The 71,232-nt window shown below is 49.0% G+C and overlaps 1 protein-coding gene across 1 annotated transcript; it reads right to left on the reverse strand.

Moving 5' to 3' along the window:
- Window positions 1–8,403: 8,403 nt before the first annotated feature.
- On the reverse strand, window positions 8,404–32,680 carry RHCG (Rh family C glycoprotein). Its single transcript, XM_004431941.3, has 11 exons — window positions 32,494–32,680; window positions 23,469–23,655; window positions 20,079–20,229; window positions 16,508–16,655; window positions 15,573–15,739; window positions 13,930–14,067; window positions 13,599–13,735; window positions 13,158–13,273; window positions 12,876–12,949; window positions 10,337–10,429; window positions 8,404–8,952 (listed from the first exon to the last, which is right to left on the reverse strand). The coding sequence occupies exons 1-10, from the start codon at window positions 32,678–32,680 to the stop codon at window positions 10,361–10,363; spliced, it is 1,374 nt and encodes a 457-aa protein (XP_004431998.2). The 3' UTR covers window positions 8,404–8,952; window positions 10,337–10,360.
- Window positions 32,681–71,232: the final 38,552 nt, after the last annotated feature.

A 71,232-nucleotide genomic window follows, 5' to 3' on the forward strand; every position in this document is an offset into this window, starting at 1 on the left:
TCTGCCACTCTGGGCCCTTCCCCAATGGCGCTTGTGCATTGAGCCCAAGTAAACAACTCTCACTTTATGTCCTTCCCCCACCTTTGTATTTTTCTCCTTTTTCTTGCCCCCACTCAAATAGGTAATCTGCTCGGCACACTCTCATCATGTTGGAATGGGGCAGCACAGACAACAGCCATAGCATCTCCATCTTCCTTGCTCCTGCTTCACAATGCCTAAGCCCCTATAAGAATTTAGATTTGTGGGCAAAGACAGTGTATCTTAGAGAAGCAGGTGAGAGAGGAGGGGCTTCTCCTCTCTCTAACCCCCTTGGAACTGAGAAAAATTCTCCTGGGCTGGGGAGAGCAGAAAACGGTGATAGAACCATCGGGTGTTGTTTCTTGTATGCCTGAACTTGTGGACTGAGGTTCATAAATGCTCACAACTTTGGGGTGTTTTCCCAACCCACAACCCCCTTCTCTGAGCCCTGCCTGTACCTCCCACCAGGGATTGGTGTATTGGTCAGGATATCAGTTTGTTGCTACATCAAAGGACCCAAAAGAATGGAGCTTAGGGGCTGGCCCAGTGGCATAGTGGTTAACTTTGCACGCTCTGTTTTGGCGGCCCAGGGTTTGCAGGTTCAGATCCCAGGCATGGACCTATGTACCGCTCATCAAGCCATGCTGTGGCAGCGTCCCATATATAAAATTGAGGAAGATGGGCACAGATGTTAGCTCAGGGCCAATCTTCCTCACCAAAAAAAAAAAAAGAAAAAGGAAGGAGGCTTAAACAATTAAAAGTTTATTTCTCTTATACAAAAATCTATGGGGCTGGCCTGGCGGCCTAGCGGTTAAGTTCATGTGCTCTGCTTCAGCAGTCTGGGGTTCTCTGGTTCAGATCCTTGGTGCAGACCTATGCACTGCTCATCAAGCCATGCCGAGGCGGTGTCCCACGTAGAGCAACTAGAAGGATCTACAACTATGACATACAACTATCTACTGGGGCTTTGGGGAGAAAAAAGGAAAAAAGGAGGAAGATTGGCAACAGATGTTAGCTCAGGGCCAATCTTCCTCAAAAAAAAATGGATGGAGAACCATCTTTGAAAAAAAAATTCTAGGTAGATGGCCTAGCGCTGTAATAATGGCATAATTATCCGGGACCCAGACTCCTTCTGTCTTGTTGCTCTGCCGTTGTCAATATGCAACTTCCATTTTTGTCTGCATGTCAGCTGGTAGGAAGAGGAAAGGAGCTTCCTTCCTCAGTGTGACTTGGAAGTTGTGCGTACCACTTCCACTTATTGGCCAGAACTTGGTCATGTGACCACAGCTAGCTGCAAGGGAGTCTGCAATATGTAGTTTTATAAAGGGACACCATGTACTCACTAAAAATTCTATTCGGCAAGAAGGGTAGACTAGACATGGTGGGACAGTTAGCAGTCTCTGCCAGTTGACCTTGGCAGCAATGCTTTTCCTATGTGGCCCAGCCCTGTAGCCTTAGCTCTATCTTTGTTTAAGAGAGTTTGGGTGGGTTTCTGCTCCACTTAGTCCTAAAAGCTTTCAGTATGGTGGCTTCACTTTTGTGAGCACCTTCAGGGAACAGTTAAGGGGTGGGCAGGGGCAAGAAAGCCATGCCCAAGTGTATGAGCAAGCAAGGCAAGGAGGGTCAGCACAGGAGGTCTTGCCTGCTGTTATGCACCCAAAGCAAGTTCTGAGGATGACCCTTGCCCACCTTTACTGCCCATCACCTTGGTTGGCTGTGCTGTGCCCAGACCCCTCACTCTGGTTATTCCCTCCTCCAACTCGAAGCACAACTTTCTGGCATGTAAGGTGATTTCTAGGTTGAAGAAAGGACTCTTCTAGGTTGAATCTGGGGCTTCTACTCTTCTAGCCCGTGCTCAAATCAAGGAGAAATGCAGCAAGTGGTAGGTTCGAGCCCTGTTAAGTCTTATATCGGAATTCCCAAGCCACTCAGTGTGTCCATTCTCTTCAGCCACACGGCTGCTCATTCAGAACCTGGGTATTGCTGACTGGGGTCAGTCCTGGCAAAGCCTCATGAGAGTTCACAGCTGGCGTCTCTGCTTGCTGTCCTCCAGCTCATTCTCTCGGTATAGCCAAAATTCACCCATCCATCCACCCACCCACCCACCCATCCGTCCATCCACCCAACCACCCCTCCACCCATCCATTCAACAAGTACTGACCGAGCCCCCGCAACATGCCAGGCTCAGCTCTGGGCAGACAGGATCCCTGTCCTTGAGGGACTCACATCTACTGGGGGACTGGCAGTTAACTAATCACACAACCAAATCCATCCACACAGCCTCGATAAATGCTATGAAGAAAAACTGCAGGGTACAGTGAAGGCATAAAACAGGCGTCCTGTCCTCGTCTAGAGCTCAGGAAAAGCTCCTCTGAGAAACGTTTCCTGAAATTTAAGGGTGAGTAAGAATGCAGTGCACAGGGAGTCAGTGCAATGGAGCAGGGTGTGTAGAACACTCCAGGCAAAGCGCCCCGGCTATGCAAAGGCCCTGAGGTAGAACAGAGTATGGCTGATTCCTAGAACTGAATGAAGCCCCTGAGGCTGAGATCCCCAACACCAAGAGAGATTGAAGAACGCTGTTCCTGATCCTGTCACCCTGGTGATAAAAACTCTTCAATGCCTTGTTCCCATTACCCTTAGTGTAATATCCAGATGTGCCCGTGGATAGGCCTCTGCCTTCCCCTCTGCTCTCATGCCTGCCCACTCCTGAGCTAGATGTTCTGTCAGCTCCCAGAGGCTGGTCCCTCTGCCTCTAATTCTTTGCTTGACTAATTCCTACTTGTCCTTCAGGACTCAGCTTAGGCATCACGGCCTCTGGAAAGCAGGCTGGATATTCTCTGTTTGTCCCTCCAAATCCGTGGGCTCTATATAGGTTTTGCCAGAAAGGAGGGGAGTGAGATTGGGTCACTGTTCCATGATCCCCTCTCCCCCTTCCCCCACAGGGTCACTTGGAGCTGGCTGTGACCCTTGACAGACGTCATTGATCTGCTCCAGGCAGCCCTTTCCACATAACCCTCCCTCCAGGATCCTTGAACCCTCCCTCCCTTTGTCTCTTGTGGTGGCCTTGGAGTGGTGACAACCCAGCTGCTTCTAGCAGTGTGTAGTTAAAAGCTGGGCCTCTGGGGACATAGTTAGATCTCTGGCTCTGCTACGTACTTAGCTGTGTGGCCTTGGGCAAGTTACTCAGCCTCTCTGTGCTTCAGTTTCTTCACGTGGTAAAATGGGATAATAACCATACCCACTTCACAGGGTTGTTGTGAAGATCAAATGAATTCATATATGTAAGTACCTGGAACTGCGCCCGGCACAGAGGAGGTGCTTTGCATTTGCTGTTATTAGTTTTTAGTCGTCTCCTGGCCTGACCAGTTACTGTATCCTTGGTGTTAGGTCTGCCTCCTCAACAGGGCTGTGGAACCTGCGGTTAGAGGGCCTGGGGCCTCCCTGCTCCCCGGTCTCCCACCTGGCCCAGTGGGGTCAAATGGCAACTGCCCATCGAATGGGATTTGCTCTAGGAAGAATTTCTGGCCATTATCCCATGCAGTGATAAACACAGACGCTGGTCTTTTCTCCCAGTTAGTTGGGGGGTGAGAGGTGCTGAGCCATGGCTGCAGACCCTCCCCCACATCTCTCTCCCTGCTTCAACCCCCAATGCCACCCTGCACCCCAGCTTCCTCCCAGCCTTCAGCAGGGCAGACCCGAATAGCCCTGAATGGAACAGTGAGGAGGCACGGGGGCGGCGGGGGGAGGCATTGGCCCTGTGAGCATCTGTGGGGAGAGGCTCCTCACACTCAGAGGGACACTGGAGCCAGGTGGCTCCATTGGGGAGTGGCCAAGGTGGAGAGGACCCCATAATCTGAGAGACAGAGGTGTTGGGGTGCCACACCCAAGGGAGATGGGAGGGGTCCTCAGGCGCTGAAGGGGGGCCTAGGGAGGTGAGGCAGCCCCGAGGGCAGGGGAATGCGGCCAGTGCAGGCCCTGCGCAGGGCAGTTATCTACATCTGGACTGACGGCCGCCCCGGCTCCTGAGCAGCGCGTCCGATGCCTGACCCTCTGTGTGCCCACAGCTCTGTGCTGAGTGACCGCAGCACTCACCAGGGTGCCAGCGCTAAGGGTCACAGGACCGTGCCCTCCCTGGTCACTCTTAGTCCTCCGCATCCTCCATGCCTCACACGGAACCAGGGAGACTATCCGCTCCCATTCGCTACCTGAAGGAAGGAATGAAGGCCCATGGCGGGGCAGAGGGGTTGAGGGATCAGACAGAGCTGGCTTCAAATTTCTGTTCCTCACGTACTGGCTGTGTGGCCTTGGGCAAGTCACGTAGCTTCTCTGAACCTCAGTTTCTTCGTCTGTGAAATGGGGAGCCCGGTGCCTGCCTCCCTGGCTGGCTGTTGGGTTCAATGAACCGATGTATACGAGGCAGTGGCCCGGTGGCTGGCGCCTGCACAGAGACCCAGGAAAGCGGTGAGAACTTCCTCGAGTCTCTGCACATCCCTGGGTCTGTGCATGCGGTGACTACACCTTCAGGACCCTGTCTCTCTGGTACCTCCCAGGTCCCACGCTGCTCCCAACCGCTCAAGCCTCAGCCTGGCCCACGAGAGACCAGGCGTGGGGACAGAGCCGCCCACCTTCACCCTGAGGGAACCTGGAGGCCCCCTCTTCTGTCCTCTCTGGGACCCTTCCGCCTTCCCCACCCTTCACCCTGACAGGCTGAAAAGGACATCCCAGAGCAGAACGCAAGCTGGAAGTTTCTGGAATTCATGGAAAAAACCCCCACACTGGTGGGGGAGGATTCCCAAAGCCTGGGTGCCCCGCACCCGGGGGGCTGCCTGCTCCCTTGAGAGGGGTCCCAGTACCTCCTGTTTTCCCAGCCAGGAGGCCTGCTGGTTCCCACATTACCACATGAATGGGGCACAAGTCCCCCTGTCCACTTGAGCAAACAATTTGGCTAGCAAATTGACATAATTACAGAGACAGAGAGGGAAGACAGCCGCCCCCACCCCCAGGCCCCCCAGCAGGCGGCTCCCACAGAGCTCCTCCTGGCTTTGTGGGCCGGCTCACCACTGATTAGAAACCTTGTGGCCTTTTCAAGAGCCCTAAGTGATTGGTCCCCTTAATCTGATTACAATTTGCAGAGCCCCTCCAGCCGCCTCTGAAGGGCCGTTCTCAAGCACCCTGCTCGATGGTGCTGGTGCGTGCACACACACACACACACACACACACACACACACTCTTAGCATCCACTTGGGCCTGCTGGCGGGGCTCTGCCTCTCCTCGCCAGGCCTCGCTTCCTCAGTCAGGCACCTCTGAGCCATCTCAGTTGCTGCCCTCAGGCCCCATTCCCCTCAAGGTAGGCCCTAAACTTCAGACACACACGAGGGACTGATGCTGCCCCTAACACACTGCACCACCAATCTTTAGAGTGTCGCACACAGACACACTGCCCAGGCCAGGGGCACACGTGTACACTCACACCACCCATCCCTCCTCAGAGTGGCCACCCTGAGCATCCGGGACCAGGCTGCCCGACCCCACCGAGGGCAGCCCTCTCTCCACGGCAGCTGTATTTATTTCCGGGGCTCCTCGGGCTGCAGCTTCCAGGGGATTAGGCCCAGCAGGCAGCCTGGACACAGCTCAGGCACAGGCTGGTCAGGCCGCCCCCCGGGCACTCGGCTTGCAGGGCTGCCATCAATGGCCTCGGCCCTCCACTCCACTTTGTAGCTCCTAATCCCCAGGCTCAGCCACAATGGCTCCTTTTCCCATACTCGCTCCTGGCTCTCACAGGCCCCAGCCTGGCCTCCCACCCCAAAGGGAGACCTCCTGGGCAGCAGTTCAGGATGAGGATGCGGTAGGGGGCAAAGCTGGGGCCAAGGCAGAAGGGGACAGAAGAGGAGGCTCTGGCCTTGTTACTAACCACCTCACCCTAGGAGGTGCTAGTTGGGCATGTGTGTGGGGGTGGGAGACACGCGATGAGCCCTCCAGAGGGACCCCCAGCCTGCTGCACCCCTATCCTTCAGGCCCCTCAGCCTGGAGGCCAGGGGAAGGGTGTTCTCCACTTAGGAACCCCACTCTTTTCTCAGACCATCCTGAAGACCTTCATCTCCTGGATGGGCCAGGAGCCAGAGAGCAGGGACCATGGAACCCAGGTTCAGACATTGGAATCAGAGCCCTGGGCTTCCGTCTCACCCTAGCACGGCCTTTATTTATTTATTTATTTATTTATTTTTTTTGTGAGGAAGACCAGCCCTGAGCTAACATCCACGCTAATCCTCCTCTTTTTGCTGAGGAAGACTGGCCCTGAGCTAACCTCTGTTGCCAACCCTCCTCCTTTTTTCTCCCCAAAGCCCCAGTAGATAGTTGTATGTCATAGTTGCACATCCTTCTAGTTGCTGTATGCTATATGTGGGACGCGGCCTCAGCCTGGCCTGAGAAGCAGTACGTCGGTGCGCGCCAGGGGTCCGAACCCCGGCCGCGAGCAGCGGAGCGCGCGCACTTAACCGTCAAGCTACAGGGCCGGCCCTAGCACCGCCTTTAATATCACTGTGACCTTGGTGGATTACTTAGCCTCTGTGGGCCTCAGTCTCCCCATCTGTGAGACGGGCATGATACAGTCGCTCTCTCTCAGGGGTGCTGGGAGGATAACACGGGGCACGTGGGGCACTCAGCATGGTGCCCACACAGAGTTGGCACTCAGTACATGGCTGCCATCATCATCTGTGAGTCAGGAACAGGAGGTGACTTGGGATTCAGCCATTAAAAACACAGCTGGAGAAGTCTCTGGGCGTGTCCCTGCAGCCCTGCTGGAACCTCCAGGCTCTATAGGGCTCCCTGAGGATCTCTACGCTGGGTTTTCCAGGACAAGCCTACCAGTTTTCAACGTTTTTAAGACCTCATCCCTGATCATGTGACCTAGAACTAGTTTGGGCGACAGGGATCCAGACCCAGGTCTCTCCCTCCCAGGGCCTGGGCCTGGGCTCCCAGTGCAGCCTCGACATTGCCCTGAGGCGACTGCCGGACCCCCGCCCTCGGTGCCCTCCCGGCACAGGCCCCAGGACCCAGGTCATGTAATCCGGCGAAGGGGCCCCTCCCCAGAGCCCTCAAAGCCTGCTCCTCGGTGGGGCCTACATCGTTAGCCGGACTGCGGGCGGGGTCTGCGGCGTGCAGGCTTCTGAGGACCTTCGGCACCCTGCCCCTCTCCCCGCGCCGACAAGCCCCTCCCAGGCCCTGCGTGGGCGTGCCGGCTGGGCGGGGCCGGCTCCGCCGGGAGGAAGGCTGGGGCACTGATCAGCTGAAATCAAAGCCGCCGCTCCCCTCCCCGCCACGCCGCACCCCTGCCGAGCGCCGCGCCTCCTCCTTTGTCACAATGTTTTTCAATCCGGTGAAGCAAACTGTCCAATTAGAGCCGGGGCCTCCGGCTTCCATCTTTGCCGACGTTTAATTAACATGCTCCTCTTGGCAGCTGCTGACAAGTTCCAGAAACAGGTTGTAAAGGGTTTATTGTCTTTACCCAGCATGGAAAATGAGGGGTGTTACATCGCGGGAACGTGAATAGGTTGCATTTCAGTTCCCTCCTGCCCTCCTCCTCCTTCCCCTCCTCTGGCAAGGGGAATGAAGGCCTGAGTGTGTACGTATGTGTGAATGGTGAGGGGGGCAGGGAGGGCGGATTTGGAGGCAGGAGAGACTTTCTCCTCTCTCCCCTCACCCCTTCCTCCCTGGAGTCCTTGCTCCACAAAGGATCTGGATTCTGCTGCTGCTTCTCCAGCTGGCACACTTTTTCCTCACCTCTCTTTTAGACATACCAGCCCTTGTCATGTTGATTCCCATCCCTTGGCCTCTGCCCATGCTGTCCCTTTGCCATCCTTCTGGTAAACTCCTATTCAGCCTGCGAAATCTTGCCCAGGTGACCCGCCCTGGGAAGCCACCTGGGCACTGAATGCCTGTCAGAGTTCAGGGTGATATGGGGTGTCAGGTCAGTTCCCCAACTAAACTGTGAGCCCCCTGAGGGCAGGAACTGTGTGTTACTCTGCCCAGGGTGCTGGTGGGCCTTAATAAGTGATAGGAGATCTAAACTGCTGAAACCTCCCCCACTGTGGAGGGAGAGCAGGATTGGCTTGGCAGGGAGGGAAGAGGGAAGGGTTGGGGGAGGGGGGTTGGCCCCAAAAAGCCCTCCCTCCCTACTCCCCCACCCTGCCTCAGTGCCCTTGACAAGGAGCAGGGTCATGTGGGGGCACGGCAGGCACTGTCACAATGGTGAGTTTCTGGGATGGTTGATGTGAAGTAAGGAGGGGCTTTGGGGAACGAGCCCACCCAGCTCAAAAGCTGAGCCCTGCCAGGGGGACCCCAGCTGGGGCAGGCTCCAGCACCCCAAATTCTTCCCCCTCAGCCTGGGATGATTTTCCTTGCAGTGTGGGTGGCCGCTTGGAGTGGGAGGTCAGGACTGGGGCAGGAGGCCAGGTCTCCTGGTCCTTTTCTCCCTCACACTGGCCCATGTTGGAGTATTCACACCCAGTCTACAAAGAGCACCGAGAACATTTATTCACGGAGGGCGCCATCTGCATGGCACAGAGAGGTCTGGGGGGCCGGGGAGCATGGAAGGTGCAGGCTGAGGGGCAGGCAAGGAGGGGAAGAGCCCAGCAGTTGGTGGCTGGCAGCTAAGTTGTCTCCTTGGAGGGCTTGGGTCCACCTCAGCCCCCAGCCCCACTCCTGCTTGCTTTTCCCAGGATGTGGCACCAAGACCCGGCGCAGGCCTCCTGCAGCCAGAACCTGGCTTGGACACCCACTCTGTCTATGGCTCCTCCTTCTCCGTTCTCAGGCAGGCCCCTGGGATGAAGGGGAAGGAAGGGGTGGAGATGCCCTGGGGCCAGGCCAGCAAATGGGGTGCTGCTTGCCTTGTGCTTGTGTTCCCAGCTCGGTCAGCACCAGCCCCTTCTGTGGAGCCTGCAGGGAGAGAGTCAAGAGCAGTGGGTCTGCTGTAGCCCCTTGGGCGCCTTCTCCTTTTCTGGGTGAGATGGGCCTTAGAAGCAACTGGTCACAGCCTCTCTTTTCTCTTTCCTTAAACCCCAGCATCCTCTCCTGCCACATCACTTAGCCTTTTGCCCCAGACACAGCTCTCTCCAAGCTCTGACCTCCAAGGAGGTCAATTAACAATAATAAGAGCAATGATAATGATCTGGAAAGACCCCAGTGCCTCCACTTGCTAGCTGTGTGGCCTTGAAGAATCTGAACCTCTCTGAGTCTTAATTTCTTCATCCGTTAAAAAGAGAGAAGTAATTGCACCTGTCTTACAGGGATTTCTGGAGGCTTAGATGCAAAGGGCATGAGAAAGGGCTTGGTGCATTCCACAGGGAGGGCAAGGAAGTGTTAGTTGATGGAAGGAAGGAGGAAGGAAGGAGAGAAGGAAGGAAGGAGGGAGAGAAGGGACGGAGGAGGGAGAGAAGGGACGGAGGAGGGAAAGAAGGGAGGGAGGGGGAGAGAAGGGAGGGAGGGGGAGAGAAGGGAGGGAGGAGGGAGAGAAGGAAGGAGGGAGAGAAGGGACGGAGGAGGGAGAGAAGGGAGGGAGGGAGGAGAGAAGGGAGGGAGGGGAGAGAAGGGAGGGAGGGGGAGAGAAGGGAGGGAGGGGGAGAGAAGGGAGGGAGGGGGGAGAGAAGGGAGGGAGGGGGAGAGAAGGGAGGGAGGAGAGAAGGGAGGGAGGAGAGAAGGGAGGAAGGAGAGAAGGGAGGAAGGAGAGAAGGGAGGAAGAAGGGAGAGAAGGAAGGAGGGAGAGAAGGAAGGAGGGAGAGAAGGAAGGAAGGAGGGAGAGAAGGAAAGAAGGAAGAATGGAAGGAGAGAAGGGAAGGAGGGAGGAGAGAAGGAAGAGAGGATAGGAGAGAAGGAAGGGAGAGAGGGAGGGAAGGAGGAAGGAAGGGAGGATCTCGCCTGAGTTGATGAATTGCGTAGTGCCAGACCTGTCATCTCCACTTTTATATATGAGGAAACTGAGGCTCAGTCTCTGGGGTGAAGAGATCCTCAAAGGCCCTCAGCCAGTAAGCAAGGCACCAAAGCCAAGTGCACACCCAGGTCACCTTCCATATGTTCTCCCAGTCCACAGCGCCTGCCGCATATTCTTCTGTCTGTCAGTACGCACGTAGTCTGACTCTGCGTGCCTCTCCCACCAGCCCCAGTGTGCCCACTCCACTCCAGGCAGGAGGTGTGGAGGCTCACATTCTCATTTCTTGATGCTTTCTTTTTGCCCCTTTGCTGGTGGCATCTGATTCTCCGAGCTGGGCCCCCACTGGGAGAACCTGCCCCTCATCCCCCACTGACAAGCCAAGCCCACGCTTACCTGCTTCTCACCTGCCCTGGGAGCTTAAGGTTCTAAGGGATTGAGGGTGGGGTCCTCAGGACGGGAAGCAGTGTTCTTCTGGTCCTCGGGCACCTGCACAGAGAGAAGGCAGCTTTGAGGGTCCTGCCCCAGTCCGGGCCGGTGTCTCCGGTGGAACTAGAACAACCTGGGCAAGTCAGGAGCAGCCAATGGTGTGTGGTGGGCGCCACCTCGTGATCACTGTGCAGATGGCATGCCGCGGAGCAGGGCAGTCCACATGTATCATTCCCTCCTTCAGGTTAGCCAGTGTCCAGGGTGCTGGGCACCGCCAGGATGAGACAGAGTCCTTGCCCCACGCTGGGAAGGCATTCAAGTGCAAGGCACGGTGACAATAAGAGTTGTAAATGCACACAAGAGGCTGATGACCCAGCCGAGGGGACTCTGGTTGTGCTGAACCAACTTTTTTTTTTTTTTTTTTTTTCCCCCCCAAAGCCCCAGTAGATAGTTGTATGTCATAGCTGCACATCCTTCTAGTTGCTGTATGTGGGACTCGGCCTCAGGATGGACGGAGAAGTGGTGCCTCGATGCCCGCCCGGGATCAGAACCCGGGCCTCCAGCATCACAGCGCGCGCACTTAACCACCAAGCCACAGGGCCGGCCCTGTGCTGAACCAACTTTTGAAAGATGAGCAGTAGTGTGCCAGGTGAGAGGCAGCATGACAAGCTCCCTGAACTGCAGGCAGGTCCAAAATTGAGGTAGGGGGAGGTGCAGGGGAGGCCGGAAGTGGATCAGCAGGTGGAGTGGGGGTGGGGTGGACGAGCCCTGCCTTGGCCTCAAGGCTTAGATTCGATCCCAGAGATCATCTGTGGTCCTCATCTGTGGTCCTGGGGAACATCTCACCCCCATCCTCTGGGAAGCCAACTCATCTCCCAGATAAACCACCCAGAGGCTGGGGGCCACGGGGACGGCCTGATGGTGGCTCACTTTCATAGGTGTAGAATTACATTACTTGAAGTCGAGTACTGCTGAAGGGTATACAGCAGAGAGAAGGTGTGAGCTTAGAATAAATTATAAAGATCAAAACAGAACCCGGAGTGAACTCCTACATATGGGAATTGATAACATTTTTCAGTTTATTTCATTAGCATTGAATCCATGTGGTTCCTAACTGTGGTGTCTAAAATAGTTTAAGTTCTGACTTGAAATATAAATGAAAATAATTATGCTGCTAAGCAAGAAAGTTTATTAGGAATATAATAACACAGAACACTTCTTATGTTAGAGAGAGAAAGAGCAGGACCCCAGATTAGGTGTATAACGTCACCTCAGCTGTGTAAGAAAAATCTATGCAGATTTAAAAAGCAAAGACTAAAAGGAAATATACCAAAAATATTAACAGTGCTTGAATTAGGGTGATGGAATTTCTTTCCATTTTTCTCTATTTCCAAATTTTCTTTAATGAGCTTCTATTCATTTTATAATTAAAAAATTTAAAGAGAGTGAATTTAAAAGGCTTATTAGTTATGTACATGAAATTGGTTTATAGTGGATATTAGTTAAAATTACCCTGGAAACTTCTGGTATGGTTTTAAAAACAGAGCCGAATGAAAGGCAATAATGGGCAGACCCTTGTCTCAGGGGCCACAGATACAGGCTAGGGCCTCGCCCTTGTCATGAGGGGGGATGAGGGACCCTCTGCATCCTCCATCATCTAACACAGATAAACACCTCCAATAATGATTCGTGGGGAGGAAGGCCTGCCTGAAGTCACAGAAAGCTTCTAGAACAATGTTTCTCAAGTTGGATTTTTGTACTGATACTTCTCTAGATGCTGAAAGTAGTGGAATATCACAGAACTCAGTTTCTATACCAGAATCACCTGGGAGCTTGTTCCCATGCAGAGCCCTGGGCCCTACTGAATTAGAATTTCTGAACTGGCGCCTGGGAAGCTGCATTTTTACAAGGTCTCCAGGCGGCTCTCATGGCGACTGAAGCAGAGCACTACACTGTGATTCTTAACCCAGGCTGTATATTAGCTTCACCTGGGAAGCTTTAAATAAAACTCTAACGTCCAGGCCCTATACCACAGACCAATTACCTCCAGGTCTCTGGGGGCGGCGCCTGGACTTGGAACGCTTTTGAAGCCCCCCCCAGGTAATTCCAATTTTATGTAAGGGCCGAAAACCACTGGTCAGGGCAGTGGTTCACGGACGTGAGGATCACATGGCGGGGGCTTGTTAAAACACAGAGTGCAGGGCCCTACCCCCTGAGTTTTGGATTCCAGGGGTCTGGGTGGAACTCGAAAATTTGTATGTCTAACAAGTTGCCAGGTGATGCTGATGCTGTTGGGAGCACAGGGGACCATACTTGGGGAATCACTGCTCTAGAATAAAGCCTTCAACCCCCACGAGGCACAGCCCCCTAGATAAAGGAGCAGGATGATGCAGGCTCAGTCCTTAGCGCTCAGCTTCTGGCTCCCAGGCCCCAGCTCATGTGGGCAGGGTCTGGGTAGAGGGGCTGCAGCTGCCCTTGTGTTGGGGGACAAGTCCGGAGAACTCACCTCCCAGTAGACTGCATCCTCAAAGCAGTTCTCGTCAGAGGGTTGTCCCCAGAACGGTAATTTCAAAATCATTCCTAAAGAAAGTTGGAGGTCACGAGAGGTCAGGAACTACTTCCTCTCTGCCTACCCAGCCCTTTCCCTCAGCTGGGACAATCCCCCCAGTCTCACAGTCACAAGTGCAGAGACGGAGGACTCCTGATAGCTCCAGGCTGACCTCGGTGTGTCCCCACCACAGAACCCCACAGTGGCCCCCCTTTCTCTGGCCCAGCCACTTCCACTCACCCACGATGCTGCCGCCCACCAGGGCCATGGCCAGAGAAATGAAGATGCCGGCAGCCTGGAACTTGCCCTGCGTGCTTGAGGTCCAGCTACCCTTGAAACCAAAGGCGTGGACAAGCCTGGGGTGGAGACAGGGGGCAGGTCAGGACCCCAGAGAGAGGCCAATTAACCATTTGCTGCAACCCCACAAACGTGAGTGGGCACCGAGGCTCAATAAATCCTGGGCCTCAGACTTCCCATCTGCAAAATGGGGCCCCACACAGATCAAATAGTCTCTACGACTCTTGTAGAAGGACAGAGGGTGGGGAGAGATGTCCATGAAACAGTGGTCCAGATAGGGGAAGGAAGGGGAGGAGACATAACCCTGGACCCCAGAGGGACAGCAGGAAGGAGGAATGGAGAATGGAGGAGGGAGCTCAGCCTGCACCCCCCCCCGATACTTACCCTTCCTTGCCGTACACGGCACTGTTGGCACAGGCTGCCGTCACAGCACCCACGATGCCGCCTATGATGCCGGGAATGCCATGCAGGTTGTGAATGCCACATGTGTCCTGGATCCGCAGCCGGGACTCCAGGAATGGCTGGAGAGGGGAGATGGGTGCTGTTCAGCCCAGGGACTGTGGCAGGAGCATGGAGAGGCCAGGATTCTGGAGGCCCCAAATACACAGAGACCTGGGATTTTCCAGCCCTAGCCCCCTCCCTAGGGACCCCCGCTGTCAGGAACACAGAGACCCCAGCACTCTCCAGCCCTCAGCCCCTCGCCTGGGGCCCTCACCGTCAGGTACACAAAACCCAGGGTGGAGATGATGCCACAGATGAAGCCGACAATGAGGGAGCCGTAAGGCATGAGCATCATCTCGGCGGCAGTACCCACGGCCACCCCTCCGGCGAGCGTGGCGTTCTGGATGTGCACCTGGGTAGAGCAGGCAGAGAAAGCAGGAACTCAGTCCTCTCCCAGAGCAACGGCTTGGAGGAGCTGACACGGAGCCTGCACTGACCTGATGGGCATGGCTGCCGCTTGGCTCCAGGCGTCAGGGATGGCTCAGAGTGCACCTCAGCGAGCCAGGAGACTGCAGAGGGCCCCAGCCCAGCCCAGGCTTGGGACAGCCGCCCCTGTGTTCTCTGCACATGTGCACCCACGCCCGTAGTCTGGGCATTTTCCGTGTGCACAAATCAGTGTACTTGTGTCCATGCCGGTGAGCCCTGTCGGCACGTCTGCATGTTCCCTTTATATCTGGGTGCCACACATACCTGTGTGCCCAGGTTCGTGTGTCTGATGTTCTCTACATGCGTGTATGCCGCCGTCAGGCACCTGCGGGGCCTGTACATCCGTGGGCACCCATGTCAGTGTTGGTGGGCTTGCGGCAGCGCCAGTGGGCTCCCTGTGAGGGTCTACCCGCGCCAGGCACTGCGCTGTCAGCTTGTGGGGATTATTTCATTCCATCTCCACAAGGAGCCCAGGAGGTGAGGACAGTTACCTTTCGGTGTTTGCAGATGAGAGGAGGTTGAGGTGCAGGGAGGTTAAATGACTGTTGAAGAGCACACAGCTAGCAAGAGGCAGAAAGGGGTCTTGATCCGGGTCAGTGTGAAGCCACAGCCCTGACCCTGACCCTATTCCCCGCCCCTCCCTGCATGTGGGTGTTGGACGCAGCAAGTGTGCCCACGTCAGTGTGTCTGATTCCCGCCCCTCCCCCCCACCCCCGTGCCTGGGTCCCCACCTCTCTGCGCGGTGACTGTCTAGCACCTCCAGGGGCTCCCGGCAGTGTCTCGGCACACATGCCCATGTCAAGAAGCTCATGTCAGACTATGAGATAGAGAGGTGGTCTTCTTTTTATAGAAAAATCTACCAACACCCCATGGGTTCTGCCCCTCCCGACTAATGACAGAAACGCCTGTCCCGATGTGTGATGTGAGGGACACTGCAACACTGTACCCCCACAAACCTCCCAAGGGGAGTAGACAGGCATTAAAGGGATTCCCCTCTGAGTGTGTGGGCTGGGGCAGGGGAGGCAGCTTTAAGAAGGCGGAGGGCCAGTTCCTGGAGAATCAGAAGCCTGGCAGAGGGGAGGTACCCCTGGCAACCCTGGTGGGCAGGTCTGACGCGGTGGTCAGCCCAGACAGCTGTCAGCACTCCAGGCTCTGGGGGGAGAGCAAGGAGGAGGAGCCAGCTCATCCAGAGCAGCTGGCATAACAGAACCTCCAGGTACGTGGTTCTGGGCTCTGCCAAAAACCAGCTATACAATCTGGACAAATCATTTCTCCCTGAGCCTCAGTTTCTTCATCTGCAAGATGGGTGCAATAATCCTTATGCTGCCTGCCTCCCAGAGCTGTTGGCAGTACATGGTGATCACCCCCCTGGGCACAGATGGTCATGCTGCACCTCCCCCCAAGACTCCCCACTGTCCCCCCACTGCTCACCATGTCCAGCTTGCCCTTCTTGTGCAGGGCGCTGGACAGTGCCACCGAGGTGAGCACACAGGCGGCCAAGGAGCAGTAGGTGTTGATGGCAGCTCGGTGCTGGGCGTCTCCATGGTTGGACACAGCTGAGTTGAAGCTGGGCCAGTACATCCACAGGAAGAGGGTACCTGGCCAGACCAGACAGGGCCGGTGGGCCCGGTACAAGAGGCATTAGTTAGATGGGCCCTGCAGAGCTCAGAGGCCTCCTGTCCTTCAGCTCCAGAGATGGCCAATAACTCACGCCCCACTGTTTCCACCCCGTAGCTTTCTTCATCCGGGGGCTCTTCCTAGAAGGTCCTGCCTGCCTTACTGACCACCTAACTCCCACTCAGCCTTCCTCTCCGCTCTGGGAAGTCCACCCTGACTCCAGAACCAGGCTCCAGGCCCCCACCCTGCGCCCACAGCACCATGGGGACAGTCTTTTTCTCCACTGTAGGGGGATTATCCAGTGGCATTGGCATCTCTTCCACTGCACTGTGCGGAGCTCCTTGAAGGCAGGGCTAGATTTTAAGAGACCCAAGTGGATGAGTGACATGTGTTCTCTGGTATGAATGGACACAGGAAGTAGCCTTGCCCTAGCCCACGGACGGAGTGACTAGTTCCTGGTTAGCACTGTGTCTGCCGTGGGGCATCCTACAGAAAACACAGGATGAGTGACCAACTTCTTCCAGCCCCATGGGCGAAAGGGACAAGAATCCTAAAAGTATCTATAGGCAACCTCCCTCTGCCCTCCCCACAATGGGAACTGGCAGCCACCCACCAGACCATGTGGGGATCAGGTGTGATCATGGAGGCCTGAACTCCTCATGGCCACCCTTGCCCATCGTGGTGGTCCTCACCCATCGTGGCAGCCCTCAGTCATCATGGTGGCCCTCAGTCATTAGGGCAGCTCTCACCAATCATGGCAAAGAGGTCCGAGTGATACACAGAACTCTGCCTCTCCTTGCTCTGATGTAGGTTGGGTCGGTAGAGGATCCAGGTCACTGTGAGCCCAAAGTAGGCGCCGAACGTGTGGATGGTCATGGAGCCTCCTGCATCCTTCACCTGGGGTACAGGGGGCCTGTCAGGCTCTGACACCTTCTCTCCCTGTCTCCTCCTGGCACTCCCCCCTCCCCTACACACAGACAGAGGTCCAGCTGTCTCTGACTCCATAAGCTGCAGGATGGAGCCCGGGGCCCCCACAGACCAATCGATTGAGGAGGGGAGAAAGTGGGGATCCCTGAACCCAGGCTGTCGGCCTCTCAACAAAATGTCAGGACATCCTCACCCAACAAGTGGGACTGAGCGCAGATGGCGAAGCCCGGGCTTGGAGAGAAACTTGCTCAGCTGGAATGGTGAAGCACAGCTAGGACCCAGGACAACCCCTATCTAGTTTGTCACCCAGCTGCCACCTGATCTTAATTCCTGGGAACTCTCCCCTTCCCTCTGGGTGCCCCCCTACATTTCCTTCTACACAACCACTCCCGGCCTGCCACCACCCCGGCCAGACTGCCATTACCCATCTCCCCTGCATCCTGTCACACTCCTTGCCCTCCACCCTCCCAGCTAACCTCCTACTGTCCACCCCCTCCCCACCCTCCTCTCCCCTGTCTCCCAAAGTCAGAGCAGGCAGAGTTGGTCCCCTCCTCATCTGTCCCTTCCTGGGCCTCCTGCTCTACCCCACTCCATGCTTCTGGACTTCTTTAGGTGTCAAGTTCCTCATTTACAAAGTGGGGAGATGGTCGTGACTCAGCAGGGCTGTCTCGAGGATTAAACTAGACAACTTGTGTCAACACCTGGCAAGTGCCTGGCACTCAACAGGAGCTTGACGGATGGAGCCTTCCTCCCCTGCCAGCACCTCCCCTCTCTTCAGCCTCCTCTTCCTCCCCATTCAGAACCAATCTCAGAGGAAATTCCAATCAGAATCATAGACCCGCTCCTTCACTTTAGATGGGGAAACCCAACCAGAGAGGTTAAGTGCGTTGTCCAAGGTCATAGAGCTAGTCGTCCAGTTGTTGACAGAGCTGGGTTTCCTGACTCCCAGCCTAGTGGGTGCCTCTACTAGCTGTGTGACCTTGGGTGAGCCCCTTAACGTCTCTGAGTCTCAGCTTTCTCATCTGTCAAATGGCGGTAATAATTGTGCCTATCTCAGAGATGAGGATTAAATTAGATAACCCATGTAAGCATTCAGAACAGGGCCCAGCCAAAGGCAAGTGCTCCTCATGTGTCAGCATTGATGGTCATGTTTAAACTTGGCTCTAAGAGAGGCCGAAAGACTGTCAAGCATTACAAGAATTTCTGTAGCAGATCGGGGAGGATATTCGAGGGTCAAAGGAGCCTTCCCTGCCTCTTAACTGACACCCCAGATGCTACCTTCTCAGCCTATTCCAGCTCACATCCATTGGCCCCAGTGCCTGCCCCTCACCTAGCCTAGCTTCTTTCTCTCCCACATCTCCCACCCAGCCAGTCTGCAAGGCCTGTTTATTCACCTTCTTTGTATCTCTTGAATCATCCACTTTCTTCTCTTTGCACTAACGCAGTCCCAGACCCATCATCGCTCGCCGGGGCGACTAGGACAGCCTCTTCACTGGGCTCCCAGCCTCCAACTGTTCCCCCACAGCCAAAGCGGCATTCCCATCACATGTGTCTGACCATGCCACTGCCCTGCCTAAACCTTTCCTCAGCTCCCCACTGACCTCCTGATAAGGTGGAGACTCTGACACAGTCTCCAGGAGTCTCGAGGATCCATGCCCCTCCCGCACCCCTCGTTACCCCTCCACACTCCCCTCTCAGCACCAGCCCCTCCAGCCAGACCAAGCCACTGGAGACCTCCCCCTGTGGGTCTCGCCCCAGGCCTCTGCCCTTGCTGTTCCCTCTGCCCTTGCTGTTCCCTCTGCCCTTGCTGTTCCCTCTGCCCTTGCTCACTCCTTCACCTGGTTATCTCCAACCTGACTTCCAGCTTTGACACCTCTTCTTCCAGGAAGCCCCCCTGACCTGCCATGCTGGTTCAGGCGCCCTCCTCTAGGCCACCTCGCCCTTGAGCTCACCCCTTATCATACCGCACGGTCACTGTCTATTGACTTCCTGGCTCCCTCACTAGATTGCGAGCTCCTTGCAGTCTAAAGGAGAGTCCTGCTCACCTCTGCAACCAAGCACCTGGAGTGCTGCGTGACATGGAGTTAGACTCCAAAATTCATTACTTGACAAATATTATGAAGCACTGATTATGCATTGGGCTAGGTGCTGGAGATAGAGATAGTCTAGACAGATAAAGTTTCCCGCCCTTATCAGATAAAGATAAATGCTGTGAAGAAAATAAACCAAGGCAATGTGAGAGACAGTGACTGGCAGGGAGTAAGGAGAGAGAAACACTGGGTAGGGGAATCTGGGAGGGCCTCTCTGAAGAGGCAGTATGCCAGCTGAGACCTCAATAGTGAAAAGGACTGAAGGATGAGCACTCCAGCAAAGCGAACAGCAAGTGCAAAGGCCCTGAGGTCAGGGCTGAGCTTGGTGTGTTTGAGGAGCAGACAGCAGGGTATGGCCAAAGCACAGAAAGATGGGGAGAGAGTAGATGAAAAGCTTGGAGAGAAAGGCTGGGGCCAGAACATGTAGGGCCTTGTAACAAGTGTGGGTTTTATTCTAAATGAAATTAAAAAAAACAAACAAACACCACTGGAGGGTTTTAATCAGGGGAATGGTGTTATATGCGTTATTAACAGATCACCATGGCTGCTGGTGGAGATTGGCCTGAGGTGGTGACTGGGGCAAGGATGAAGCTGGGGAGATGAACCAGGAGGAGACATGGGGGCTTGGACTAGTCTGGTGGCTGAAAAAAATGACAAAATGAATGATTGGATTTAGGGTGGCCTGAAAAAAACCCTGGGGGGAGGTTCCAGGCAGAATCCAAATGTAGAGGAGTTGGGGGCTAAGAAATGGGTGGGGTCCCTGAATGACCCCTACTCCTGCAAAGGCACCAAAGAGGTTTCTGAGCTACAGTCTAAGGTGCCCCTTACCTGGGCCACTGAATTTGCCAACCCCAGGGGGCATCATTCCTGCCATGGTCCATGTGAATGGCACCACTGTGCAGTGCACAACCTGTGCAGCTAAACATGGCCACCTTGGGATCCTTCCTTACATATGTACCCCCTCAATACACTGAGTCCTTTTCTTGACAGAGCAATCTGGGAATGTGGTGTGTGTGCAAGAGTATGTGCAGGAAAGAGAAAGGGGGGAGAAAAGCAACATATGAGGAACCCCTGCTCTGTCCTCAGTTGCTGGACTGATTTGCTAGGTGGACTATCACCCATGCACAATAAATGTCATTACTCTCACTTTAGAGATGAGGAAACTGAAGTTCAGAAGGTCAAGTGACTTGCCAAGGCTGAATTGAATCCAGCTGGCATGTCTCCCCAGTCCTCTCTTTCTCTGTCCCCTGCTGTCACCCCACGTGTCCCCTCCATCTCCATCCCCATCCTGTGCCCTGCTCACCTCCAGCAGGCTGAGGAGAATGAACTCATTCACCGAGAAGAGGGCCACTTGGAAGAGAGTCATGATGAGCAGCTGGATGGGGCTGACTTTGCCCAGAACTGCCCCAAAGGCCACACAGACGGAGCCCACACAGAAGTCAGCATTGATGAGGCTGTGGGGGAGACGGGTCAGGGGAGGGGCTGAGGCAACGGCAAGAAATGGCAATCCAAGCCCTGGGTTTGAATCTGGACTTCGGTCATCTGTGGGTTTGAGCTTGTGGCTTAACCTCTCTGAGCCTCACTTTCACCCTCTGTGGTAGTGGGCACATAACATCTTAGAGCTGCTCTAAGAATTACAAGAAAGAACATATGAAGTGTCCAGCACAGCAGTGGCACCTACTGGATGCCACACCCTGCCTTTGCAGCCCCCATCCCAAACCCCCCTCCTTATGGGCAGCTTATGCTCAAGGCACCCAAGTAGTCTGGCTGCTGTTGTTGAACATGCTGCATATTTAGGGCCTTACCCTGGCCCTCTATCTTCTACCTAGCCTTCCAGAACCGGCTCGCACTGCCTCCTCTTTCAGGAAGCCTTCCGGGATTCCTCCAGCCAGATGTGGTCTCTGCCTCCAGACCCTTATCTCTCCCTCTACACACACTCTCCTGGGCCTTGTTCAGGTTTGAGCTATCGTGACCTCTTCTTATCTTACCTGGGAGATAGAATCTGTGTCCTGGAGGAGACAGAGGCCTTCCTGCAGGAGGTAGGGAACTGCAGGCTTGGTGGAGGGAGGGGGCAGGAAGGCCAATAGAGAGAATGGAGGCAGGGGAACACATAGGCCCTCCTTAAGTCTGGACTCTGAAAGCCCAGCCAGCCAGCAGAGGGCTGATGGAGAGGCAGCCAGCCAGGTGGACGTGGGGTGGACGAAGCAGACCCTGGTTGCATCCATGTGTCCACTTTGCCTAACCCAGGCTTCCTTGTGCCCTGCCAGCAACAAAGCTGCCCTGGTTCCAGGGCAGACCCTCAGTGTGGCTCTCTGAGTCAGGAGAGTTGTTCACTGGGGTCAGTGTAGGGCCAGTAGGGGCTACTTCCTCAAGGCAGTCACATCTAGAGGATCCAGAGGAGCCCCCCTCTCCAATGCTCAGGTGTGTATGTGTGTGTGTGTGTGTGTGTGTGAATCAGGAGGTGAGAAGTAAGAAGCGAGCTGATTGTAGGGCCAGTGTGTGGAATGGGGGCAGGGCACTGATTGACAGGATCCCTCCCAAGACAGGACATGCACTGGAACGTCTGCTTCACCAGGAGCCTCGTTCACTGCTGTGTCCCCAGAGCCTAGCCAGGACCTGGCTGCACGAATGATGTTGGTTATGAAGTGCCAGGCACTGAAATACCTGCTCAGCACTGCAATGCCCTCCTGTACCACACCTGAACCCTATGGGACAGGTACTGTTATTAGCCACATCCTATAGAGGGGAAGTGGAGGCTCAGAGAGGCCGAGTTCTTTGCCCAAGGTCCCACAGCTACAGCCAGCAAACCCATCTGACAGAGGTGATCATTAGGAAGGAGTGCGAGAGAGCAGAAGCGCCCACACCTTGGGCCATCAGCACCTGGGAGAAGGAGATCTGGACGCCACATCTTGGGAGGGCCTGCAGAGGGCACCACCCTAGAGTGGCAGGTGGCATCTGGAGGACTCTTCATCAGGGACAGGATGGAAGCCAGGAGGAGGGCCCACAAAGTCAGGTCTGGGGATGACATGCTCATCTCAGCCCTGAGCACCAGAAATCGACTTCAGCTCAGTTGCTCAAAATCAAGTCCCCAAAAGCCAATTTGCCAAAACTCAATTTGTCAAGTGACCAACTTGCTAAATGTCTGGTTCACCAAAAACTTGTTAACTCACAAAGTTTACAATAATTCCTTCTGAGGATTTTTAAAAGTTGTATACTTTTGTTTTTCATTTAGCCTTAGAGCTATCTTGCTGCAGTGGCCAATTAAATACATTACAGGTGTTTTCATGCTTGGGGTCTATGGCTACGGGAATGAGAATTTCATGTGTATTTTGAACTGCAGGGTGATATGCATGTCAAGGATTTTACATACAAAAAGACTGATTTATTGGTTCCAACTCATTTTCTATCTAGTCAACTCTCTCTCCTGTTTCTCATAATTCATTAACTGGCTTGAGTGCATGAATATTTTGCAAATATTTGGCATATGTTTTAAATTTCAGACACCTGGCCTATGACACCTGGTTGGTGCCCTATGTGTAACAGCAGGGATTTACACTTTAAACATGGTTTTATACCAATTTGCCTCTAAACTCTTTCTGTGGACTTGGTTTTCAAGCGGGCTAATGAACATTCATTTTCACACACCAGTGACAACTTTCTCAAATTAAAAAAATTTTTTTTCTTTAGCCAAACTTGTCATATGTCTACTGAAATTGAAGACAGTCTAAACTGGACTTACAGAAGAACCTCCAATAAACCAAAACTTGACTAAACTGGGAAAAATTCTCCCAAAGGCTGTTGATTCTGTCCCATGCAACATGAACCGGTACAGGTTTCATAAGTTGGCATGGCCTAGAGAGTGTGATAAAGGAGTCATTCAGTGAGGTGACTGCTTGGCAGGTTGGTTTTTGGCAAGTTGGCTTTGGGTGAATTGATTTTAAAACCTGGTGGTTGTGTTGGGGGAGGGGCACGCTGAGGCTCGAGACCTCGTCAGACAGAGGGATGGGCTGGGTTACCTGATGGGAGGGGGTGCTGGTATTCATTGGACCAAAAGGTTGTCACAGAGGAGAGTGATAAGAAGGATGGAGGTAAGAAGAGAGAGGGGTAGGGGGCCCCCTTGGAGGCTGCAGCAGGGAGGGGCTCCAGCCCTAAGGCTCCACACCCACACCTGCCTCACCCCTTCCTCCTATGCCTGCTCCTTGGGTGGGGCCAGGCAGGGAGAAGCACCTCCCTTTGACTGGATTCCCCATTCAGTGTCCCCTCCACAAGGAACTTTCTGAGGCTGGCTCGGGCGCCCCGCTCTCCTCCCCTCGCCCACCCCGGGCCCCGGGGGCTGCGGTCTCTCAGGGCAATCTGATGTGTCAGGGTGGAGGGCCCAGGCCCAGCCCCTGGAGAGAAGCCTGCCCTCGCGTCCCTACAGCCTCTTCTGAGGGGGAGGGAGACCCTCCTACAGCACCTGGACACCATCAGAACTTCCACCCTGGAGACTCGCTGATCAGGAAGCAGTGCCTGTGTGTGTGTGTGTGTGTGTGGTGTTTGTTGCAGACCCCGAATACCCTGCTTGGAGGCTGAGTCGCAGGCTACAGTCCCAAGCGCCCGGGTCCCGCCCAGCGCACCCAGCCCCGGGTCCCCGCCCGGTCACCCGCCGGGCCCCGCCCCTCGGCGCCCCGCCCCCGGCCTGCGCCGCGCTCACTTCTCCACGCCTATGAAAATGTAGCCTTGGTCGTAGTGGTGGAACCAGCCCTGCATGAGCAGCGCCCACTGGATGCCGAACGCCGCCAGCAGAAAGTTGAAGCCCACGGCGCTGAAGCCATAGCGCTGCAGGAAGGTCATCAGGAAGCCGAAGCCCACGAAGATCATCACGTGCACATCTTGGAAGCCTGTGGGGAGAGCGCAGCCGGTGGTCTCGGCGGCTTAGCGACGGACCACCGTAGCCCTGGGTCTGGGCCAGGGCGGCCGGGGGCAGCGCCTGTGTCTTCCCCACCACTGGCAGGCCCGCGCAGCCCCCCAAGCCCCGACCCCCTCCTCCGCATCTGGATCCTGGGGCTAGGCGCAGTAATGAATAGCTCCGCTGCGGGTAGAACAGCCTCTACCCCCAGCTTGTCATAAGAGCCTCTGGAGGGGGCTGGGCTGGGGAAACCGAGATGAGCCCCCACTTTAGACCATTTAGACCACTGAGTTAAATGCCAAGAAATGCCTGATCGTTCCCTTTGGGAGACGACCGCTCTCGCTCTCCACCCTCACCTGGGGTAGGGGTGGGCAGCTGGGCCCTTGAAATTGGAGCTGGGCTGTGGATTACACTCGGGGTCTAGGGTCGAGAGCCCAGACCATCTGGGGCCTTGTCCCCGCAACTCCATTCTTTTATGATGGAGAAGTTAGTCTCATCTAGCCCAGGAGTCCCTTGACTGGCCAGGCACATCAGATGATCACCTCCAGGAACATCTCCACATCCCACCCCCACTCTCAGCAAGTACACTTTCCAGCATCACTGAGAGGTGAATTTGTACCCCAGTTCCTCCATCTGCTGGGTAGATGACTCTGGAAAGTCATTTAACATACTTGGATCTTAGCACCTTCTTCCATAACACTTACTTACAAGTGTTGCAGAGATGAAATGCAGATGAGTATGTAAAGCACCTAGCACAGTGTCCATCCCATAATAGGTGCTCAAAATGGGCGTGTCATTATTTATTGTTACTTTATTATTATTTATTGTTACTCAGGCATAGTCTAATTCTGAGTTCTGACCCAGCTCTTCTCACTGTGTGGCCTTGACAGGCCACTTCCCCTCTCAGAGCCTCAGTTTTTCGATAAAACTAAAGGAATGGATTAGAATGATCTTAACTGTCCTCCCAGTGCTAACATCGCATGGTTCTAAATTCCCAGAAAATAACAGAAGGCAAAGAGCTTTGAGAAGCAAAGAGAGTCACAAAAGTATAAGACACTAAAAGGAACTGCAGGTGTCACAGGACACAAGGGCCAGTTGGAAGGGCTCCCACTGGCTAAGTCAGGGACAAGTTGAGCACCAAAATAATTATGTCCTATAATGAATTAAAACCATTAGAGAAGAGCAACTCAGAATAGGTAACTAAATAAATGAGATAGTAGGAGGGCTCTTGCTTACAACACAATGCTGAGGGTCCGACTTAATTGTCAAATGAGTGCTAAAGTTGGAAAATCATCATTTTCACAGTAAAGATTCCATCAGTGGGTGCTAAATCCAGCAGAAAATTTTGATGAAGAGCAGGACATTTGCCTTGTCTTAAAGAGTCCCCACACACTGCTTATCAGTTGCAAGGGAGGAAAAAAAACTCCAATAATTACACATTGGAGAAATTGGGCAACATCTTGGCTGGGTGATCAAAATCAACACCACCAATGAGGGACAGATGGACATCTCGCATCTCTAGATGCGAAACCCTGAAAAAGACTTATCACACATATGGTATTCTGGCCGAGAATGCATCCTTCTAATTTAATCACAAGGAAACATGAGACAGACACAAAAGGAGGAAGATGCTACCAGAAAGGGGTAAGGCTGGATTCCTGAAAAATACCAATGTCATAAAAGACAAAGAAAGGCTGCAGAAATGTTCCAGGTTAAAAGAGGCTAAAGAGACATGTCAGCTAAGTTCAATACCTACTTCTAGACTGGACCCTGGATTTGCCTGAGGGGCGAGGTGGTGTGAGGAGGGCTATAAAGGTTGTTATTGGGTCAATTGACAAAATTAAATAGAAACAGTCTATTAAAGTATTGTACAATGTAAATTTGTGAAATTGATCACTGTGGTTATGGAACAGAATACCTTTAGTCTTATGAAATATACCAAAGTAATTAAGGGTGCAGAACCATGATATCTATAACCAACACTCAAATGGTTCAGGAAAAAAAAAAGTGTGTATGTTTGTGGCTATGTGCAGAGAGAGAGAGGGAGCGAGCAAATAGCTGAATCAGAGTTAAAGAGAATATAATGCTCTTTGTACTATTTTTGTTGTAGCAACTTTTTGTGAATTTGAAATTATTTCCAAATAAAAAGTAAAAAAAAAAAAGGGAGGGGCCGGCCTGGTGGCGCAAGCGATTAAGTGCATGTGCTCCGCTGTGGCGGTCCGGGGTTCGCTGGTTCGGATCCCGGTGCGCACCAACGCACTGCTTGGCAAGCCATGCTGTGGCGGCATCCCATATAAAGTGGAGGAAGATGGGCACGTATGTTAGCCCAGGGCCAGTCTTCCTCAGCGAAAAAAAAGAGGAGGATTGGCAGATGTTAGCACAGGACTGATCTTCCTCACAAAAAAAAAAAAAAGGGACCGGCAGGGCCTGCCAGTCCTGGCCTGGCTCCGCCCACCTGCCTCCTGGTCTTACTTTCCTCGTTCCCACTCTCCCTCCTGTGCTCCAGGGGCACCAGCCTCCCTGGTGTCCTTCAGTCCCACTCCAGGGTCTTTGCCTGTGACCTTCCCTGTGGATGCTGTCCCCACAGAATGGCCAGCAACCTCTCTTCCTGCAGATCTCAGCAGAAAGTCACCTCATCTCAGAGGCCTTCCTGACCAATGTGAAGCAGATCCTCTCCCTCACAGCACCCTCTTCTTTTCTTTTCTAGTTCTTGTTACAATTTGCGGTCAGGCTTGTCTGTCCCGCTCATTGGCCCACAAAGCTCCAAGAAGGCAAGGCCATGCCTGTTTTGTTCACTCTGGTATTCCCCGGCACCTGCAAGAGTGCCCAGGGAGACTCTCAATGAATACCCATGAATGAAGGAATGATTACCGTTATCTCAGCAGCACCCAGGTATGCCAGCTGAGCAGCAGGCGAGGAGCCCCAGGTGGGATTGCACAGTCAGGTGAGGCTGCAGCCCCTCTCCAGTGCAACACAGGGTAGATAGGCCCTGGTGCCCACTGCAGCCTGGCTGGGGGGACAGCGATGCTCATGCTACAGCAGCCCTGGCCTTGCCTGCTCCTGTCTGCCCTCATCTGTCTCCCCTGCAGGCTTCCCTGAAGTCCAGGCCACAGCCACAGACCCCTTGGCTAGCAGCCACCTGGAGGAGGCTTGGGAGGCTGGCACCCTGCAGGGTCGGGGTGGGGGGCATATGAGCTGATGCAGGAGAGCTGTGGGTCTCGACCCAGCATGGTGCTCTGAGCTTTGAGCTTCTGTCTGGTGGAGACCTGTGTGACAGACAAGCAAACAGCAGCTCGGCCTAGGTGTCACAATGTGTGCAGCTCATTTCATGTATTACTGTGTTTCATGGTTTATCATGTTTCCCGCTGCTGTAGGGGAAATTGAGCTAATGTATGTGAAGCACCGTATATGGTATTATGGTTATTATTGGGAAGAAGTGATGGGTGACAGACTGGAGGAGAAGTGCAAAAGAGAGGGAGGCGACATATTCAGACTACAATCCCAGAAGCAGGGAGGGGAGTTGGCAGGACAGCAGGGCTGTTGATAAACACAGAGAAGTAGGAAGAGGTTGCCAGGTGGGAGGGACGTGCTGGGCCTAGTGCTGGCTGAGGGGGTTTGAGATGACCATATGACCATGGGGCAGGGGGTGGTAAGGGCCAGGCAGGGCAGTGTGGGAGGAATGGGGCCTGGCTGTGCGGGCTGCAGCTGGGGTCTGAGATTGGGCAGGCCTGCAAATAGAGCTGTGAGTCAGAATGTGGGCATGATGAGCGGGAAACAGCAGCGGAGGACTAGTGTGCTGTGGAGCGAGCAGACAGGGAAGGCGCTGTCTTCCCACCAGGGAGGTGGGAGGAACCTCTGGGAAAAGGCAGCACCACAGAAGGTGGGGGCCTCTCAAGGAGAAGGGTGTCAGCTGGTGGAGGAACCATGCAGGCAGGGGCGGAGCTGAAGAGGACAGCGGGGCCCTCCTGAGTGGTATTTGCAGTTTCAGGGCTGCCTTCATTCTCCCTGTGGCCTGAGAACAGGAGCAGGGAGCCCTCCCCCTCCCACGGCCTCCTCCCTGCCTTCCCTCCTCTCGCAAGTTCTGTCCTTCTCCCTGCCTCTGTGGGTGTCTTATCTCTCTCTTGGACTCTCTCTGGGGTGTCTCTTTCCTCTTCCCCTCCTTTAGGCACACAGATGCCAACCTCCCTCCCTGTGGGCACCTCCCCGTTCATTCTCTTGCTCCTTGTCTCTTTATCTCCCAAACTGGTCCTAATTTAGGATCCAAACATACCAGTTTATTAATTTATGTTTCATAGTTTGGTGCTACCTAAAATGCTTTTAATAGTAATGGTTTGAAGGTCCAGACTGTAAGACCTTCAGCAAGGACATAACCTCTCTGATCTGCAGTTTCTTTTTCTATAAAATGGGGGATTATAACAGTGCTCACCTCAGAGATATGTGGTGCACATTTAATGAGGTGATCCAGCCAATGCCCTGGGCTTAGGCCTGGCTCTTTGTAATTGCTCAGTCATATTGGCTACTATTTCTCTTTTTCTTTTTCAAGGCTGACCAGGTGCTTTGCATTGGGTTGGCGACTTGCAAAGGGCCAGTGGAAGCTGGTGAGACACTTCCCGCCTCCCCGGTTCTCTCCCAGGCCTGGGGTGACTCAAGCAGCTCATCCCAGAACCTGCTCCCTCAACCTGGAGGTCCCTGGGGTGGAGCTGCCATGCTGGCTTCCAGCCATGAAAGCTTCCACAAGGGGGCACCAGTTCACAGCTGTTCTCACTCCCCTCTCCCCACCGCCACTCCCTACCCTCTCCTAGCTCCCTCTTCCCTCCCAGGATGGGTCCCCACTGAAGCTGAGTTTCCGAAATCTCGGAAATCTAAGGACAAGGTTTCCCACGCCAATGGGCCACAGCAGCTTCCTCCCCTCTGCTGCATTAGCACAGAGAGAGGGGTGCCCTGCAGTGGCCTGGGTACGGCCCCCTTCTCATCCTCGACAGGCCAGTCCAATGTAAACTGTTTTCTTTGAGGCCTACTGGCCAGTCCCCCAATTCCCCAAGGCTCTGTGCCCCGCCTCCCCCACACCTCAGAGCCGACCACAGACCCACACCATCACTGCAAAACTTGGGGAGAAGGCCAGGCAATGCCACAGAGGCCCAGGGAAGCAGTGAGCTGTGGGGTGGGAGGGCTTGGCCTTGTCCCTGCCTGTGCCACTGACTGGCTGAGAGTGTTAAGCAAATCTAACCTCCCTTCCTGCACTGTTAGATGGAAACAAACGGGTCCCCTGCCTGACACCATACATGTATGCAAAAGGCACTGTATGAGTGGGGCAAGCACAAAGTGTTTTAAATGCTATAATAGTTCCAACTAATATTCAGGGAGACGCTCCTCGGCCACATCTCTAAAAGGATGCTGAGCCTCCACTTAAACACCTTCAGCGACAGAGCACTCACTCCCTTCTGAGGAAGCTTGATACCAACATTTATTGTCCTCTCCCTTCATGCCATGAGATGTGCCCCACCAGCCACCTGCCATCTTCAGTCTTCCTGGAGATCCTGTGCATTCAATGACATTCCCACTTGACACATGAGCATACTGAGGCTCAGAGCAGTGAGGGAGATAGCTCACTCCATTTAGGGATGGACCCAGATCTGTTTAATTCCAAAGTCAACCACCGGGTTACGCTGCTCTCTGCTTATTGGGAAAGCTCCTCCTTTACTAAACGGAGCTGAAGCTGAGGTTCAGGTCCCCAGGAGCGCAGGGCGAGCCTGGCTACCTTGGCTTCATGAAACAGTCCTTCAGGTGTTTGAAACTATGGCATCCTCTGCCCTGGGTCATCTCCTGGAAATGTGGCCCTCTCCTGCCCTCCCTTGTCTGCCCAAGAATCTTTAGGGGCCCCAGCTCTGCCAGCTCCTCCTGGGGCCACCTCCTCTAGGCAGTGCCCATGGCTACTCAGGCCCCGGAGCACCAGCCCATGAGGAAACTTCGAGTTCAGCAGCCAATGCCTGCAGCACAGGCCCTTGCAGGCACTGCCTGGGTGGTCCCCAGCCAGCTCTGTGCCTGCTGCCTGCCAAGGGGCCCATGCTCCTGAGCCCTGGCCTGAGCCAACTGAAGCCGGACTCCTCTGGAAACCAGAGATGCTCAGCAGGCTCCACTAATCTCCTGGGCAGGACTGAGGCCCGCACAGGTGTTGACAGCCTGGAGCCAAGAACCCAGAGGGTATCACAAGGGCCTGCCCTCACCCCACCCCCAAGAACGGCCTTGCTGCCCACGTGCGTGCTGTCTTACTCCCAACCACACCCACCATGACCAAGTGGGCCTCAAGAGGGTGGGGCGGGGCAAGGGGAGAGGGGAGCCTAGAGGGAGGAGAGTGGTCCAGGAGTGAGGGCTCAGACCCCCAGGGCCCCCAGCCTGGCTCTCTGGTTTCCCAGCTGAGTGACCTTTGCAAGACACTCCCCCTCTCTGGCCTTAGTTCCCTCGTCTGTAGAATGGGTCATAACAGTGCCTTCCTCACTGGGTGCTGGAGGTGGTTAAAGGAGAGAACACATATTCGGCCTGAGTGGCTGCCACTACTTCCTGTTCTTGCCAAAGAATCTCAAGGCTAAGGTTCTCTCCCTACCCTCCTCTCCTCTCTGTCACCTCCTGCTCAGATGACCAAGAGCCCAGCACTCGCAGGAGAAATGGCAGGAGAAACTCAAGGCCCTCCTTGATGGCTGGGGCTGTCATCCCCCCCGACTACCCCTCCTCCTATCCCTTTCACAAACCCTACCCTCGGGCCCCACTGAGCCACCCGGCCCACCTCCCTGCAAGCTCCTTCGGTGGGCTCCTCACTGCACTGCTTCTCCCCTCCTCACCATCCCACTACTTTCCAGGAAGCGTCACAGATCCCTTCTGCCCAGAGCACTTGACTGCCCTGAGGCCCGGGGTGTCGGGGTGTACCTCTCTGCTCTCCATGAGTCTGGGAGCCCCTTGGGGCCAGAGACCCAGGATATTCAACTTGTTTGTCCAAAGGGGCCATAAGCCCTGGTTTGCTGGGACAGTCATGGCTTATGCCCGTGTCCTGGCAAATTACTGCTAGCCCCACTCTCCCACCCCTCACTCTCAAAAGTGTCATTTGGTTGATAAATTATATGTCACCCTATAGATAAGTGGTTGTTGAGTGAATAAATGAAGGTGGAGCATGGAAGGTGGGTGGGTGAGTGTGGAGGGAGGGGGGTTGGAGTTGGGGAGATGTGAGGACTGCACCCCTCACTGGTGGGGTTCTGTAGCTCCTATTTATAGGGTCTTGAGGCCTCCCACTGCCTGGACACATCAAGGACCTCATGCTTTACTGAGGGGCTGGCTCCATGGCTGAGAGATAAGCAAGAACCAGAGGGAAGGAGTGGAACAGACAAAGGAGGGTCTCCAGTTTGCCTGCCTCACCACGTGCCTGGTCAGTCTCCCACCAAGGAACACGAAGAGGTGCAATGTGAAGGGTGGATTTGGAGTCTAAATTCCAAGGCCACAGCTGTCAAGATCTCTTAAAACATGGCCCTGAGTAGAGCCCAGTAGAGGCTGTGGTCTCACCAGCACAGGACACATCCCTCTTCTGTCACCTCCCTTCTCCTAGGCACCATATTTCTATTAATGTAGTCTGTGATTGTGCTAGCTTTTTGGCAGCCACTTAACATGGCTGGCTCCCACAGAGCCTGTAACCCCCCTTCTTTTTTCATGCAGGCTCACATCCTGAACGTGTGCAGTTATTTATTTGGCTCTAAGTAAAATGCTATTTCTGGAGGTAAAGAATCCTGTTACTGAGGGTGTACAAGCCATGGAGGAAACACCAGTTGGTATTGGTGGCTCTTGGAGATGAGTTTTAGGGTCCCTTCCAGAACTAACAGTCCACGACTACGTTAGCACCAACAGCTAGAACGACTGTCATTGGCTGCTGGTATATAGCGTGGGAAACTGGAAAGCACAAGGGCATGGAAAGAGTCCTGGGCTAGGAGTCTGGAGCGTGGGTCCACCCAAGTGACCTTGGGCCAGTCCTTCCAATGCCTGAGTCCTGGGCCATCTCTGTTTAGTGCTCTTCTGGTAATTGCTCCACTATGAAGTGAGGGTTCCATGCCCAGCCCTGTGCCAGAGCCTAAGTGCACTGTCTGATGCCAGCCTCACCTGCCCCTGTGAGGTAGGTCCTATTATTAACCCCATTCGGCAGATGGGAAAGGTGAGTTTCAGAGAGGTTGACATTTGCCTAAGGCCACCCACCTGGTCAAAGGCCATGAGAGAAGTGAGGTCAGGTGATTCCGGGCCACAGCACCACGATCACAGAGAATTCAGGGGTGCTCTTTCTCCCTCTCCAAGCCAGGAGAGGGTAGGTGCCATGGTCCCACACTGCTCTCCCCTGCCCTGCAGCCCTTGACATCAGACCTACCCCCTTATTCGGAGAGTACAAGCATAGCTGGACGAGGAACCAGGGTCATCCACTGGCTAGTGACGGAGACGGCTCTCGGGTGTTGTGAGGGCATCAAGGAGGGCCCTCTGCCAGGGAGGCTGGGGACCTCTGATGGCACCTGGACTGAGCTTGCACAGGTGAGTTTCTCTATTACTTTTTCACAGGGAAAAGGTATTTGTGCACATATGGCCATTTCTCAAGCGTGATCTCCAGAGACTGAAGAGTGCCCCTGGTGGGGAGCCCAAGTGGGATGGGCCAGGAGGCTGTGGGCAGCATCTGCTTGTCTGGGTTCCCGCCCGCCCGCCAGTTGTTACCCAGCAGCTGGCCGCGGAGGTGCGGCCAGGTGGGGCGCTCGGCCAGGTGAGGAGAGGCTTGGATATGCCTCAGGTGGGTGTACAGGGTGGCGGGACTTACTCGGGTAGCGATAGTAGAATTCGTTGTCCATGTCGCTGGAGATGTTCTGGGACAGCCTATCGTCGATCCAGTGGGCGTCGGCATCGGCGTCGTAGCGCACGAACACGCCGAAGAGGACCACCAGGGCCACCTGCAGGAGCAGGCAGGTGACAGGCAGCCGCCAGCGGAGATTGGTGTTCCAGGCCATGCTGCAGCGGGCGCCTGGCGGGGCCGGCAGCGGGAAGTTCAGACGCTCGGAGGCGGGAGAGGCTTATAAGACCCGGGCAGGGGCGGGGCGGCCGCGTGGGGTTGCGGAACAGCTGACCCGGCTGCCGCCCGCGCGCACGCCCAACCGGAGAGGGAACCCGCGGGCCCGGGGCTCGCCCTCCACCCAAGGGCCCCTCAGCTCCCCGCGTTGGAGCGGGGCGACAGCGGCAGGAGCGGGGCACAAGAGGGAAGTGGGCAGGGATCAAGGCGCCCCCACCGCTGTGGACCCATCCATCCCGGGCAGCACTGCCTTTCCCCTTTTGTTCCCCGGAATAGAGAAAGAAAAAGCCGGATCGTTTGCCTTCTACTGAGATAAAACCGAAGGAATTCCCAGACGTATATCATCATCATCATCAGTCCTTTCTTTTTCTGATTACGAAATTCATTCAGGGTACGTGAAACACCAGGGAAGTCTGAGAAACTGTCACAGACCAGAGAAGCCGGAAGAGAGGTGACTCAGTGTGATGTGGTACCCTGGACTGCATCCTGGAACAGAAAGAGGATGTTAATGGAAAAACTGGTGAAATCCAAATAAAGTCTGAAGTGTAGTTGATAGCGATGGCCCCACGCTGGTTTCTCAGCTGTGACAAATGTACCGTGGTTATGGGAGATGTTAACAGTAGGGGAGACTGGGTCAGGGGTGTACGGGAACTCTGGAACCCTGTGTATTGTCTTTGCAACTTTTCTGTAAATCTAAAATTATTACCAAAGAAAAGGGTATTACGAAAAAAAATATATGCATATATATAAAAGATCGTAAGAACAGAGTTTTTCATGACTTCATTGAGCTATGATCAAGAATTATTGGTCAATATGTGTGATCTGACATGAGTTAACCATAGAATTTTAGTTAAATCTATGTTTAGTCTGTATTTTGTCAAAATAAATTTGATTTTCTAATTTTTCTTAAAAAAAGGTAATACTGGTATATTGTAGATGTTTTGGAAAATACAGAAAAGCACAAAGAAGAAACTAAAAAACCAACTGTAATCCACCACCTAAAGGCAACATTAATGAGAGAGATTCATACTATAATACTGATGTACAGCCTGCTTTCTTCTTTTAATATTTTGTAAACATCTTCCCATATTCTTCTACAAAGTCATTTTTAGCAGCAGAATATACTGTATTTTATCTAGCCAACCCTCAGTGTTAGACAAGGAGGTTGTTTTTGATGTGTTGGGTATCATATATAGCGCTGTCATGAACATCCAGGTAAATACCTCTTTGCATGGGTTTCAGTGACTTCCTAGGGGCGGAATTGTTTTGATACATCTTGCTAGACCTCCCCCAAACACAGCCTGTGCCTCATGAGCCAGGCGTGAGAGCAGCACCCATGCACCCTCGCCAAATGGTGGATTTTACAAAATTGTTGCCAGTTTGAATCCCAGATTTGTAAAAGCCACTATTGCCATGTAGAACGCCTGAGGCTGAGCATCTATCAGGATGCTGGGAACTCCAGTATGGCCCCACTGTGCTAGCGCTCCCTTGGCATAAGAAGCAGCCTGCCTGAGGGGCCGGCCCCGTGGCGTAGCGGTTAAGTGTGCGCGCTCCGCTGCTGGTGGCCCAGGTTCCGATCCCGGGCGCGCACAAGCGCGCGGCTTGTCAGGCCATGCTGTGGCAGCGTGCTACATAAAGTGTTAGCTCAGGGCCAGTCTTCCTCAGCAAAAAGAGGAGGATCGGCATGGATGTTAGCTCAGGGCTGATCTTCCTCACAAAAAACAACAACAACAAAAAAAGAAGCAGCCTGCTTGAAGACACAGCCAGACCCCACAGGAGCTATACCAGCACGAAGAGCCATATATTACGTGTCTGCTGTGGCTAGACTCTTTAGATATATTCTAATTCTCAATGGAACCCTTGCAAGGTGGATGTTGGAGCCCCACCCTACAGATGAAGAAACTGAGTTCTCAGAGAGGCTAGGGAACTGTCTGATCTCACACCCCCGTGCTGCAATCCCTCTGGGCAGAGCCGGGAGGAAGCTTTGACTACAGGTGTGTGCCTCATTGCTGCAGGGAAAGACATCTAAGCTCACAGCAAGGGAGTGAATGGAGGGCAGGGAGGCAGGGGCTGGGGAACTTTGGGGAGGAAGTGGGTGGGGGCACCCAAGCCTCTGGAATCATCCATTCCCACTGGGACCATGAGCCCCTTTACGATGGGGGCGGTGTCTTATTGATAACTCCCTCCCCTGCCCACAGCACAGTGCGGGCGCAGAGCAGGCTCTCCGGAGTGCTTGGGAAAGATGAAGGAAACAGTGAATAATATTCTTTGAGCACCTACTGTGTGCCAGGCACTGTTCTAGGTGCTGGGATGTAACAGCGAGAAAAAGAGGTAAAAATCCCTGTGCTCATGGAACATGTGTTCTGGGGGGGGTGGGGGTGACAAAAAGCAAACACAATAGATAAGTAAAGTATATAGTACGTTAGAGGGTGATAAGTGCCATGGAGAAAAAGAAAGTGGAAAGTGGGAGAGAGAGGGCTGGCAGTGCAATGTGCAAAAAAAAGGCCACTGCTCCCAGAAGCTTAGGAAAATATCCTCCCTGAATATTTTCTCTCCAGCTGACATCAGGTCAGGCCAACAGGCCACCCCAACTCAGTCTCTGAAGAGGCCTGTCCTCCCAGGCTGATGGGGGGCTGCAGCTGGGGCAGGTTGATGGGGATGGCGCAAGGATGAGACCCCTCTCTTCTGGCCTTTTATCTACTTCCTCCTATCGACAATCTCCATTTCATTCGTTCGTCACTCACTCTTTCTTCCTAGCACTGGCTCACATTATCTGCTTGTTTATCTGTCTATGGTCTGTCTCCCTACCCTATAATGTAGCCCCTGAGGGCAAGGACCCCTAGAAAAGAGCCGAGCTCAAGGTGCAAAGTTGACATAAGGAAGCCGTATTGTAGAAAAGAAACCCTATTGTAACTTTGAGTGACCTCTGACAAACTAACCCAGCTGGATATGCACCCTCCAGGAGATCTAACTGCTCTGTAGATTTTACAACCCCTGCTTGTGCCTATAGCTCCCAGCTGCAATGAGATGATAACTTTGTTCTTTTGAGTTCCTTGGGAATGTGATGATTCCCGAACAGAGAGTCTATGTTGATAGCCACCATCAGTGAAAACTGAAAGATCTGGTGTGGCACTCTCAGTCTGTAACATCAGAGGGTCAACATTCCTAACCCCCTGCCCTGTAACCCACCAGCGTATATAACTGATGTAAGATTTCATGCCTCCTTAAGATGGTTCTTTTGGACATGAGTTGGCCATCTTCCCTCTTGCTAGCAAGCTGTAATAAAAAAGTCCTTTCTCTCCTACCACCTTGCCTCTTGACTATTGGCATGTCTTGCAGTGGGCAGAAGGCCCCTCCTTTGGTGGTAACAATTTGGCACCCCAGATGGGACATTAAGTCCTGCTCGTGGCCAGCCCACCTCGGATGGGCAACCTGTTGGGTAAGTCCCTAGCTGCTGCTGAGGCTCTCTTTGTCTTGGGGAACTGCCGTTCCTGCTTTCCCATACCGATGCTGGCTGCCTCCTAATGCTGATTGTGGTAGGAAGAGAAATGGCTACATCCGGTGAGTCAAAGGGCTCAATCTGGAAAAGAGTAAGTTGCCTCAAGGACACTCGTGCACTCCCTTCCCCTCCATCTGGGGTCCTTCCATTTACAGCAGGGCTGTCTGGGGTCCTTCTGTTTATGGTAGGCCTGTCTGGGGTCCTTCCACTTACAGCAGGGCCATCTGGGGTCCAATAGGACTGACTGGGCAAGCACTGGGAGTGGGAACAGTTGTAGGACTTTATACCCTAAATCTGGGAATTAGTTTCCTGGTGTCTGATTTTTCTGTGTCTATGTCTGTGTCTGTGTTGGTAAATAGCTTAAAATTGGCTGTTTGGGGACTGAGTTTCTCGGTGATGGTAACAAACTCTCTTTAGAAATTACCTTGTTTGGGCCGGCCCTGTGGCTTGGTGGTTAAGTGTGCGCGCTGCGATGCTGGTGGCCCGGGTTCGGATCCCGGGTGCGCATCGAGGCACCACTTCTCTGTTCATCCTGGGGCCGAGTCCTTGCATACAGCAACTAGAAGGATGTGCAGCTACAACATACAACTATCCACTGGGGCTTTGGGGGGAAAAAAATAAAATCTTTAAAAAAAAAAGAAATTACCTTGTTTGTTACTGCCACCTTGGGAAAATTCCCCTAAAATGGAGACAATTATAAACAGCTGGCAAGATAACCCAGGATAATTTAAAGTTACAGTGGCCACTTTGGGCTCCTTTTGAGCTTTTGAACCGAGAAACAAAGAAATCTTTAACTGAGTCAAAGGCTCCACCCCTGGGAGCTCTCCTCTGGTTTCCTGGCCTGATCACCCCAGTGACCCCAAGTGAGGTACCCTCTCTTGGTGGTTCTGGTTTCTGCTAATCTGTTTGGGCACCTGGAGTGATTCCAGGTTGGCCCCTGGGTCAGTCATTTGATTGACAATCTGGAACCTTGTTTTGTCTCCTGTCAAGAACCTGTTCAATATTTCAGGCGCCTACTGAGTCAGTTATGGGGACAGGAGATATGTGATTTATTCTGTAAACTGTCCTGCTGGGGTTGTGTGCCCCAGCATGGGAACTGTTCTTTGTGTGACCCTTATTTTCATAACCCTTGGGAAGAGGCTATGAGGGCAAGGCCTGATCACCCCTTTCCCTTCATTGTCTGCTTTGTTCGTCACCTCCTCTGTTGTCACCAAGTCGAGGTTAAATTTAAGCTGGACCTGAGCAGAACCTGGACCTTCTGTAAAATCAAAAACTTAAAATCCTTTTGCCAGGGACTTAACTCTCAACCTTGGCATTAGGAGCCCCAGCCCCCAGCCCACTCCAGGCTTTTGCCTCCTGCCTCCCTGGCTTGCCTTGTGCTGGCTCAGGGACTAAGCCTGGACTGAATGGGACTTGACTAAATCTTATAACTATATTGACACCTCCAGTTAGGCTCTGCACCCTTCTCTGGGCCCACTGTCAGTGGGACACCGGCTTTACCGCCATGGGGAACGCCCTAAGCATCCCCAGAGTCTCACCCCTTGGGTGCATTTTAACTAATTGGAAACACTTTCTATCGGATGGGTTATGCCCCAGAAACTCAATCTGGGAGAAAACTTGAGTGGTTTCTCTGTGCCTTTATGATGTAGTTGGACAGGTAGATCAACTTATAATGTCATTTGAGTTACAACCCAATTTCTGAGAAATCAAGAGCAATTGTCCTAAAGAAATCCTTGTAAGACTGGAAAAGCAGTTCTAGAGGCAGTTCAGGCTCCATCCACTTCCTTTATCTCAGAAAGGATTATCACCTTGCCTCTCTGGGAACTGCTAATCTAACCCATCACCAATTCCCATGACTGAAGAAAAAAAAAGGTAAAAAGGTAAAAAAATTGCCATAAGAGCACCCTCGCCAAAAATCTAGCATCTTGAGTGTTTTGTCCAAAAATATCAGTAAAAAAGTCTTAAAACAAAATTTGGATTTGTAACTAGGGAGCTTTATATTACTGCACCTGATTCATGACAGTAATTTTAAAACGATAGCTGTGGAGACTCTGTGTATATGTGTCTATATGTATGTTACGTATGTGTGATATTTTGCCTCTGGGTGGTATGGTCAAAATTAAGAGCTCTGTTTAATCGGCTTAAAGTAAGCACTTACATAAATTCTAAATGTAATAGAAATTAACCCAAATGTCTTTCAAGTTAACATGATATAAATTAATCTTTGGTAAATGAAAGCAGGTTTAAGTTTGTTGGCTTGACTGAAACAGGCATGTCCTCAGAGCTGTCAGTATTTGCATATGATGCCGACACGCAGCCTGGACTTGCTGGTCAAATAAGCTCCTGTTCTCTGTTACAAATTCATCAGCGAAATAATAGCTTTAAATGGTAGCTAATTTTGTCTAATATCTCATGAAGTTTTCGTGGGTAATCTAAATATAATTGTTGGAAACAAATGAAGATGAAAATAGGTAAGAGTTTTTGGGTACAATAATTATGCTTTACGGTCTGTATACTTGAAAAAATAGCTTACAAATCCTTTTTGGTAACTTAAAACTTTAGAGTTTTGCTAAATTAAGTTAAATGACAAAAATTTGTTGAGTATCTGGGTCATTTTCAAATAAAATACTGAAACATTATTGCTAAACATATCTAAGTTTATCTACTTTGGCTTCTTAGTACAGAAAAACTAAAAGGTGTTTTGGGTCTATTGGTAAACATGTCTTGGGGTTTTATTGAAAGATTGTACTATAAAGTAACATGTTTCCAGAAATTATAAAATGTGTTTATAAATTTTCCAAGCCACAGAATGCTAATGTAAAAGAAAGTTTATAATTGCTTACTTAGTTTTTACTTAAAAATTAAGGTTTCTAAGGGTTAAAAATTCTAATATGTGATTAATGCCTATGTTCAAAAGACTGAGGTCTCTCTATTAAGATTTTTTTGACTGTTTTAACTCTCTGTTTGCCCTTGACTATTTCTGTTGTCACTTTGATTGAATGGATAAATGAGCACTGTTTCCCAGTGAGCATTGTTTCCTACTTGATCAAGTGTTTTAAAACCTTTTGATATTTTTGACAAGCTCCCCTCTCCCCAAAATATTCAAATCCTGAATGAAGTCTTTCTTTTCACCTGGAAGAAGAAGAAAAAAATTTTTTTCCTTTGAGAATTTTCAGAGGGCCCCTGGGACTTCTCAAAGAAATTTGCTCTCTTCCTATAAGGAGGAAGATACTAAACTTATTAGGCTTATTTGTTATGTTAAATTACATGGGAAACATTTGTCAAATAAGTGATGATAAACCTTCTTAGGTGGTATTACGTGGGTGAATGTTATTGATATAGGTGTTTTGAAATTGTATGACATTACTGAAATTCTGATCTGTCCTGGTTATCAGTCTGGTTCTGGTTATTATTTTAAAGTATTGTATGTCACAAAATTAACCAAATTTATTTGTCAATTGCCATTTTGGGGTCTTGTTGTTTACAGACAGTTATTTCTTTGCTCTGATGCTTTTGCAAAATATGTTTCATCTTCAGAAAAATTCATGGAAAGGACTCTGGCACTTACTCTAGCATATAGGTTTCTGACAAAGTTTCAGATCTTAAAACTGAACTGGGTAGGAAATTACAGAACTCTAATGGAGAAGCTGATGGCTTCATGAAACTACTAACAAGATTAAGGTCAAGAATTGATTACACTAGACTGAATGAACTGATGAGGATGATTATAATTTTTATGACTTTTGTTTGAAATATTGCTGATTTTTTTAATGTTTTGTTTTCAGATTTAAGGAAAATTTTTTCTCTTTTCTCTTAAGCTAACTGTGACTTATAACAATGTGGTAAATTATAACTTTGTAAGCAGAATCAAAACATTTATCTTTTTCTCCCTACCTGATCCCTCCAGGATTTGGAAACTCTTAGTGAATGACTATTGTTTTCATGGCAATATAGTTATTTGCATAAGTTCAATAAGAATCTGTTCTCCTTATAACAGGACACAATTGGAAACATTGGTTATATTAAGACAGCTTTGACTGGAATGTCATATTTGAGAAAAACATACAGACTCAGTCCATATGACAAGACAGCTTTTGAGGAATAAAGGTTGACTTTCTGGAATAAAGCCATTTGGAAATATTGGCCTGATACCTTGTTTACAAAAGTTGCAAGCAATCTTACCCAGGTAAGTAAGGAAGGTCACTTATCTGGCAGGTGCCTAGAACTTCAATACTTTGGGGAACCTCAAAAGAAGAGAGGAATTCACCCAAATCTGTGGATATTACAGGCAAGTCTGATGACAAAGTCCTTGGCTTGGCTTTTCTAGCCTCAAGAGGCCTTTACAGTTCAATCTGAGATTCCTTATAAAGAGGTCCAGCAAAGCAGATTTAAAAGAGCCTATATGATCAGTTGCTATTCTTGCTGTATTTATGTAAATAATTGAATCAAATTTTATTGAAACTAGACTTATTTTGCAAACCAGTTAGTCTTAATTTGGCTATCTTTGGTAAAAATGAGGGTGATTTTCGAGAGAAAAATTATGTTTCAATAGAAACTATAATACACATTTGTGGATGTTGAATTCTGGTTCTATTAAGTGTCTTTGAGGTTTTTGTGATATCTGTTAACTGGATTGGATCCTGAATTCTTCTTGTCTCCTGAAATATCTGGCTACAAATCTCCAAACTAATGTTTCCATTTTTTTCCCATAATTTCATTTGGAAGCACTGAGAACTGAACCTGCCCATTTTCCTGAAGCCTTGCAAACTGAAGCTGGCAGACTTGATATAAACTTAAGAGAGATTCACGTCTGTTGCTATGTAAGCCACTCAGAAAGGTACCTGAATACCTGAGGACATCATCAGAGATATTTCAAACTGCAAAAGATGCTTTGACTCTGACATCTAGAAATCTTTTTGACTGGTTGTGCCCTCTCCTCAGAAACTGGTTTATAATTTGCTCCCACCATGAACTTTGTTTCTGTGTCTTATTAAATACCTGGTTACTTGCTTACACAATATACACCTAGCTTTGGGAGCCTCCCTGCATCACTGTCTTACTAAGAGACTGGTTGATAAGTTGGAACAACAGGATATCCCTCAAGATTGAGGGATTGAACAACAAAATGAGGGAATTGATATCGGTTCAACACAAGGTTGACATGAGGGAAGCCATATTGTAGAAAAGAAACCCTATTGTAACTTCAAATGGCCTCTGACTAATTAACCCAGCTGGATGTGCACCCTCCAGGAGATCTAACTGCTCTGTAAATTTTACAACCCCTGCTTGTGCCTATACCTCCCAGCTGTGATAAGATGATAACTTTGTTTTTTTGAGTTCCTTAGGAATGTGATGACCCCCAAACAGAGTCTATGCTGATAGCCTTCATCAATGAAAACTGAAAGATCTGGTGTGGCACTCCCAGTCTGTAACACCAGAAGGTCAACATTCCTAATCCCCTCCCCTATAACCCACCAGCCTATATAACTGCTGTAAGATTTTATGCCCCCTTAAGATGGTTTTTTCGGACATTAGTTGGCTATCTTCCCTCTTGCTAGCAACCTGTAATAAAAAGTCCTTTCTCTCCTACCACCTTGCCTCTTGACTATTGGCATGTCTTGCAGTGGGCAGAAGACACCCCCTTTGGTGGTAACAAAGGTAGTTGCTCATTAATGATTTTTCTAATGAATGAATGGATGAATGAATAAACTTTCAATTTATTCAGCTAATCAAAGCATGTTCTGAGCATCTATTGCATACATAGCTGAATATTAGGCCTAAATAGCTGCACAAAGATGCCTCCTCCCCTCAGTTTGTACTTTACAAGAGGAGGCACAAGTAACTTGCCCCAGTGGTTAAAGCAGAATCAAGCACTTTCCTATTTAGTTGAAGAGAGCCTGGTGGGCACTGGGGTGATCAGCGTGGGCTTCATGGAAGAGGTGAACTGATCTAGGATTTGCAGAGCAGGTAAGAGGTAGACCTTTCCCCTCTGCCCTCTGGCTTTTCTTGTCTCATCCACCCCCCACCAGAGGATTCCAGGCTACTTCCCCACCCGAGCTCAGCACTTCCCCTGACTGCCAGCAGGCTGGAATTCTGGGCTTGTCCTCTGAGATCAGGGTACAAGAAACTGGCTGCTCGGGTCTATAGGGCCAGGCAGGGGTTTACCCGAGGGGCCAGCCACTCCTCCTGAAACATGATGAGTGGGGATGACGAGCAGGGATGGCTGGGACAGGATGGTCTCCTCCCCAGTGGGAGAGGCAGGGCATGGAAGCCACACTGGCAGGCAAGAGGGGGGTTGTGGTTTGGGGGCAAAAGTGATTCAGATTGTCCTGCTTTGAGGCAGGGTCTCACGGCTCCAGGCATGGTGGCCATGTTGAGGGAGCCGTCCAGGGACAATCACTGCTGTCACCCTTCTCTCTGCCCACTCCTCTTGGCAGATCACTATCAGCACCCTTGGCATCTTTGGCCTCCATCCCACAAGCTGCTTGAGATTGTGACAAGGGCACTGGGCCAGGACACAGTTCTTGGGGCTGGTCCCAGTTCCATAAACTTGGTCAGAACACACAACCCCTCTGGGCCTTCTTCCCTCCACCTGTAAATGACTATCTCCTCGTCTGTTCTGCTCACCGCCCTGATCTGCTGTGGTGCTCAGAGGAGAATATGCAGCATGCTGCTTAGCACCTTGATCCAGAGGTTCAAACGGGCCTGAGTTCGAGTCCCAGCCCTGCCACTTCCTAGCTGGGGGACATTGGGTAAGCTGCTTAATCTCTCTGGGCTTCAATTCCCTCACCCATACAATGGGAGACAGTAGGACCCACGTCTCAGGATGACTGTGGACTAGATGATTCTAAGGTGTGTGGTGCTTTTGACACAGAGTGTGGTAGTCGCTGCTCCATGAAGCGGTGTTCTTATTTACAACCGGAAATGAATGGGAAAGTCCTTTGTAGATTGAAAAGGGTCATAAATATAATTGGGGGTTGCTTCTATAATGATGAATAATGGCGTTCTTCTCTGGTGCTCTCTGAAAAGTCTGCAAAGGTGGGGCTCAGGAGAGGGAGCCCCATGCCCTCCCCAGAACCACAGGGCTGGGGGTAGGGGGTGGGGTTGGGGCAGGGAAGCAGTTCTGGCCATACTTCATCCCCTTCGGTCCCCCAAAGCCACGGACAGTGCCGCCTCCCCATGCTCATGGGAAGGTGTCCAGTGTGGCTGGCCTGTGGGGCGAGGCCTCTCTGCAAAACCCTCTCCTCTATGACAACTTGTGGGATCAAAAATAAGGTCACCAGGGGCCGGCCTGGTGGCATAGTGGTTAAGTTCACGCTCTCCGCTTCGGTGGCCTGGGGTTCTCAGGTTCGAATCCCAGGGGCAGACTGACTCACCGCTCATCAAGCCATGCTGTAGTGCCATCCCATGTACAGAAAAATAGAGGAGGATGGATGTTAGCTCAGGGCCAATCTTCCTCACCAAAAAAAATAAAATAAAATAAGGTCACCAATAGTGGGAAACTGAACATCTCATGCTCCCTGGTGGGCTGATCTGAGAAGGACATAGCATACCATCCGTACTATTCCTGCCTAAAACACAAATCCTGAATGTAGTCATGCAGAAGCAGCTGAGAAACCTAAATTGAGGGGCATTCTGCAAAACAACTGGCTTGGATTCTTAAAAAAAAGTAGGTGTCCTTGATGACAAAAAAAAGAGGAGAACTAGGTTAGGGAGACGTGATAAATACATGCGATGCTTTGATTGATCTTTGATTAGCTCCTGGATCAAAACAAAAAGCTATAAAAAACACTATCGGGGGGCCGGCCCGGTGGCACAAGCGGTTAAGTGTGCGTGCTCCGCTGCGGTGGCCCGGGGTTCGCTGGTTCAGATCCCGGGCGCGCACCAACACACTGCTTGTCAGGCCATGCTGTGGCAGTGTCCCGCATAAAGTGGAGGAAGATGGGCAAGGACGTTAGCCCAGGGCCAGTCTTCCTCAGCAAAAAGAGGAGGATTGGCAGATGTTAGCTCAGGGCTGATCTTCCTCACAAAATAAAAACAAAAAAACACTATTGGAACAACTGGGGAGACCTAAATAAGAACTCCAAATTACAGAACGGGATTTGTCAGTGTGTAAGTTTTTGAGTGTGATCATTGCCTTGCGGTTGTGTAGGAGAGCGTTCTTGCTGTTAGCAGATGCCTGATGAAGCATTCAGAGGTGAAATGTCATGATGTCTACAACCCTCAAATGGTTCTGAAAAAATGTGCGTGTGTGTGTGTGTGTGTGTACACAGAGAGGTGAAGCAATAGTGGTGAACGGTACGTGCATGTTCACTGTGCTATTCTTGCAACTTGTATTCTTGTAGGTTTGAAAATTTGTAAATAAAATGTTTGAAGAAAGCCTTTTGTGGTGCTGTCAGCGGGAGTCTCTGATGTCTGCTAGGAAAAGTCTGCTTCCCCAAGGTCTGGGGCAGCAGCCAGAGGGTCAGAGGCCCAAGTGGAGTCCCACACACAGCCTCTGCCCAATTCCAGTTCAAACCCCACATAACCTGTGAGGCTCTTGGCATCTCCTTTAGCACAGGGGCCGGCGTGCACCAGGGGCTGAGCACTTACTCAGCACCCACCTACAAGGCACTAAGACATCAAGATGTGGCCCCTGCTTTCAGTGTGCACGGTTCACGGGGATCAGCTTACGCCACTGCAGAGTATGTTGTGGGTTCAGGGGGTCCAAAGACTCACAAACAAACCACAGGGGCCCCAGGGAAGCAGAAGAGATTGGTAACAGTGGACGCCTCCGTGACCTGGGTGGTCCTAGGACCAAGCACAGAGCTAAGCCTTCTCCAGGCATCACTGTATCTCCTCCTCACAGTGGCTGACCATGCAGGAGGGAATTTTTTTTTTTCAAGGTGGAAACTCTAGCTCAGAGATGTCAAATCACTTGCCTAAAGTCACACAGCTAGAGGATGGCAGATCTGGAAAAGGAGGTGACATGATCTCGGCAGTGAAGAAGTTTCACAAGCTGACTTAGTAGAGCAGGGCATGCCAGGAAGAAGGGCAGCTTGAGTGAAGACGTAGAGGGAACAAGGTGTGGGGCAGGGTGTCTCAGCCTTGGCACTAGTGACATTTGGGGCTGGATAAATCTCTGCTGTGGGACTGTACTGTGCATTGCAGGACGCTTAGCAGCATCCCCTGCCTCTACCCACTGGATGCCAGGAGCCAGTAGCACCCTCTACTCCTTGTTGAAACAACCAGAAATGTCTCTAGACATTTGTCTGGGGAGCAAAATCGCCCCAGTTGCAAACCTCTGGGATAGAGCATCTATTCTGCCCTAAGCTGAACGTCAGCTCCTGGCATAGGCCTGCTCCTGGCTGGAGGGCTGTGCCTCTGCTCCCGAGGGTGGGCGGGTAGACAGGGCCTGAGGTGAGCTCTGCACTACCTCTGCAGGGTCCTCCTGCAGAGCAGGGAATGGGGCACTGGACCTGGCTTCTCCACCCACGCTGTCCTCGTCTCTGCTTCCTCCTTGACTGCTCTCCTTAGAGAATCCAGTGAGTGGCAGCCCCACCGAGTCAGGTGAGGTGGCTGGAGGCAGGCCTGGCCTGTTCATCACCCACAGTCCCCGGGAAGGTCACTCCTCCTGGTGCCTCATTGTCTCCACTTGTAACTCGAGACAAACACATCTTCCTTGAGGAGTGTCAATGGACCCCCGCTGCAGCCTCAGTGTTCCTGGCCAGGCCTGGAATTCCAGACTGTGAGCAACCAAGGGAGGGATCCTGCCCAGGGGCTGACCCCTCCACCCATACACGGGGCAGCTGGAGTTCTCGCTGCAGCCCACATGGAGCTGCTGCTCTCCCGACTCTATTTTAAAAAGTTCCTGTGCCCTCAGACACTCAGGTTTCTAGGAATTCGCCATTGTGAATAAAGTGCAGCCAGTATGCAGTGGTATGGCCAAACCAGAGTGCCCCTCCACTCCAGCTGACCCAGACACCCTGGCTTCCCCCAAACCAGCCACTGAAGGGTTTCACCCTCCTAGTAGGGACCCTCCAGCAACCTCCTCCCCACCTCCCCCCACCCCGCTGCTATACTGGCTGTTAGAGATTTTGACCATCTCCTCTTCATTCACTCCATCGTTAAAAAACATTTATTGTAAACCTACTATGAGCCAGGTCCCATGGGAGGTGCTGCTCTCAATGTGTTCCCAAGCCTGTAGGGGAGAGACATCCCAATACCGATTAACACAGCATGACAGGTGTAAAGATAGAGGCCTGTACAGAGTCTCTTGTGGGCTCCATAGAGGTAGGAAAGGTCTACCTGAGGAGGCGTCTCAGAGGAGGTATGCAAACTGGGTCTTGAAGGGTAAGTGGAAGTTTGTAATGAAGGGCAAGAGGGAAGGGAATTCCAGGAAGAGGGACCAGCATGTGCAAAGGCCCAGAGGTCATTCATAAGATGTGGAGAGAAGATATTAAACTGGTATTTATACTCATTTTTAGTCTCATATTTTTATATTTTCTATTTTATAGACATTTAATGATGCACACGACATATCAGCATAGTGATATACGTGTCTGGTTTATTTTTTAATGTATATATTTTGGGGTGCACACCTCCACACTTTTTACTGATGCATGATCAAAAAATGTTGCCAAGGCTGGTTTGGGAAATATTGTGTTTGAAGGGCTTGTGGATGTCCAGGAAGTAATGTCTAGGCTCGGAGCCAGACATGGGTGTGGGTTGGGGAGATAGCCTTGGGTGTTGGGGGTGAGGAAGGGGGTGGGGCTGACATTGTGAGAATACAGAAGAACAGGGAGGGGTGGGGGAGAAGCAAGTGATTCTCGGCCTGGCTGCACTTTGAATCATCTGGGGAGCTTTCAAAAAGTACTCACTCTCAGCTCATTTGATTTAATTGACCTGGAGTGAAACCCAGGTGTCATTGTCTTTTAAACTCCCCACGTGATTCCAATTGTAACCAGAATTGAGAACCACTGCCCTGGATCAGCAGTAACTTTCATGCATGCGTACATTCTAAAAGAATTTTGAAAAACTACATACTCTCACATTTTTAAGTTGACATCTAAATTTTTTATCATAATTTTAATAGCTGCAAAAGATATTATTTCCTGCATGTTGTATATATTTTCTCCAGAACCTCAGAGTTGCAGATTTGGTATATTTAATTTATGGAAAATGTTTGCCATATAAGCTAATTGGCAAAGCCAGAATTCATTGTCAAACCAGTCAGCCCGATTAGACTTACTATCTGTCAAAAGAAAATCTGGATTCATTTTTTGATTAAAATAAATGTGTTAATACACGGCCTCGTGACAACCATCTCACTTCTGTATTATAATTCTAAGCTAAATCGATAGACAGTGGGCAAAACCTTGTCACCTAGAATTCATCCCTCAGATGGAATAAGATGCTGCCCCCTTCCATATTTACAGCCAATGCTGTCTGTGCTTTGTTAAGGGGCCTCTCCCTCAGGAGGGTGCATTCTCTAATGGCTCCTTTGTTTGGGTCCCCAGTGGTTTGCACACATCTGGATGATGCACCATGGTCAGACTGGAATTAAGTGAAAGGTAAGACTTACTTGGAACAGTAGGTAAGGTGGGAAAGGAAAACTGGCTTGATGTTTGGTGGCAGAGGCAAATAGATTCATTTAGAAAAGAGGACATAGAGAAGTTAAGGATCTGGAAATTGATATCTTTAAAATTGTTCATGATGGATCCACATATATATGGTAACTTGATTTACAACAGAGAAGCTTATGCAATTCTGGGGTGGAAACAATGTTTTTTATTACTTATATTCCTAAGGGAAAAAATGGGCTCTGACCCCTTCCTTCCTCACACCATACACATTAATTCAAGATGGATCATAGACCTAAATGTGAAAACTAAAGCTCCTGGAAGAAAACATAGGAAAGGACCTTCATGACCAGGCAAAGATCTTTTAAGCAGGACATCAAAGGCACTTACTATAAATTTTGTTAATTGGTAAATTGGACTTCATTAAAATAAAAACCTCTCTCTTTATCAAAAGATGCCATTAAGGGAGTAAGAAGGCAAGAGAAGATTTTCACAATAGATATACCTGATATATCTGAATATATAAAGATCTCTTATAAATCAATAAGAAAAGGACAACCAAACCAACACAAATTTGGGCAAAAGACTTGAAAAAGAGGCTATCTAAAGGGCCAGTAAGCTTATGAAAAGGCACAACACCATTAGTCACCAGGAAAATGCAAAACAAAACCTCAATGAGATTCTATGATACTCTCATCAAAACGGCTAAAATTAAAAAGACCAGCAATACAAAGAGTTGTCAAGGATGTGGAGAAGCTGGAGCTCTCATGCCCATGGGAGAATAAGTTGGTAGAAACCAAACATACCCCTACCCTACATCCCAGAAATTCCACTAGGCACCTATGCAAGGCGAGGCAGTAGCTGCAGTTCAATCCGTGTGCAGGCAATAGGGTTATGTTGTTGTAGAGAATTTAGGACAGTAATGAAAACGACTAAAAGTTCATCTGCTTTTTACTATCACCATGCACCAGGACCAGCAATTCTAAACAATGTCAGTGATAAAATGTCCTTCCTCCTAGAACATCTTTTGTTGGTCTAAGTTCTAAACAATTGTTGCAATTACCACAGAGTTTTAAGAATACATATGTAAGCTTCGAATTAGCATATTTATAGTACTAATCCTTGAATAAGCATTGCATCCTACATGGAAGTTAATTTGGACAAGATCTAGTTATACGCTCGACCCCCAACACACACAGACTCTGTGCATTTGTTTATTTATTTTGTGTTTTTTATTGTGAGTGAATGAATGAACTTAAAGTTGCTGACACAAGCCTGGCAAGGTTACGTTTACTTCTCTGTCTCTCCTGGTTGATTTCTGGCCTTGGGGATCAGGACCTGGTGGAGGCGCAGTGAGCAGTGAGGCTGGTCTGTGCCTGGTCTCCACAACTTTCTTCCACAACTCCCTTTATGGGAACCTAAGGTGGGTTGGGCTCTGGAACCGCAGAGCATTCAGGATGCAATCCAACGGCTTTGGGATGGACCATTGGTGATAATAGAATAATGAAGGAGAGAAATAAAGGCCTATGTAGCCACGCTGACCCCAAAGTCCTTCACATCCCCCAACATTAGACCAGGGTCTAGGCCCAGATTCCCTCTGTCCCTCCTAGGTCTGGTGGGAGGTCTGCCCAGGCAGCTCTTCCGGATTCTGCCCCATCCTGGCAGGACACGGCGCCCCCGCATCTGATGGACACCCCCTCTGACCTCATTCCAGCTTTTCCGAATCTACCTGGGGGTTGGGGGAGTGGGGGTGCTCCTTTCTGATGCCTCCAGCAGCTCCCCGTCCAATCCATCCCTCTTCCTCTCCTTTTTTGAATATAATTATTAACATTTTATTTTTTATCACACAACAACACATTTATTTGTTCTCCTTTCTTTAAACAGTTTCAGTGCATCTCTCTCCTCCCTTGCTCCAAACCTCTCATCCAGAGCCCCAGGTCCCATGTCTGGAGTCTTTGAGGCTGACTCACCCTCAATACGACCTCTCCAAGGGCTATGTTCACATGGCACACCTTTTGAAATCAGGAGAAATTTGGAGAGGGCAGTGGCTTTATCCGTATGGGCTAATAACCTCAGAATTGGTCTTTTATCAAATTATGATCCAAACATGGCAAGTGTATCAGAGCGCCCAGGAGGGGACCTTGGCAGAGGTGAGAGTAGTGAAAAGGATTCCAAGAAAAGGATTCTTGCTCCCTCACAACTTTGCTTAAAGTGGCTCTAAGAGCTTAACAATGACATTGAGACAAACCTAATCACAGCTTTCTAGAAGATGAAGAGCTGTTCTCCTACAGAGCAAGGAGGCCAGTTTTTCTTCATTTTTTAAATCCTTGAGGGTCAAACAAAGGACCCTGGATTAAATGCAGCAGGAAAGATCTGGGCTCAAAATAAAGAATTGCCAGTTCGATAGTGAGAACTACAAAACCTGGGCATGCCTGGGCAGAAGCAGTTGGGCAAGATCCTCCTGGGAAGGCCTGAGTACAAAGACAGACCCTGATTCAGCTGCATTTATGGGCTGAGCCCAAGCCAAGCCCTGCAGTCAGGGCTGCCACCGTTGTAGGGTTGGGGAGGCTAGGCTGCCAGGGAGGCAGTGGCACAAGATGACCAGGGAACCTGCCCCAGCCAAGGGGGACTTCTGGGCAGGGCTGGCTCTGTGGAGCAGGAGGGCGGATCAGGAACCTGAAGCAGCAGCAGACCTGCCATGAGGATTGAGCTCTTGTCCGTTTTCTTTCCTGACCAACTCTTTCTTATGTGTCAGGATTCAACATATGTATCACCTCCTCCAGGAAGCCCTCCCTCAGGGCTCTGAACACACAGCAGTGAACTCTGGGACTCAGCTGCCTCCCCCACCAGACTGCAGGTCCCTTGAGGGAGGATAGTGGGTGAATTATAGTTGTGTCCCTCTTGCTGGAGATGCTTATGAGATGTGGAGGGAATGAGAGAAGGAAGGAGGAAAGAACAGAGGGAAAGACAAAGGAAGGGGGGTGGAAGAGGGAGGAGGGAGAGAGGAAGGGAGGAGAGATGGAGGAAGGAAGAGAGGGAGGGAGGGAAGAAGGAAGGGAGGAGGAGGAGAGGGAGGGACTTCTGTGCTCAGAGCTTACACAGATGCCCAAGGCTCACCCCTGCTCCACGGACAGAGGTTTATCAACAGCAACACTACCTAAGGCTGCTACACATCTTCCGCCCCATGCAGGCCCAGGCCAGGGAAAGGTGCCAGCCCAGGCTGGTGGTTGCTGAGCATCAGAGCTTGGGACTGTGGGGGGTTGCGATGGACACAGGGGGGCAAGTGAGGGCAGACAGCTCTGGGGGCCAAGGGAGAGCTCGGCAACAGATGGCACTGCACAAATTCCTATTGGATCTAGTTCTTGTTCATTTCTACTTGACTCACATAATTTCAGAGCTGTGGTCTTAGACGAAAATGTGCTTTCATTTAATTTCGTGTTTTTCCCAAAAGGACAATAGCATTATTGCTCTTCCTGAATATAGAGGAAAGAAAGCTCATTAGAACAAAAACCAAAAAAGGAAAGAATACAAAAATGACCTGAAATCCCAGAGATAACTATTGTCAACATTTTGTTGCATATAATTGTAGAATTTATATATATTTATATATTTGCAAATTAACATATTTAAATATATAAAAGATTTTTCAAAGCAAACAAAAATGGAATCACACTGTACATAGTGTTTTGTAACCTGCTTTTTCCCATTCAGTAATGCCTTATGAACACTTTTCCATATCAGTAAGTAAAATTTCACATCATTATAGTGACTGCAAATATTTTAGTGAATGAAGGTACCATAATTTATTTATTTAACCTCTTTGAACACTTAGGACTTTCCCCCTATTTTTTACTGTTAGAAACAACTTTTGGAAAAGCTTAGCCCTCACAAATTTGTTTTTAAAAAAACAAATACACACACACAGTACACTATAAAAGACAGCTGATTTTGAACCACAAGTTTTAGAAATCACTTCCTTATAAATTAGTGGCAGTATCATTTCTTAAGTCAAATATTGTGGAGAAACAAAGAATCAGGCAATATCTGAGATTGAGATGATTGATAGTGAGATGTGGAAAGGAAGAGGAACACTTTCACATCCTGAAAGGAACACTGGGGATATTTTTTTTGCAAAAATAGACCTCTCCAAATATAGTTGTTTTGAACAATCTATTGCACATAATCATTCCATTTACTAATCTCTTTTTTTTATTGTACCCCTGGTACAGTTGTTAGTCTGTCAACAAACTCTAGGGATCCCTCCCTGTTCCAGGCACTGTACTAGGCTCTGGGGATGGAGCAGTGAACAAGACCCACCCACACCTTCCCCTCCTGACAGGCTTAGTGGAGAGGCAAAGGGGCTGCTCAAGCCTTCAGTAAACAAGACGGCATGCTGGGTCTCTGAGAACCAGGCTTCTCCCCTCCTTCTGTGCCCTGAGCAGCAACTGTGATTAAGTTCCTGGGCACTGACTTCCTGCTGCCCCCTCCCTGGGAATGGGAGGATGTTCTCCCAAACAGACCAGGATGCTGGAATTCTCTGCCTCTTCCTTGCGTCTGCTCCACAATAACCTCCCTGTACTCCAGTGCACAGTGCACACCTGCCACCTGGACCATTCGGGCACGTGGTGTGTTTACTACCATTCTCAAGATCAGGCAAGTTTCAGATTTGTTTCTAAGAAGCTAGAAGAGAGCTTAAAGGTCACCTTGTCCAACTGACCTGGCCCGCTGGAGCTCGAATCTTCTCTCTGGTCTCCCCCCAGCTTCAGAGGACACCTTAGGTGGCAAGAAGCACACTCTTTCAAGGTGGTCCAGTTATTCACTGGACACTTTTGAATGTTTGTTGATCCATTCAATCAAATGGTATGTATTGAATGCTATGTACTGAGTACTTAGTATGTGCTAAGAAATAAATCAGTGAATAAAACAGACAAAAATCTCTGCTCTCATGAGTCTTACCTTCTAATGACACAGAATGGAGAGGACAAACATTAAACAAAATAGGTAAAGAATAGAATGCTAGAAAGTAATAAATGGCATAGCAAAAGGAGTAAATAAGAGTGGGGAGTGTGCTAAAATGGATGAGGGATGGCAAGTATTGGATTGCAATTTTAAATAATATTAAAACATTAATAAGTGTTAACTAATAATAACGAATAAGTGTTAGCTAATAAGTGAATTTAGCAAAGTCACAGGATACAAGGTCAATATACAAAAGTCACTTATTTCTATATATTAGCAATAAACCATTGTAAATTAAAAATTTTTTAAAAAGCATTATTTACAATAGCACAGAAAACATGAAATACTTAGGTATAAATCTAACAAAATTTGTACAAGATCTGTATGTTAAAAACCGCAAAGCACTGGTGAAAGAAATCAAAGAAAACCTAAAAAATGGGAAGGTATACCATGTTCATGGATTGGAAGACTCAAAGTCTCCGCACACTGATTCAATACAATTCTAGTAAAAATTCCATTAGAATTTCTTGTGGAAATTGACAAGCTGATTTTAAAGTTTATTTAGAAAGGCAATGGAATTAAAATAGCAAAACAATTTCAAACAAGAATGACAAAGTTGGAGAACTCACACTAACGAATATTATGACTTACTCTAAAGCTATAATAATCAAGACAGTGTAGTACTGGTGAAAAGATAGTATATTTTCAACAGAACAAAATAGAGTCCAAAAATAGACCCAAACATATATGGTCAATTGAATTTTGACAAAGCTGCAAAGGCATTTCAATGAGGACAGAATAAACTTTTCAACAACTGGTACTAGAACAATTGGATATCCATATAAAAATATTTTAAAATATTTTTTAAAAACCTCAATCCATACCTCATACTACTTATAACATTTAACTCAAAATGGATCATAGACTTAAATGTAAAACCTAAGACTATAAAACTTCTCAAAGAAAACAGGAGAAAATCTTTGTGACCTTGGGTTAGGCAAAGATTTCCTAGAATGACACCAAAAGGATGACCCATAAAATTTTTTTTGATAAATGGTACTTCATCAAAATTAAGAACTTCTGATTTTTGAAAGATGCTGTTAAGAGAATATGAAAAGATAAATAGACTAGAAGAAAATATTTGCAAGTTACATATCTGATAAGGGACTGGTATCTAGAATATAGAAAGAACTCTCAAAATTCAACAATACAATTCATCAAAAAATTAAAAATAGAATTATCATATGAGCCAGTAATTCCACTTCTGGGTAAATACCCAAAAGAATTGATAGCAGAGTCTTGAAGAGATATTTGTACACAAATATTTGTATTTATTCATAACAACATCATCCACAATAGCCAAAAGGTGGAAGCAACCCAAGTGTCCATTGATGGATGAATGGATAAACAAAATGTGGTCTATATATACAATAGAATATTATTCAGCCTTAAAAAGGAAGGAAATTCTGACATATGCCTCTACATGGATGAACCTTGAGGACATTTTGCTAACTGAAATAAACCAGTCACAAAAAGACAAATACTGTATTATTCCACTTATATGAGGTAGCTAGAGTAGTTAAATTCATAGAGACAGAAAGTAGAATGATGGTTGCCAGGAGCTGGGGGAGGGAGGGAATGGAGAGTTGTTGTTTAATGGGTACAGAGTTTCAGTTTTGCAAGATGAAAAAGTTCTGGAGATTGCACAACAATGTGAAAATGTACTTAATACTACTGAATTATACACTTAAAAACAGTTAAGATGGTAAAAAAAAGAACATTATTTATTAAAGCAAAATATAGCAACAGATAAATCTATAAAATGTGCATATCCAGCCCCTAGAGACTGAGCAGCCTTAGTAAAGTCCTGGTTTATACAAAAGCTACAAACCAGCTGCCCTTGGAGCAAAACTAGCCTACTGATATACCCTGTTTGTCTTGCACAAGTGTCAACATTTAAAAACAGGAGATTTCTCATTAAATTTTTTTAGATTTCCAGCTTCTCTTGACATACTGGAAGAAGTAGCCCTGTTGATTCCTTATTCTGTGTGGCAATAAATTTACCTAAGTGCCCACTCAGCCTGCTTCACCTAACACATTATCTGCCTGGTTCACTCACTGTAGGCATCTGAATTTGCCATCCTTGTTTTGATCTTGATTCCCAGTGGGCCTGTGACCTGCAGCAGATATTTGTCATTCTTTTTGGCTGCCCAGTATCTGAATCTCCTTCCAGTGTTTGAGTAAAGCCCTTTCTGATGAGACATTAGAGAAGTGGAAAATTCCACACATATTTCCAGCTTCCCTTGAAGTTTGGGAGCTGACCTAGTACCACTGATCAGGAGCATCAATCTCAGAATTGGAATTGGAAGCAAAATAGCAGGGATCAGACACACTTATCCTGGTGACATGGGGTAGTAGCAGTAGTGACTATATGCAGTGTCTAGGGTTGTCACAGCCACAGTTCTTGCGATATGTCCATTGGTGGTGGTCCAGTGGCAGTGTCTAGGGCTTGTTCTTGTCTTCCCTGGATCAGTCCCATAATGTGATTTTGGTCATTGTTCCTGCGAAGTCTCCAGGCCTGATTCTCTAACCCCATATGAATTTGGGGAAGGATTTCTTCCTTCTTTCCTTCCAATTCTGATATCTACCCCAAATCATATAAATAAATTCCTTTTCTGCTTAACTCAATTAGAGTCAAGAGCACTGGTTGATACAGTAGTAGCTGGATCCTATTGAAAGAGAAGCCCCTGAGAGAAGACCTCATGGCCTTGCTCTGTTAAATGACCTTCCTCCCCACAGCCTGGTTGTTGAGCTTTTCTTGATCCCCTTGCATACAAATCTGTAGAATAACTACTGTTTTCTCCAGTTCCTTGACATAATTTGAATGGATCTCATTTTCCTGAAAGAAAAAACATCCTATGGGAACAGAACCCTCCTAACAAAACAATTCAAAGGAAGAAAAGGCCAAAATGTCCACTGTCATGTTACTTTTTCTTTTTTATAATTTTTTTTTTTTTTTGCAGGTAAGCATTCACCCTGAGCTAACATCTTCCTCTTTCTTTTTCAAAGTCTCAGTGCATGGTTATATATCCTAGTTGTAAGTCCTTCTAGTTCTTCTATGTGAGCCACTGCCACAGCATGGCAACTGATAGACGGGTGGTGTGGTTCTGCCACCAAAAAGTGAAGCCGGGCCGCCAAAGTGATGAGAGCACTGAACTTTAACCACTAGACTATCAGGGCTGGCTAACATGTTACTTTGGTTTTTTTGGTGAGGAAGAGTGGCCCTGAGCTAACATCTGTTGCCAATATTCCTCTTCTTTCCTTGAGGAAGAGTGGCCCTGAGTTAACATCTGTGCCCATCTTCCTCTATGTTGTATGTGGGACACCTCCACAGCATGGCTTAATGAGTGGTGTAAGTCCATGCCCAGGATCCGAACCCAAGAACCCGTGCTACCCAAGTGGAGCACGCTGAACTTAACCACTACACCACCAGACAAGCCCCTTGTGTTACTTTTAATAGGAAAATTGGAAGGCACCTAGGTGTCCAACAACAGACGACTGGTTAAATAAATCCAGATGTGTTCTCCAGTTGAAATATTACAAAGACCATTACAATGGTCTGTGATAACAAGGAAATGTTTATAAAACAATGCAAAACAAAAAATTTGCATACCATTTGTTTATAAAATATAAAATTGTATGTTCCTATGCTAAAGACTGGAAATTATAGAAAAATAAAAACAGCTTTGTCAGAGTGGTGGAATTTTCCCTTTTAAATTTTTCTTTTAAAGTTGTTTTTGATAATAAATTCTTAGAAAGAAAAGAAAGTTCTGACAGAGCTAGATGGCAGAGTAGGAAGCACCAGAAATCTGTGTCTCCACCTAGACAATAGTTGTACTGGCAGAATCTGTCTGATGTAACTATTTTGGGACTCTGGAGTCTATTGAAGGCTTGGAACTTTCAGGAGAAGGCTAGGATAGTAAATTGTAGTTAATTTTGATCAATTCCACATCTTAAAATGGTAGCAGCTACTCATCCCTGACCCCCATCCCTATAGCAGGCAGCCATGCAGTGCTTCTGGAGCAGCTTGCATATAGCTTGCAGAAGCTAGAGTAGATAATGAAGACCATGTCCTCCAAATATTGGGGATCTGTGCTCTGATTGCTGATTGCTGCTTTTGGTCGTAGAGATGCAGATACAGCAGTGGGGAGCCTTGTTACAAGCCCCTCCCCCTCCAGCTGCAGCTTCAAGGGGATTTAAAAGCCTGGTACCTTTTCCTCTCTTTCATTTTTCTCTGTTTTGGGAGCCAGACATTTAAGAACTAGGATATTCAAAAGCAAGCACATATAAAGGGAATTTAGAAAGTCACTGTGCATGCCCAGGAAAAGGTACAGGCTCAGAAAAGACCTGAGAAGACTAAGTTTATACCTTAGGCTGATCCCTGGCACAGAGACACTCTAAAACAATTTTTTAAAAAAAGAACCCTTGAGAAAGGGAGAGAATTTGATCTCCAGTGTTACCACAGTATAAGATTTAAATTTCCAGTTTTCAACAAAAAATCACAAGGCATACAAAGAAACAGGAAAGTATACCTCATTCAAAGGAAAAAAATAAATCAACAAAAATTGTCCCTGAGTAAGACCACCCAGTGGACTTACTAAACAAAGACTTTAAAACAGGTATCTCAAAAGTGCTCAAGCAGCTCAAAGAAGATGTGGACAAAGTCAAGAAAATGATGCATAAACAAAATGGAAATATCAATAAAGAGATAGAAAATATAAAAAGGGAACCAAAAAGAAATTCTGGAGCCAAAAATACCATTCCTGAAATGAAAAATTCCCTAGAGGGATTCAAAAGCAGACTTGAGCAGGCAGGAGACAGAATTAGCAAGCTTGAAGATAGGATAGTTGGAATTATCAAATCTAAGGAACAAAAGAAAAAAGACTAAAGAAAAGTGAACAGAGCCTAAGGAACCTGTGGCATAGACTCAAGTGGACTAACATATGCATTGTGGGAGTCCTAGAAGGAAAAGAGAGAGAGAGAGGAAGAGGCAGAGAGATTATTTGAAGAAATGATGGCTGAAAACTTCCCAAATTTTATGACAGACATGAACATAAACACCCATGAAGCTAAATGAATTTCAAGCAGGATAAACTCAGAGACCCACACCAAGGCACATTATAATCAAACATTTGAAAGACAAAGACAAAGGAGAGAATCTTGAAAGCAGCAAGAGAGGAGCAACTCATCACATACAAGGGATCCTCAATAAGACTGTCAGCAGATTTCTCAGAAACCCTGGAGGCTGGAAGACAATGGGTTAATATGTTCAAAGTTCTGAAGGAAAAAAACCTATCAACCAAGAATCCTATATGTGGAAAAATTGTTCTTCAAAATTGAGGGAGAAATTAAGACATTCCTAGATAAACAAAAGCTGAGGGAGTTTCTTACCACTAGACTTGCCCTGTAAGAAATGCTAAAAGAGGTCCTTCAGATTGAATTAAAGATCATTAGACAGTAACTTGAAGCCATAGGAAGAAATAAAGATCTCTGGTAAGGGTAAATATATGGACAATTATAAAAGCTAGAATTATTGTACTTTTGGTTTGTAACTCCACTTTTTGTTTTCTATATGATTTTAGAGACTAATGTATTTAAAAAACAATTATTAGTCTATGGTTTTAGACACACAATGTGTAAAGATGTAATTTTCTGACATCAATAACTGAAAGGCAGTGGTGAAAGAAATGTATAGGAGCAGAGTTTTTGTATGTTATTGAAGTTAAGCTGATATACGTTCAAATTAGTGTTGTAAGTTTAGGGTAGTAAATGTAATCCCCATGGTCACCACAAAGAAAATAGCTATAGAATATACACAAAAGGAAATGAGAAGAAAATTTAAGTGTTTCACTACAAAAAAAAAATCAACTAAATACAAAAGAAGATAGTAATGTAGGAAATGAGAGCCAAAAGAGCTATAAGGCATATAGAAAACAAATAGAAAAATAACAAAATTAGTCCCTCCTTAGCAGTAATTACTTTAAATATAAATGGATTAAACTCTCCAATCAAAAGACAGAGATTGGCAGAATGGATAAAAAACATGATCCAATTATATGTTGTCTACTAGAGACTCACTTTAGCTCCAAAGACACAAATAGGTTGAAAGTGAAAGGATGGAAAAAGATATTGCACACAAATAGTAACCAAAAGACAGCAGGGGTGGCTATGCTAATATCAGACAAAATAGACTTTAAATAAAAAAATTTTATAAGAGCCAAAGAAGGACATTATCTATAACTAAAAGGTTTAATATATAAAAAAGATATAATAATTATAAACATATATGCACCTAATAACAGACCATCAAAATATATGAAGTAATGGAATATTATTAAACTTAAAAAGGAAGGAAATTCTGGCACATGCTACAACGTGGATGAACCTTGAAGACATGATGCTAAGTGAAATAAGCCAGACACAAAAGAACAAACACTGAATAATTCAACTTGTATGACGTACCTAGAATAGGAAAATTCATAGAGACAGAAAGTAGAATGGTGGTTGCCAGGGGCTGGGGGGAGGGGGAAATGGGGAACTGTTGTTTAATGGGTACAGGGTTTCAGTTTGGGAAGATAAAAAAAGTTCTGGAGATGGATGGTGGTGATGGTTGCACAACAATGGGAATGTACTGAATTGTACGCTTAAAAACGGTTAGAATGGTAAATTTTATGTTATGCATATTTTACCACAATTAAAAAATAAATTTAAAAAACTCAAAAGGGAAAAAAACCTATGGGAGCATACAAAGGCACTATGAAGATGAATATCTGGAGTGGAGGCGGTGAATAAAGTGAGAAGTAGGTGGACAGGGACCAGCAGTGGGAGGGATACTTTCATTGTGTTCCTTTTAATACTTTGTGTGTGTGTGTGTGTGAGGAAGATCAGCCCCGAGCTAACATCCGACGCCAATCCTCCTCTTTTTGCTGAGGAAGATTGGCCCTGGGCTAACATCTGTGCCCATCTTCCTGTACTTTATATGGGATGCTGCCACAGCATGGCCTGACAAGCGGCGCGTCAATGCACTCCCGGATCTGAACCTGAGAACCCTGGGCCTCCACAGCAGAGCACAAGCACTTAACCACTTGTGTCACCAGGCCAGCCCGCACTTTAATACTTTTTCAATGAATGTATTGCCTATTCAAAACATTAAAAATATAATAAATTTGTTTTTTTAAAAAAGAAAGTTCTTCCTGATATTTAGCCAAAACTCTGTGCTACAACCACGTTGAACAAGTCAAATTCCTCCTCTAAGTGACAGTCCTTTAAGTCCTTAGGACAGTATTCTGCCCCTTCTGAGCACCTTCTTCAGCTCTTTATTCCTCCTTCTCGGTACTAGGGGTGCCAATCACTGCTGAGGGGTGTCTGAGTCTGTAGGCTCTCTGGTGGACACTTGTGGTTTGGAGATATCCAGCATCTACTCCCCCTCACCCCAGCCCCACAGCACCCTACCTCTCCTTTGGAGAATCTCCCACTGTGTACAGTCTCTGTGCAGGATGTCCCAATTCCCCACTGTGAAAGCAAAAGCTACCGGTGGGTCCTCCTTCTGTCTCTGCTGGCCCAACCAGGAGGCAAGCATGTGACTCAACCCATCAACTCGCTTTTCCTGGGCTTTGCTCTTCAGAGTGCTGCAAAAAAGCTGGGCCTAGAGGTTGTATTTGTTCTAGCAGTGGGGGACTAGGCTATTGGGACTGGATGGTCCTTACACTCCTTGTTTGTGGGGGTACCTGCTGCCCAGGCCTCCAGACCTCCTTGGTTCTGGAGCATACGCCAATCCTGGCCTTCCAGCCTCCATCAATTCTGTAAGCCCTAAAGGCCTTCCAAAAACTTTCTGCTTAAGCTAACCAGAGTCAGCTTCTGTAGTTTATAAGCAAGAATCCTGACTGATAAAAGCCCCAATTTACATATGAAGTTGGGGGATGTGACAGATTGTATTTCCCCAAGATGGCCTCAACAATTTCTCCCATCCCACACGCTGATTGACAATATAACCTTGCCACTTCTTCCTTGGAGATGTGGGGTCTATGTCCCCTCCTCTTGAATCTGGGCAGACCTCCACAAATAGAGTACGGCAGACGTGAATCTATGTGAGTTCTAAAACTAGGTCATAAGAAGCTGTACAGTTTTCACCTCGTCCCTTTGAGATGCTTGCTTTGTGGGGGAAGTTGGCCCCCACGTAAGAAATCCAACTAATCTGATGCTGGACAGGCACCTGTAGGCAGTCAGGTTGACAGTCCCAGATGGAGCTCCCAGCTGACAGCCAGCATCAACTGCCAGCTGAGTGAGTGAGTCATCTTGGACATCCAGCCCAGTCAAGCCTTCAGATGATGGCAGCCCCATTCAACAACCACCCGGGAGACCCCCAACAAGAACTGCCCAGGTGAGCCTTCCCAGATTTCTGACCCACAATATCATGAGCAAAAAAGTGATTGTTTTAAGCTGCTAAGGTTGGGGATCTTTTGTCATGCAGCAATAGAAACTAGAAACTCTGGCTTGCTTGCTTACCTTGCCCCACAGAAGATTGTATATTCTCAGCAAGAAGAAAGAGAACAGGATAGAAGGCAATAAAACCTACATTTATTGAGTCCTGCCACAAGACAGATCCTTTTCATATACTACCTCAGATAACCCTCACGATTCTGTGAGTTGGGGACAATTATTCCCTGGTCAAAAAGAGGAAATTGGGGTTCACAGGGGACAAAGCTGCAGATGGCTAAGGGTAAGACTGCAGAGTCGGTGCTCTTTCTGCAGGAGCAGAGCCCCGGAAAGCACAACTAAAGGAGCAGGTCGGGGAAGGTTTAACTCAACAGCATGGTGTTGCAAGAATAAAGATTATTGAAGCTATTAATCATATTGCTTCTGCCCATGCATTAGCCAGATGACAGGTGAAACATGCAGTCCGTGAGGTGGGGCTGAGGAAGGAGAGCTTTCACAGAACCTTCCAATTACTGAGTGCTACAGACAGTTACCTTCTGGTGCTTTCATACTTGTAAATCACCTCCTTTAGTTCTCAAACGACTCTATTAAGACCCGGGCTGAGCCCTGTAGCAGGTGGTTAATGTTAAGATGGAGAGATACGATGCACTAACATTAAGACGGGAGCTATGGGGGCCCACTGGCGGCTGTGGTATAGTGGTTAAGTTTGCGTGCTCTGCTTCGGAGGCCCAGGGTACACGGGTTCAGATCCCAGGCACGGACCTACACATCATCCATCAAGCCATGCTGTGGCGGCATTCCACTTACAAAATAGAGGAAGATTGGCATGGATGTTAGCTCAGGGCCAATCTTCATCACACACACACAAAAGATGGGAGATATGAGGCTTAGTAATACCTTGGTGAGTTCCTACTATGAACTGGGCACTTTAGGAACATTATCCCTAATCCTGCAAGATTGATATCATTAGCCCCCTGTGACAGGTGGAGACACAGTTGCAGGTTATTAAGTTATTTGTTCCGAACATCACACAGTGAGGAAGTGCAGGAAAAGGTAGAGTCCTACTGGGTGGGGTGCAGGGGAGGAGAAGGTGGCTGACAGATAGCGAGGCCCTGCTGGCACAGAGCCCTGGGCAGAGACACCAGCCTAGGGCCCCTGTGAGCTGTGGGCACAGAGAGCAGGTCCTGGAGGAAGAACCAGCAGAATGTGGGGTCCCCAGATGATGTGGAGTCAAAGATGCTAGAGAAGGGGCAATCTCCTCATCAACCTATGGATGGGGCAGAGACCCGAGACCCATGTCTCATATTCGTTAACTCCCCAGCTAGAAGGGGCCTGTCTGATCCAACCCCTTCAATTCAGAGATGAGGAACTGCAGCCAGAGAGGACTCACCCAAGGTCCCCCAGCTTTCAGCAGCAGGGCAAGACAAGAGCTCATATTCCTGACTCCTGGACCAGCGCTCTTTCAGAGTCACCTTCCTTTGGTTCTGGGGATCAAACTTGGGCTATAAGCAGGGTGACTCTTTAATTTATCATCCAAACCAGAGCTAGAGGGGGCATTATTAATAATTACACTGGGACAGCAGGCATAAACAGGACTTCCTTGGGCAAATGGCACATATGGTCACCCTAGCATGACAGCTGAATGCCACCCACTTGCCCACCAGGAAAGCTTCTTTGTAGCCTTATGGCTGAAGGAACCGGTCATCACCCTCCATACGTGGTGAGGGGCCGGACGACCAAGCAGCTTTGAGGGTCTGGCCTTGCCAGGGACTTTCAGGGTACCCCAGAACCGGCTGCTTCATACTGGCCTCCCTCCTCACCCGGAGCTGTGTATGCATAAACCGAGGCCCCATTTGTATTGTCCCCATCAGTCAGAGGACAAGTGCCCTGCCAAGCCCAGCAGAGCTCCGGTTTCGCGTGCTTCCCTCTGGGTGATACCAACTGAACCAAAGCTAACCTCACAGCGGAGCTGTGAACATGGCCCTCCTGCAGGATCACAGGGCAGTGGGGGAAGCGGCTCCCCTGGCCTGGTAGCCAGGTCATGGCAGAAATTCTAGGATGTGAGAAGCACACCTGAGTGGCTTGGGCAAGCTGTGCTGTTTCCTTCCCACTTCCTCACCCCTCCACGTTTTCCCTGATAGTGACGAGCTTCTCAAACTTTACTGTGCACATGAATGCCCTGGGGATCTTGTTAAAATGCAGATTCTGATTCAGCAGGCCTGGAGTGGAGCCTCAGTTGCTGCATTTCTAACAAGTCCCAGGTGATGCCAGTGCTGCTGGTCCAGGGACCACTTTGAGTAGCAAAGCCATAGATGTCTCCCTTCCCGGCCCTTCCCTGCATTCACATGGCTCCTCCTTCTCTAGTTATCAGTGCAAATGGCCTTCCTCATAGAGGCCTTCTCTGACTACCACCTAAATAAGGTCCCTCCTATGACCTTCTCACAGCATCTTGCTCACTTCCTTCAGAGCAGTAATAGTAACTTGTCATTGGTTTATGTCTTTATTACTGACTGTGGGAGATTATTACAGTCTGTCCCCAACTGATCCTGTCTCTCCATACCCACACCCTTGTGAAGCCTCTTCCCCTAATGACTCTGGGCCTGGCCATCATTTGCTTGGGCCAATGGTACATTAGCAAGATGATGCAATCACAGGTTTGAAAAGCGATGTACATTGGGCTTGCGCTCTTGGAACACTGCTGCCACGTGAAGAAGCCCAGGCTAGCCTGCTGGAGTTCCTTGGCCCAGCCAACACCAACTGCCAGACCTGGGAGCAAGGCCACCCTAGATGAACTGGCCCCAGCTGCATCACAAGCTGACTGCAGCCACAGGAGTGAGTCTAGAAGAATTGCTCAGCTGAGCCCAGCCCAAATTGCTGACCCAGACAATGGTAAGCAAATGAAATGCTTGTTGCTTATAGTCACTGAGTTTGGGAGTGGTTTGTTACACAGCATTAGATTACTGGTACACATATTTGATGTCTCCCTTAGGGCTGGGACTAGGTCTGTTTTGTCTGGTACCTTATACTCACTGCTTTGATTCATAAATGAATGAACTAATGAAGATCTGTCTGATTCTAAAGCCCATGAGTTTCTACTCCACCACCCTGTTCCCAGACAAGCGCACATCCTGGGTCCAATTGGGTCAAGGACAGAAGATGTAATCTAGCCTAGGCCAATCAGTGATTTATAGTCCACAGTGATTGGTTAAAGGGTGAGTGTGTGACCTAAGCTAATCCAATCAGATTCAAACTCATGACTTTTGCTGAGAATGTTGGGGAAAACACCTTCTCTTCCCCGGTCAACATAAAGAAGAAAATATAGTTAGGGAGGATATTCAGAATCTGACTAATCAGACAAGCCAGTACAGAAAGCACTGATTAAAAGGCCTCCAGCTGTGCTGAGCGTTAACTTGTTAGTTGTGTTTTAGGGAGGGCCAGGTGTATTTGTCAGGGTTCCCCAGAGGAACAGATCAAATAGGATATAAATGTAGGAAAAGATTTATTATGAGGCAGTGGCTCACATGATTACGGAAGCTAAGAAGTCCCATGATCTGCCAACAGCAAGCTGCAGACCCAGGAAAGCCAGTGGTGTAATTCTAGTCCAAAGGCCCAAGAACCAGGGAGCCAATGGCGTAAATCCCAGTCCCAGAGCAGAAGACTGATGTCCCAGCTCAGCAGGCAGGCAGGCAGCAAAAGGGGTGAATTTCTCCTTCTGCATTGTTGTCCTATCCAGGCCCTCAATGCACTGGATGATGCCCGCCCACATTGGCGAGGGGGATCCTCTCTACTGAGTCTACCACGTAAATGCTAACCTCATCCAGAAACACCCTCACAGACACGCCCAGAAATAATGTTTAATCTGGGCATCTCTTGGCCCAGTCAAGTTGAACATAAAATTAACCCTCACACTAGGGGATACACGGAGGGCTTGGGATAGTGGCTATTTACCAGTAAGTTTAGAAATTTTCAACATTATAACTATTGGTATCAATGACACAGTGTGTAGAGCTATCAGTCCCGAGAGCTGTTGGATCTGCCTGAGCATGGAGCCAACACCGAGGAATTGGTCCAGAGAACTGTAGAGAAAGAAACCAGGCCCCAGTCAGAGCATTTAAGCCTCTGGATAAAGCCTTGTCTGATGCTAAAACGACTGCTGAACCTTTTGGTCACAGGAGCCAGAAACGTCATATAGCACATATGGTTGGAGTTGCCATTGCCTGCAGTTGTCAGGATCCTAACTGATAGATCTTCTTTCTGCTGGTAATACAACTCTCTGAAGGTCAACCAGATGATCCAGATACTCTAAAACTAACCCAAACTTAAGCCAGACCAACAGGGGACTGCATACTTGGGCTGACTCAACCACTCCCTGCAGATCACCTTTACTCCACGGCGCTTCACCAAAGGAAAACTCGTCATTGAGTCTGTCATAAAGCCGTTATTGAGAGGTTGGTTCCCCACTTTACACAGGGTCTTTCTGGCCTTTCAGCTGTGCCTCTCCTAAGCAGTGAATTCATTTTTTACAACATGGACACTACCAACTATGTAACTAACTAGTTTTCTCTTTTTGTCTTGACTGCCTGGAAACCCAATATGTATCCACTTGCAAAAATGTGGAACTCCACAGTGAGTGTGGAGTGTGTTTTTATTGGAGCCTCATTCCTGGTTTAATTTAATGTTCTTATCCTTGTTTTCCCCTATCACATTTTTATTTACTTTTGACTTATGTAATCTTGCCGTATTTTATGTATCCCTATATGGAAACAGGGATTATAAATCTAAAAAAATCACTTTGATTTAGGTTTGGTTAAAATGAAAAGAAACTAGGAGAAAGAGCACTATAACATCAATTACTTTGAATTCCAGTCAAGAAAAGTAGAGGAGGGTGGAAGAACATTTAAATCCCAGGGATCTCAAGAGCGTAAGGAATCAAGACACCAGACAGATGGGAGAAAGCTTCTGTTTAAATTTTAAGCCTCTGTCTCATTTAGGTTCTGCCAAGAAGATGCAAGAAGTCTCCCAAGCAAACGAATACAGAGTTCCTCCTGAGTTGCTTATTTAGCGCTAAGTACAGAGTCTCCACACTGGGGATGCCCTTGAAATAGTGTATTATTCATTTAATATACAAACTGTTTGTTGAAGGAACTGGAATGTGCTCACTTAGGTTATAAATGAACTATAGGTTCTTCTGTTAGAAAAATCTCAGACCCCTGGGGACATTTCCTCTCTTTACTGGCTGTGCAATTTAAAAAAGAAATGGCTCTAGTATTTTTAAGCTCAAACACAACATAGAGCTTGGGTTCTTTGATCATCTTAAAGTGATTTAGACCTTTCTAAAACCAGATCTAATACAAATAAGTAAAAAACAAACAATAATTAAAAGAGCACTCTTTGCAGTTGGCATAGAAAATGTTGAACAATTGAGGGAAATGGCCACTAAAAATGTAGAAGGGGAATCAACGAAGGGCTCTAGAAGAAAGTGTGTTCTGGCGGTTGAACAGGATCTGACAGGAAAGAAGTGAAGAGAAGGAAAAGGAAAAGGGTGTCCGGGAGGATGAGGTTAGAAAGTCATAGAATTGGGAGAGGGAACAGGAACTCTCCGGGTGGTGGGTTCCGAAAGGCAGCAGTCTGCAGGGAGGTGGGCTTCCAAGCGCCAGTGGTACAGAGCCATGCCTTTGAAATACCATCTAATATGGCCTCCGTCTTCATGTGGGGCCATCTAAGGCATCACAGGCTTTTGAAAAAGAAGATTTCATATTCCTCCATCCCACCCGTGAATTAAATTGGCTGAGCATGCTTTCTTCCACCCCAAGGTGGCTCTCCCCATGTGTCACATCCAAAGGAAACACCAATCTTACTTTGAACGTCTCATTCATGCACATCCCGGAGGCTTTCCTGGGCTAGGGGGAGGACAACAAAGGAGAAATCATCTCTGCCAACATCAGCCAAAATCCTCCTTCCTCATTTCTGCTCCTAGAGACTCACTTCTCAGGGCAGCTGTGACTCTTGGATCTCATCCTCCATAAACTCTAAAACACTGGTTCTCAAAGTGTGGTCCCCAGACCAGCAATATCAGGAGCACCTGCAAGCTTGTTAGAAATGTAAATTCTTAGGCCCTGTTGTATGCAGTGTGGGAGATCAAAATTGGCCACCTCAAAATATGTCTCTTTACCTTGATTATTTTCTCTGAAGGACATTTGATCTTCCCTTCCCAAAGTGCCTAAAGAATTTAAAAGAAGGCCTGTTCCAGGAAGCAGCCTCTACCATATGATAGCTGTAGTATAATGTAAAATAGATGTGATAAGAAAGGCACCAACAAGCCCATCTTATCAAAAATTCTGTCTCTCCAGCCACATTCTCTGTAGGTGGCCCTCTAAAGAGTTGTCTGACAAATATTTGCATTTCCATCTCCATGTGAATTTTCTTCTTCCCCTCTGAAATCCCAAACCACTACCCCCCAACACCCTCCTCGCCTTTAGCTGAAAATACTTAAGCAAGCAGCTTAGTTAGAATGACAAGTTGCTCAGTTCTATTTTCTGAGTTTCTCCCAGGTATACATGTTATTAAACTTTGTTTGATTTTCTCCTGCTATTTGGTCTCATGTCAATTTAATTTGTAGCCCAGCCAGAAAGGACCCAGAGTGGGTAGAGGATAGTCTTCCTCCCCTTCAGCAGAATAACGGCCCCCCAAAGATGTCCACATCCTAATCCCTGGAAGCTGTGAATATGTTACTTTACATGTCAAAAGAGACTTTGCAGATGTGATAAATTAAGGATCTTGACCCTGGGAGATTATCCTGGATTATGTGGGCCCAACATAATCATATGATTCCTTATAAGTGAAAGAAGGAGGTAGGTGAGTCAGGGTCAGAGAAGCGGAAGTTGGAGTGATGCAATTGTTGGTTTTGAAGATGGAGGAAGGGGCCACACCCCAAGGAATGCAGATGGACTCAAAGAGCTGGGTCAGGCAAGGGAGCGGCTTCTCCTCTAGAGCCTCCAGATAGAATGCAACCCTGCCAACACCTTGATTTCAGCCCAGTGAGACTCATTTTGAACTTCTGACCTCCAGAACTACAAGATAATAGATTTGTGTTGCTTAAGCTATCACATGTGCGGTGATTTGTTAAAGCAGCAACAGGAAACTAACACAGGCCCTGTCACAGACCCACTGAGTCAGAAACTGCAGGTGGAGCTGGCACCCCGTATTTCACAAGCTCTCCGGGGGATGCAGAGGTGCACTAGAGCTCTCTGACAGTCGTTCTCGACCTTCACTGTGCATCAGACTCCTCTGGGGAGTTTCTAAAGAACAACACCCAGGGCGACCCCCAGAAATTCTGCTTTAATTGGTCTGGAGAAGGGCTCAGGCATCCCATTTTCAAAAGCTCCATCTATGACTCTGCTGAACTGCCAAAATTTGACCCTGGGATTCCTTCCCCCTTCCTGCTTCCACCTCCACTCTCCTCCTCTCTCCCCTAGGTATTGGTTTCCTCCTGGTCTTCTCCTCCCTGTCTTGGCTGAACAGTCAGGGGGACTTCTTCCTGCTGGGGGACGGGGTTGCCAGTATTTCTAATTAAAGAAAAAAATTTTATATGTATATTATATATATGTCACAAACCCAACACTGCAGTTCAGGGTATAGATTTAGTCACACACTCCTAGCAGAAAAGGATCCAGCCACTCTCTTTCCAGTTGAGGAAACTGAGGCCCAGAAAGAGGACGTGACTAGTTGAAGGTTCTACAGTGAGTGAGGCACAGGGCCTGGGAGAAAGCCCTAGTCTTCTGGTTCCAAGCCCCCTGTCCTTTCCCCACCCAGCTCGCTCTGACTCTGTTCCCTTGGGTGGAAAGAGGAGGACCCAGGCAAGGACCTGGCTCTTTAAACCCTCCCCCATTTCCAGGCAAGGCAAAAGGGGGCCTGTGCGGTGAGCAAGCGCTGGAACCCTCTGGAGGTGACATTGGAATGGTGGGCAGGGCAGGAGAGATTCAGATGGCCCAAGATAAGGGAGATCTGTGGGGGAGGGGAGGCAGCCAGCCCAGACTCTCTCAGGGTTAAGCAGCTAGCCCTCTTCCCAATCCCCCACCCACCAGAGGGGTAAGGAGAGGAGAGGGGGTGGGGAGGAGAGAGTGGTGGGGATGGGAGGAGGCACGGGGCAAGGACCTGCAAATAAACAGCCCCCTCCCCACAGCAGGGGCCCTGGGATGACTGAGGCAGGGAGTCACAATGAGGGGAGCCAGGTGGTCTGGCCTCCGGTGCCCCTCTTCACCCTGCCCCCAACACCTGCAGGACCCTCCCCTACGAGGGGCGAGGGGCAGAGAAGGACTGAGCAGGAGGGGACTCGACCTGGCTGCAAAGAGGCAAGTTTGGGAGGGGACAGCAGTGTGGCGTCCTGAAAAGCACAGGCAGTGTTTGCAATCTCACAGACGCCAATTCAAATCCCACTTGCTGCTGTGAGACTTGGGGCGAGGCGCAGAGCCTCTCTGAGGTGGTCTCCCTTCCTGTAAACCAGGGACCACAATACCTGGTTCTCTGAGGATTCTGAGAAAATATGCGTACACAGATGTACACGTGGGGCTCGGAAAACGGCAGGCAGCATAAGGAAGAGTTCAGACCGCCTGGGTTCAAATCCCGGCTCCACCTCTTTCTACCTGGCCCCAGGCCTCCTGGTGCCTACGTCCTCTAGTGGAAAGGGGGCAGCACAGGGGAGTAGCGCATACCCGTCAGGAGTAAGTGAACTCACAGATGAAACAGGCTCGGGCCGGGCCTGGCTCCGTGGGTGCTGCAAAGCGTCAGCTGTATTTCATCGCTGTCTTTGCCTGTCGTTGTGCCCAGAGGCCTGGTGACCTCTCGGAGACTCTAGACACAGTCTAAGGCCTAGGAGGCTTTCCTGTCAACAGAAACGTTGATCAGACCTGAAAAAAAAATATTGGCCTCAAAATATGAAAGGAAAACTGCAAAATCAAAATGAGTGAATGCTTTGTTAGATGTCCACAAAACATACTATTATTTCAACTTTATTAACTGTCTTTGTAAACATTTAATAACATTTGAAATTCATTTATGGGTTAGATTTTCTCATTCTACAAGAATTTAAGTGAGTTATGATGACTAAGAAATCAGAACCAATCATAATTTAAGTAACTTGTAACCAAACAACTTCAAACGCAAAACTGTAAAAATTATTTTAGTAGATCACTGTGACAGAGTTGAAAAATACAGAAATTTTAAATCTGTTTAAGAAATATACATACATATATATTAAACTTATATATATATATAAGTTTAAGGAAATGGCCGGGAACAATACACTCCAAATTCAGGATGGTAATTTCCTCTGCAAGAAGCGGAGGGGATCAGAGAGGGGTACACAGGATGTTTCAACCCGTCTTGGCAACATTTTATTTCTTAAGCAGGATGCTAAGACCACAAGTTTTTATTATATTGTTCTTTATCTCTTTTTTTACACACGAAAAACGTAATAAAATTTTAAAATGTTTTTGTAGCAAAGAGAAAAAAATGTCTCTATATCATTTCAAATTATTTTATAGCAAATTTATATGTAATGTGAAACGTGGGGGTATTTTAATGTGTTCTGTATAATGTAAGGGGGGCTTTCAAAAGCACAAGTCCCCAAGGCCCTGATTCTACCAGTGGTCCTCCAGGCCCCAGACCCCTTACCTGGGAGAGAATAATCAGCTGCCCCTTATAGACCCTGCTGAACCCAGTGGGGGTTTGGTTTCTTTATTAAGCATATTCTTTATTAAGCACATGTCTGTCTATAAAGTACAGATACATGTATTTCTCCCTCTGTACTAAGTAGGGAGGTGTAGATACATGGAGCTGTGAGGAAGCCAGCCGGTTCCAGACAAGCAGGAATCATGTGTAGAAGTGGGGGTCTGAGCAGGCCCGGTGGTCACTCCTACCATCAGGCCTAACATGGGTCCAGCTGTGTGTGACAAGGTGCTGGCTCAGCCAAATGGCTTG

This window comes from Ceratotherium simum, chromosome 3 (genome assembly GCF_057802395.1).
Source record: "Ceratotherium simum simum isolate JZ-2026a chromosome 3, ASM5780239v1, whole genome shotgun sequence".
Lineage (NCBI taxonomy): Eukaryota > Metazoa > Chordata > Mammalia > Perissodactyla > Rhinocerotidae > Ceratotherium > Ceratotherium simum.

Excerpts from the sequence above, each read along its gene's own strand:
- RHCG (XM_004431941.3), bottom strand. The coding sequence starts at position 32,680 with ATGGCCTGGAACACCAATCTCCGCTGGCGGCTGCCTGTCACCTGCCTG. Across the intron at positions 14,068-15,572 it reads AGAAGGGCAAGCTGGACATG|GTGCACATCCAGAACGCCAC; the intron begins GTGAGCAGTGGG and ends TGCTCTACCCAG. Across the intron at positions 13,274-13,598 it reads GCCGTGTACGGCAAGGAAGG|GCTTGTCCACGCCTTTGGTT; the intron begins GTAAGTATCGGG and ends TCTCCACCCCAG.